The sequence below is a fragment of the Syzygium oleosum genome, unplaced genomic scaffold, assembly GCF_021117445.2.
Source record: "Syzygium oleosum isolate NSW1041296 unplaced genomic scaffold, Sole_v2.1 Sole_v2.03, whole genome shotgun sequence".
Lineage (NCBI taxonomy): Eukaryota > Viridiplantae > Streptophyta > Magnoliopsida > Myrtales > Myrtaceae > Syzygium > Syzygium oleosum.
The window spans coordinates 7,005,911-7,066,858 of NW_026607487.1; the positions used below are offsets into that span (position 1 = coordinate 7,005,911).

General features: G+C 42.0%; 7 protein-coding genes across 14 annotated transcripts; 2 read left to right on the plus strand and 5 right to left on the minus strand.

Annotated features, from left to right (window-relative positions):
• Positions 1 to 451: 451 nt before the first annotated feature.
• On the minus strand, positions 452 to 2,020 carry LOC115687472 (uncharacterized). Its single transcript, XM_056309428.1, has one exon. The coding sequence runs from the start codon at positions 1,697 to 1,699 to the stop codon at positions 791 to 793; it is 909 nt and encodes a 302-aa protein (XP_056165403.1). The 5' UTR covers positions 1,700 to 2,020; the 3' UTR covers positions 452 to 790.
• A 3,339-nt stretch (positions 2,021 to 5,359) lies between these two features.
• Positions 5,360 to 9,158, plus strand: LOC115687506 (rRNA-processing protein fcf2-like). Of its 3 annotated transcripts, none has more exons than XM_030613104.2 (6): positions 5,360 to 5,480; positions 5,606 to 5,930; positions 6,255 to 6,315; positions 7,988 to 8,065; positions 8,149 to 8,264; positions 8,795 to 9,158. In XM_030613104.2, the coding sequence occupies exons 2-6, from the start codon at positions 5,680 to 5,682 to the stop codon at positions 8,901 to 8,903; spliced, it is 615 nt and encodes a 204-aa protein (XP_030468964.1). In that variant the 5' UTR covers positions 5,360 to 5,480; positions 5,606 to 5,679; the 3' UTR covers positions 8,904 to 9,158. The 3 variants fall into 3 exon arrangements, with proteins under 3 accessions (XP_030468964.1, XP_056166258.1, XP_030468965.1); XM_056310283.1 differs by having other exon boundaries at positions 5,408 to 5,484; positions 5,608 to 5,930; XM_030613105.2 differs by lacking the exon at positions 5,360 to 5,480 and having other exon boundaries at positions 5,501 to 5,930.
• A 418-nt stretch (positions 9,159 to 9,576) lies between these two features.
• Positions 9,577 to 16,626, minus strand: LOC115687495 (probable sugar phosphate/phosphate translocator At3g17430). Its single transcript, XM_030613090.2, has 10 exons — positions 16,391 to 16,626; positions 15,734 to 15,970; positions 14,690 to 14,797; positions 14,569 to 14,600; positions 14,422 to 14,472; positions 12,004 to 12,065; positions 11,667 to 11,928; positions 10,974 to 11,239; positions 10,780 to 10,874; positions 9,577 to 10,009 (listed from the first exon to the last, which is right to left on the minus strand). The coding sequence occupies exons 2-10, from the start codon at positions 15,827 to 15,829 to the stop codon at positions 9,824 to 9,826; spliced, it is 1,158 nt and encodes a 385-aa protein (XP_030468950.2). The 5' UTR covers positions 15,830 to 15,970; positions 16,391 to 16,626; the 3' UTR covers positions 9,577 to 9,823.
• Positions 16,627 to 25,292: 8,666 nt separating this feature from the next.
• LOC115687420 (RING-H2 finger protein ATL47-like) lies at positions 25,293 to 27,407 on the plus strand. The gene has a single exon (XM_030612977.2). The coding sequence runs from the start codon at positions 25,910 to 25,912 to the stop codon at positions 27,080 to 27,082; it is 1,173 nt and encodes a 390-aa protein (XP_030468837.2). The 5' UTR covers positions 25,293 to 25,909; the 3' UTR covers positions 27,083 to 27,407.
• Positions 27,408 to 29,117: 1,710 nt separating this feature from the next.
• Positions 29,118 to 42,970, minus strand: LOC115687448 (AP-1 complex subunit gamma-2-like). The gene is made up of 18 exons (XM_030613029.2): positions 42,669 to 42,970; positions 40,869 to 41,171; positions 40,518 to 40,659; positions 39,558 to 39,731; positions 38,966 to 39,145; positions 38,370 to 38,524; positions 37,355 to 37,445; positions 36,888 to 37,051; positions 36,435 to 36,489; positions 35,648 to 35,770; positions 35,453 to 35,548; positions 34,664 to 34,791; positions 34,209 to 34,313; positions 33,778 to 34,037; positions 32,445 to 32,693; positions 32,194 to 32,369; positions 31,781 to 31,885; positions 29,118 to 29,713 (listed from the first exon to the last, which is right to left on the minus strand). The coding sequence occupies exons 1-18, from the start codon at positions 42,698 to 42,700 to the stop codon at positions 29,618 to 29,620; spliced, it is 2,634 nt and encodes an 877-aa protein (XP_030468889.2). The 5' UTR covers positions 42,701 to 42,970; the 3' UTR covers positions 29,118 to 29,617.
• Positions 42,971 to 46,711: 3,741 nt separating this feature from the next.
• LOC115687489 (uncharacterized) lies at positions 46,712 to 50,197 on the minus strand. Of its 6 annotated transcripts, none has more exons than XM_056310116.1 (7): positions 50,044 to 50,197; positions 49,773 to 49,859; positions 49,478 to 49,654; positions 48,682 to 48,852; positions 48,293 to 48,490; positions 48,109 to 48,197; positions 46,712 to 47,630 (listed from the first exon to the last, which is right to left on the minus strand). In XM_056310116.1, the coding sequence occupies exons 1-7, from the start codon at positions 50,129 to 50,131 to the stop codon at positions 47,061 to 47,063; spliced, it is 1,380 nt and encodes a 459-aa protein (XP_056166091.1). In that variant the 5' UTR covers positions 50,132 to 50,197; the 3' UTR covers positions 46,712 to 47,060. The 6 variants fall into 6 exon arrangements, with proteins under 6 accessions (XP_056166091.1, XP_056166089.1, XP_056166088.1 ...); XM_056310114.1 differs by having other exon boundaries at positions 46,712 to 47,717; XM_056310113.1 differs by having other exon boundaries at positions 46,712 to 47,723.
• A 6,053-nt stretch (positions 50,198 to 56,250) lies between these two features.
• Positions 56,251 to 60,698, minus strand: LOC115687457 (probable alpha,alpha-trehalose-phosphate synthase [UDP-forming] 9). The gene is given in 4 exon segments (XM_030613039.2): positions 56,251 to 56,951; positions 57,028 to 57,066; positions 57,068 to 57,308; positions 57,395 to 60,698. Coding segments are annotated over 4 exon segments (2,592 nt in total). The 5' UTR covers positions 59,383 to 60,698; the 3' UTR covers positions 56,251 to 56,627.
• Positions 60,699 to 60,948: the final 250 nt, after the last annotated feature.

Here is a 60,948-nt window from a genome sequence, read left to right on the forward strand (position 1 = left end):
TCTCACCTCCCGGGCCGGGTTTCCTCCTCAACCGGTGCATCAACCGACATCTTCGACCGGCATTTCACAATTTCGGACAGGGTTCGATTACTGCGCCGACTTAACTATGTCACTGCAAGTTTGGCAGTGTGACTGCCTTTCTCAAACAGATCCTGAACAACTAGTAACATCCCCAATTCTCATTGTCAAGGAATCCCGATTTCCATTGTCAAGAAATTCATTCTGTTGCAGATTCATAAACAATAAATCCACAATCTATCTCTCACAAGATAACCAGCATCGCATAAAACGACTTTGTGTTTTTTTCGGCTTCGTCCCATCATGAAGCCCGTCCTAGGATGCTAGGACAGAAGATGAGAGAGGCGCTCGACTTGGAAAAGAAACAGCTGCTGATGGCCACAGATCACGTGGTGAACATTCCAGAAATAGTAGAGACAAAGGAAACACCATAAAAAGGAAAGAAGAAAAATTGCCCAAGAGCAAAAATAAGGCAAGGACAAGCACTGTCACAATGTCTGGACAAAGTACTCAGCGCTTCATAAACAAATGGGACCAGGATCAATTTGAACATCTCCTAAGTTCATACATGAAAAGAGCCGTTTAACATAAAACTGAACCTAATTCCAGATACCTTTCTACATAAATCTCAAAAGGCATGCATATAGCACAAGGGAACCAGCATTTTAACTTCTAAAACTACTCACAGATTTCACTTCACCGGAGGCACAAAACAGCTTCAATTGGACTCTACCGTGCAAAGCACTTCCCCATGAATCAAGAATCAGCCTCGCTAACCAAAATTATTCTGTTGAACGTTATTGAGCCCGGCAACCGGCGAAACCGAATGCAACTTCTCTCCCTGTACACCCCCGGCAACCGAGACAACACCATTTGTCGGCGACGAACCCAAAATCCCATCAACCCCTTGATTCACCTTCTCGTTCTCCACAACCCTGGGCTTAACCTTATGCTCCGGCGCAAAACCAACCCCATTGGCAACCCCCACCTTCAAATCCCTCTCCTTCTCCTTCAGCGTCAAGAAGGCCACCCTCTCCAAGGCCTCCCTCGCCCTCTTCCTCGCCAGCGCCGCCTCCTTGACCCTCCGCTCCGCCTCGACCCTCGCGATGGCCGCGGCCTTGCTCATCGTGGCGCAGGCGATCTTCGCCGCCGCGACGAGAGCCTTGGCCGACTCCCTGTCGATCACCCTCCTCACGTCGTCCCTATCGTCCCCGAGGGGGGCGCCCCCCCGGGAGGCGACGACGGCCTCGAGGCCCGCGTTCGCCTCGACCCTCAACCGCTTGTCCTCCCCGTTGCTGGGGACCGGCCCGAGGGAGAGGAACCGGAACTTAGGGTTGGAGCAGAAGGGGCACTCGAAGTGGTAGTTGGGGTTGGAGCTGGAGGTGACGCAGGAGAGGTGGGAGATGGAAGGGCAGTTGAGGCACATGACGCGCTGGTTGGGGTGCGGGGGGGAGTCGATGGGGTCGAACACCTGGAGGCAGATCGGGCAGAAGTTGCCGCGGAAGCAGCTGAGGACGCAGTGGGTGCAGAGGAGGCGGTAGCCCGCCTTGTGGCGGACGTTGTGGAGGAGCCACCGCTCCCCCGCGCCGGCGCCGCACTCGCCGCACTGCTGCCGCCGCTGCTGCTGCTGCTGCTGCTGATGGCGGCCGCCGCCGTGGAGGTCGTCGTGGTCGCGCTTCATCGGAACCGCCGCATCGTATCCCCCTTTTCCCCCCTCCCTCGACCTCTACCTCTAGGGCAAAGAAGACACCGCCGGGGGACCCAACGGTAACCCTAGTAGAATCGGGAGAGAGAGAGAGAGAGAGGAGATTCTAGGGCAACGGGAAGCGGGATCGAAACCGGAGCCGAGGACCACCGGAAACGGCGGCGGATCGGAGGCGATCGACGGCGGAGGGACGATGGGGTTCCGAGAGATCCTTCGACTGGATTTTCGAGCAGAGGAAAATCGCTCGATTGGATTTGGGGAAGAAGAAGAAGAAGAAGAAGAAGGAAGAATGATTTGCTTCCACTGTTTTGAGCGTGCGTGCGTGTTTTATTATTATGTAAAAAAAAACTCGAAAAAATTAATTAACGAATATTGTAAGTATCTCTGTGGACCCGTTTTTTTTATATTTAATAGTCGCGGGAAAATGAAAATATAAAAAATATAATATTTTTCGTTCGGTGATAAAGCGAATATTTGGGTATTAAGTAACGTCGGTCTTATCGAGGGGGTCAAGATCATTGAATGTTGTTATTAGTAGATTTTTTTTTATGATTTTTGGTAATGTAGTAGTTAGGTAGGATTTTTAATTCCTATTTCGATGCCTTTTTTTTTTTTTCATTTTATGGATTAACAACCTTATCATTGCTATAAGGAATTCGGTGAGTTTATGAGTTAAAGCTCCGTTCGTTTCGAATACTTTTCTTAAAAAATGATTATTTATATCGCTGGAAATAATTAGTTTATGAACAGTAATTTATGTTCGAACATTTTTCGTGGACGATGAAGAATTTTTTTTTTCTGCTTTATTGATTTTTGCGAGAGATACAAATAATCATTTCTGAGAAATATTTTTCCAAATCATTCATTTTCCACGAAACAAACGATGCCTTAATTAAAATCTCTAAGTAAAACCACGAATTAAAAAACGGACCCTGAGGAGGCATACCGCTGTTAGTGTCTGAAATGATCTCATATTTTTTTTCATTCGAGTTCTAACTCAAAAGTTATATTTCGCGAAAAACATCATTCATCGTGTGTTTTTCTCGAAATTCAAAATAATGTTTACATATTTTTATTTGAACAAATCTTTATATTAACAAAAAATTCACTCGTTCAATTCGACAATATTGATTCATCATTACGGGTGAGATTTGAGCTTCCGAAACTAAACCGAAGGGGTGATTGAGGTTGAGATTGCCCACATGTCGTCGCGAAAATAGGTACATTCAAACCTAATCGAGACATGAAATACAATTTATAAGTTCCAATCCCTTATGGAGGTCGGGCTTTCAAAATAGCAGTAGCGCAATTATCTATTTAAGGGTAGGAAGTGAATCGCACCTTATCAATCTTTTCCAGAAAAGGATGTATTGTTTATTCAAATTTGGAAAATGATATTAATAATCTCTATAGTTTGGCTCAATGTGTAATGTCATTCGAACTTTTCATTTATTTAATATGTTCCTTGAACTATTTCTAAATATTTAATGTAGTTCTTAAACTTTCAATTGGTTCAATTTAACCCATCAATTTTCCAACAAAACCATATCAATCATTTAATACTATTCACAAGTTTTCACGCTTATATTATTGACCAAATTTTAGATTTTTTTTCTCATTTCAATCATTTTCGTAAATCAACAAAAAAAATATGATATCTTTTTTTTTTAATCTTTTTGGTCCGTATAAATATTACGATAATTCCATTTAAGTAAATTTTAGCTTATGATCTCTCTATTAGTGAAAGTAGAAACTCATTTAATTTGTACGAGGTTGGCATTCTTGCTATTTTGTGTAGTGTTTTCCCAAGGAAATCTACAAACGATATTAATTCGTACTTAATATATTTATTCGTACTTATATTAATTTAAATGTCGTTCCTTATATTTCATAAAAACATGTATCTTTTCTGCAAGTGCACTAACATCAGAAGAAAAATAGAAATAAAATGTTGAAAGAGATAATTTTAGAATAAACTAATAAAAGCACAAAAGACAAAGAAAATAATATGAACCTCTATATTTCCTTTTCGAAATGGAGTTTTTTGGGGGAAATTTTGACCTTCATAGATCAACTTCCTTTTATGTAGAATTATAACCTAATTATTTTCCTTTGGCTTTTTTTTTTTTTCCCCCCCCACCCGCCCAGGGCGCCTGCCCCGCCCGACAAAGCGAGGGCGCCTGAAAAAAACGGTTTAAAGAAAAAAAAAAAGAAAAAAAAAATAAAAATAATAAAAATTGAAAAAAAAAATAAAATATATCGTCGGAAAATTGTCACATCGTATTCGGATGATAGTAACGGGAAAACACCTCAAAAAAGTCACATAGCTTCAACTTTATTGAGACGACTACTTGGAGGCATTATTATCCCTTTAACTTTTTATATAATTCGCGCTTTGGCTTTTTTTTTTTCTGAAAAAACTATATCGTCGGAAAAACATCGTATTCGGATGATAGTAACGGGAAAACACCTCAAAAAAGTCACATAGCTTCAACTTTATTGAGACGACTACTTGGAGGCATTATTATCCCTTTAACTTTTTATATAATTCGCGATTTCAAAACGTTAGATGACGTTGATAGGCCGCCGAATTGTGCACGTCAAAAAGATGTGTGCGCATCATAACTGGCCACTTTTTTGAGAAAATTTCAAATAAAAGTTTAAAATGCTCTTATTTTCTCAAATAAAGATCTGAAGTTGACATTGTTTTAAATAAGGGTATGGAGTGGCCAAATTATCTCAAATAAGGGCATGAAGTAGCCTAATCATCTCAAATAAAGTGGCCAAATCGCCTCAGATAAGGGCTTTTGGCTCGATAGTGACTATTTCGGCCATCAAAGAATGGGTATTTTAGTCAAAAAAATTTAAGTATATATATTTTTTTAATTTTTTGATTCTTTTACTTTACTTTCCTGTCCTTTTCCCTTTCCTTTTCTTTTCCTTTCTTTTCTTTTTTCTTTTTACCTCTTCTCTCCCTTGGCCATCGCTAGTGTCGGGTGAAGGCAAGGGTTGCCCTCACTGATGTCTAGTAAGAGTTGCCCTCGCCTGGCTAGCCAACTTGGGTGAGGGCAAGGGTTACCCTCGACCTTGCCAGTTCAGGCGAGGGTCGCCTCACCCGGGCTGGGCGAGTGAGGGCAGCCCTCGCTTGAGTCCGGCAGAGTAAAGAGTAAAAAAATTAAAAAAAGAAAGTAAAGAACGAAAATTCCCTTCAGCTAGCAAGGTTGAATCTTTTTTTTAGACTAATATAGTCACTTTAGGGTCTTATTCGAGACAAGGTCCACTTTAGGCATTTATTTGAAAAAATGATGGTACTTCATGTCCTTATTTGAGAAAACGATGGAACTTCGGGCCTTTATTTGGAATTTTCCCCACTTTTCTTTCCATCGGTGCTCAGAGTCATTAGCTTATTGATGCGCATTTGTCGAACATATGTATGGAGGAACTTCGCGAAAATGCCACTCGAGAGAACTAATTTGGAAATGTTCCTACATATATAGGCGATAGAAATTAAAAAGACCCAATTATATAATATATAATATATTATATTCTCCCAAAGAATGCAAAAAACGAAGGTCTATTGCTAGTATATGGGCTTGGGCTCAACCCAAACCCCACGCAGGAACACGAGCCCTTCTCCTTCTCCTTCTCCTTCTCCTCGGCCTTCTCTACACAGGCTACGGCCGCCTCTCTTTAGCACGCTCGTCACTCCGTCGTCGGTCGGCCTCCCGGGACGGCGAACGCCATTCCTCTGCAACCGGTGAGTCTCTCTCTCTCTCTCTCTCTCTCTAGTATTGATGCGGTAGAGCGACGCGTTGCTTTCGTTGTCTACGAATTTTGGATATCTGGAACGAGCCCGTGGTGATAGATGTGTTCTTGTTTCAGAGAAGAGACGAGAGAGAGAGGGAGAGGGAGAGGGTGGTAGATAGGATAAAGGGTCGGAAGGTGAGGGAGTGGTTATGGGGAAGGCGGTGATTGGGCTCTCGTGGGAGCCAAAGCTGCCGGCTTTGACGTCTTCGCTCGCCCCCGCGAGCAGCAGCGGTTCCGGGTCGGGCCCTAAGCCCGAGAAGAGGCGACCGGGGAGCGAGAGCGGGGTTCTTTGGAAGCCGAGCTCGGAGCTGATTGATGGGCTGTTTGTGCCGCCCAGCAATCCCAAGAAGCTGAATAAGCTCCTGAGGACGCAAGTCAAGGACACTGCTGGTTCTAGTTGGTAATCCCATCGCCCTTCTTCTTCTTATCAATTTCCTTTTGCCATACATATTTGCTTGCAAAAAAAGGATGGGAGAGTTGTTTGATGCAAAAATTGGAATGCAGACCTCATTGTAAGGGTGGATATCACTTTCTGGGTATTGGTTGCGATATTTTGATTGTTTCTGCTTAGTTCATTGATGGATTATGAAAGAGGCGCGTGAATTATGTACTGCACCGGGTTGCGACTGCTGGTCGCATCCAAAGTAGCTAATTTGGTACGATGTATATTTGGGAGGCTTGTTGTATCTTGTGGATATTTTGATAGGAGGACTGTTTTGAATAGGTTCGATATGCCTGCCCCAACTATTACGCCGGAATTGAAGAAAGATCTGCAGTTACTAAAGGTAGGGTGATCTTGCCTGTAATCGTTTGCTTTTGCTTTCCCTCTTTGATTTATTTGACTTCTGGTTCAAAGGATTCGGCGGCTAGGTCTTGGGCCTTCCGTCTTCAACTTTTGTTGGTTCCCCCAAATTGTTTGGTTTATGTCTGCTCTGTTGCAGCTACATGTCTTTTTACTTCGCTAGGCGCAATGGATCATACCTTACTTATCCAAATGAGCAAGATGTTTCTGTCAATCTTATCACGAGTTTTGTTGAAGATGGAAACCAGTAAATGTTCCTTTGAGAGGTTGATGGAATTTTTTGTATAGAATAAAGATCCACAAGAATGTTGATTATAAGGAAGAACGTGCCTGAATTAACTTATACTTTTCGCTTAATCTGATTTTTGCAGCACACACAGTTTGACTTAAATGTAACCCAAAACAATTGAAACTTTCACAACATATAGATTTTGACATTTAGATAAATATAGAAATTCTTTTATAATTTTAATTTCCAGTATACCTTTGGTTTTCTCCTAATATGCAGGCTTGGCTTAGAAAACATTCTCTTGTTGTTGCTGGAAAGCATTCTTGCATATGACCTCCAGTAAGCGCTGGGCAGCATAGTGTTGTTCGTGCAGATTCTGAATATATTATGCATTAATTAGCCCGAGACTCGTGGCATTGAACTTTTCTTCATCTCTATGCTGTATGAGGGGTTGTGGGATATACATGGCTTCCTACCGTTAGTTCTAGGTGCAGTACAAAAAACTTCAATGTATCTGACCATCAAAATATGCTGATTTTGATAACTTAAGGAAAGAGTATTTGACAGTGAGTGTGACATGGCTTATTAGGGCACTTTATTTGTTTGCATGTGAGAGTGAGATTACTGTTTGCGATTGATGATAGAAGTTGTATGTCCAATAGAGCTGATAGACTTTTCAATGAAAATCATTGTACATGTTGATTTGCTTAATTATCTTATTTTGATGAGTCCCTGACGATCATTTTGAGAATGAGGTCTAAAATAATCTAATAAAGAGATTCTATAATTTGGTTAACTCAGTTTAAGCCAAAATTCAAGTTATTGATGGATTCAGATTGTGATGCCAAAAGAGTTTCTTAAAGTCTGTTATGGATCTGCAACACACAAGTTGATGGAGGAAACAAGAATATTTAAATGACTGAGAAATAAAGAAATATTGCAACAAAATCATGTTACGTCATAGAAGAAATATAGAAATCTTTTCTACCTATGAATCGAGTTGAAAGCAGTTTGTTTTCCTTCAGACTATGTATGTCTTGGAGGACACGACTTTTAAATAACTTCTATCCAAACATCGCAAAAATTCTTTGCAGTCGAATTCATACCATAAGTATCGTGTACAGGATTACATATATATATCGAGCGAAGTTCATCAAAGTTGTTTCAGTGAGTAGCTATCCTTCTGTTGAATACTCAATTCACATTAACAGCTCTTGTAAAAATATCAAGAGAATTGGTTACGGTGATGGATGATCTCCAGATCTTGAATTACATGAGTTTTCATAGTGTTGGCTTATGCTTACTGTACTTTAATGGTGTGAGTCATCTGTTCACTAACCTTTTAAAGTTATTACTTCGCATAATGCTTTTTACCAGAGGCATCTGTTTATTGAACTAGCTGATTTTTTTTTTATTCGTGTCACAGCTAAGGAGTGTCGTCGACCCAAAGAGACATTACAAAAAGGGCGACTCAAAATCCAAAAATTTGCCCAAGTATTTCCAGGTAAGTGTATCTGCCATGTGGTTGCATATCTAATTGTTTAAGCTTTGTCTCATAATATATAGTCTTGTCAATGATCTATTCAGGTTGGCACAGTGATAGAGTCTGCAAACGAGTTTTACAGTGGTAGACTAACTAAGAAGGAGAGGAAGGCGACACTTGCTGATGAGCTGCTTTCAGATCACAAACTCAGGGACTACAGGTCTGATGTGATTATAATCACTTTGTCTATTGAGCAATTTTGTTTTGGGTAATTGCTACCATGACAAACGTTGGATAAAAGAACCAGTGTTGCTATTCTTTAACTCATCCCACATAGTACAAGGGACTCCTATGACTGGTGTCATATAGTTTATAGTTTCTTTACTTTCCTTTTTGAGGGGGCAGCTATAGGATATCAAAACTTCACGAACTATTTGTTGGATCCTAATATATGTCATCACCAAGGAATCTTCGTTCCAGCTTGGACGTATGCAGCATTAATGGTTACTTATAGTTACACTCTAACCAAATCTGGTTGTATCTTTCTAGAAAGCTGCACCTCTACCTTATTGCTGATTTTTGGCTTAGCGCGCGATTTACCTTCCAGGAAAATAGTTATCCATTGATTGCCGCTCTGTTGGGACCCTCTTCAAGGAAATACCATTTGACGCCACCTGTTATCCGTGTCCAGCTATTCTTCACAATCCGAATTTAAGACTGCTTATGCCTTCTTGTGCCATTACTTTTCAGGAAGCGCAAGGTTCGGGAGATAGAAGAGGAAAACAGGCCTGCTGGAAATGAGAAATGGAAGATAAAAGGTCGACAATCGATGAGGCGTGCTAAGCAACGGAGGCACTGAATTTAATGACTACAACGTGCTGCCAAATTTTGCATCTGGTGAGCACATGTACTAGGATGTTTTTTCCATCGGAAACCAGAAGGGAGAGGACCGTCACTTGCGCTGTATTAGATCTGATTGATAGATTCTTTGAGAGAAATTTTCCTCTAGTTTATTTGTATGAAATCGACTCAGTTTCTAAGATTGCACACTGGTTTTGGCTGTTGTAAGAAACCCGGAGGTCTATGTTGAGGACTTTTTTACTCTTGGCTGTAACTTCATTCATTCAACTAACAATCATAAGCCTAAGGAAAATTGTTGAGGAAAATTGTTTTGTTCGGATGACGAAAAACTAATCGATTTACGAAAAATATTTTTTATGAATTGAAAACAAGCTTAAATTTTCCTTCTAGTGAAACAATTGCGCACATACTTACGATATCATTGTGTGATCATGGACAGACTTACAAATTCAAGACCTCTACCATGAAACTGTCCTATTTCATTACCTTAACCATCACACAGGCGGCTCTGTACTGTACTTTAGCTATTACGTGCAGTTCATATTTCTAGGTTTGGATCTTCACAGATCTCTGGATCCAAAGTAAAAATTGCTATACTCGGATATTTGAATTGCTTGGAGGATAACGGACCGTCATCGAGAGCCCGACATCATGGTTAATTAGTTACCATCTTGAAAGGTACTAGCCGGTCGATGGCTCGTGCATTGAATGAATCAAATTACAATGAATTTGCCCTCAAAACCATGTGTGATCAGCTATTCCGGCAGTCAGGCCCAAAAAAAAAGAAAAAAATTGGATAGATTCTCATTGATTGCAAAATGTGTGACGCTAGGATTTGCTTTTCTCTGCGTTTTCTAGTTTCCCTACTCTCGATAAAAAAGTTTACTCCGAAATATGTGTATTATAAGCTATCGTGAATCATATGGCATGGCCGCCAAGCTGCGTGCGCCCGATGTGCGACAACCTTGATGTAGAAATGAGAGGCGCTTCCTCATCAACTTTGGAGTCGGAGCCTGACAAACTCCCAGCAATGCTTCCTCTGTCATTATCATCGTTGCTGTTCGGTACGTATATATCAGATGACTTCTTCTCCAGTTTCCAGTCCTACACAAACAAAACAACACATGCAAAATTGTCAGCGTGTTAGGGTTAAGATGGCGATCAGGCACAGCTGAAAGGCCCGCAACCATGACTTCTTTTAAATGAAAAAGGTGAATTAAATTGAAAGATCATATCATAATCCATATTAGTCCGTTGGGGGTCGAATCTGCATGGGGGAGTGCGGAAGGAATACGATATCATTGAAGCTGAAAGTAGAATCAGTGTTACAGAGTAAATGATAAGCTACCCGAGCAACCTTCTACAGCCTAAAAGCTTCAATGAATGAATTGACAGCAGGAAAAGGGCTAAAGGCGAACAATTTATCAAGGAAAATAACGGATTATGAATACATGACACAATCCAGTACCAAACTACAAGAGAGAATTGAGGATGACAACTGAGACACGATGGATGTGCACAAATGTTTCTCAACGCAAACAGTCTCAGGGCATGAGTTGGAGTTTTGCACCATAGAAGGGGAAATGTTTGTGGCAAAACAGCATGTAGAGCAAGCATTAAACTATGTTTTCAGAAGAAAATCCACCAATCCTTGGTCACTAAATTGTGCAATCAACAGCAAAGAATGCAACATTGAATACAGTTGCACCTCCTATCTTTTGGCTGAAACCAGTCAGATATACCAATGCAAATTATCTCTCAATTCTAAGCATTGACATGAACATTGGATGCATTGGCTAAATACATGAAAGAGGTAAGTTATGTCCAGTTCAGAACGGAACCCCACGATAATAGATACGTATGAGAAAACTAACCTTTGCCATTCTTTCCACAATACCATCAGAAGGTGCTTGGGAAGCACGGACATCCTTCACCTTAATGTAATTGTACATAACAACACCGCAAAGAGCTACAGCAAACAAAAAGGTTTTACTGCAGTTAATTCACAAGCACATATTAAGTGCAAGAATAATGCATAATTTGTGTCTTGATTAAGGTAAAACTCTACCAATTGCATAGCCGACTATGTTCAGCCCTGTAATAATAGACTCTGGAAACACAACAGTTGAAAGCGCAATCAATATCCAATCTTTTAGGACACCCGCGACCCGAATAGTAACTGCACCAGTTCGACCGATAACCAAGAAAATGGAGAAGTTCAAGGCTAGAGCACAAAGAGCATTGGAGAAAAAGATCCAGAAGTTGAATTGAATCTGTGGAACTTCCATTTCTGGCTGCTCCAGTAGATACCAAGGAATAAAGAGGAAAACGAAACTGCATTGACAAAAGTATAAACTAGTGAGTAACTTTGGCAATCAGATTCAGATACCTCTCATTTCTTCTTTGTGACGAGAATCCATAAATGTAACAACAGGATTTTCCCTCTGTGATGGGTAAATTTACAGAAAGGAACAAGAAGAGAGTAATCAACAGAGCACGAAATAAGTCATTGGAGTATCATCTAGACATTCTTTATAAAGATTTTATAGCAAGTATGTTCAACAAACAAAATGGTAAATGCTGAACCTTGATAAATCAAGTCCTTAAAAGTTGATTAGTTGTTCATAAAAAATATCAGTGAAGGTTAGTTGGATGACAATCCTTAAAATAACGTAGATCTGTTTTCTTTTTGTTTCCCTATAAATGCATACTGCAGCAAGCCCAAGAAGTCCTCTATTTTCTGAAAGTAATAAAGGCATACCTGCATGGAGCTATATAATATAAGCTGGTAATTGGATTTAGAGTCAAGCCCTTCTTCTGTAGGAGGACTTGTGTTAAAACCAGCCTAAGCGCTTCAGCAAAGATGCCTGTAACCTGGTAGAGGGTCCCTATTACATTAAAATGAATTTCCCCATAGGAGGAAATGACGACTCCAATGCTGACGAGCACCATGTTTGAGAACACGTCGCACCTCAATTTATCCGTCCCACACAGAACAGCCATACAGAAAGTTGCCACTGGCACTGTATCAAGAAATTGCAAATAAGTAGCCAATTAAGAACGAGCGAAACATAACAATAGAGCACTTCCTCACATACTTAGGGCTTTTAGCATCTGGATGAAGGCTACTGAGATATGCAAGAAAGCAGTGTTACCAAACCTGCAAGTAGGAAATGAAGAAGAAACCAATCACTAAATGACTAATACAAAATGTGAAGTTCTCTGTGCAAGTAAGAATTATACTCCAAAGGTTTTCGTGCTTGAGAGAACTCACTATCAGGTTCCATCTCTCCATGCAACTACCACTATCTATAACGAAAGCAAGGAAAGAGTCTCTAAGAAAAATGTTTTTCTAACATTTCTGTCCCTAGTCAATTTAAAAAGGGAAAAAAAGAAATCGAAATAGAAAGCACATTAAGATACACTACTGGTTTTCTTGCTCAAAGATCAAACTGCAAGTAGTAAATGAAGAAGATAGCAATCACTAAATGCCTAAAACAGAATGTGAAGTTCTTGGTGCACGTGAAATCACACTATAAAGATTTCTATGCATGTTAGAACTCACAACCAGGTTCCATCTCAATGCAACTACTAACTATCTACGACAAAAGCAAGGAAAGTTTCTAAGAAAACTAGCTTTTTAACATTTCTGTCCATAGTCAATTTAAAAAGGGAAGAAAGAAAACCCTGAGCATCCACTCAGGACTACTAATCGAAATCGAAAGCACACCAAGAAACACTATTGGTTTTCAAGCTCAACTGAGGTCTTAGTCATGACAAATGGCTGAAATACAAATTGGTGAATTTGTGGCCAGCAAGATGTATCAACTAAAGCAAACACTAAGAAGAGGATTTTTCTAAAATAAGACTTTATGATACAAATACTTCCGCCAATCACGGTTGATAGGATTGTGATCCAGATTGAAGGAGCACATCATGATCTAGGATCCAATTGGCATAGGTCAATGATGGTAGCTTAAAAGATAATTAAGATTGGAATACAGTGAGATGACGAATAGAATCAGAATAATACTCCCAAACCCAAACCGGAAAATCATAGTGTCATTCATTCACGTTAGTCCTTCTCAACCACATAATATTTAAAAATTGAAAATAAATTTCTCATTGCATGCATTACATCTTAAAACAAGTTTTTAGGCTCAATTTGACAAATTAGGTTGGCTGAAGAATCTGTCCTTAGGAAGAGAGCTACGGTTGGGACCTTCTTCCCCTACTATTCTTTTGTCTTCTTCTGCAAGCTGGTGGCCTCTAGGCTTGGTTCCTTCAACTTTGTAAGCTGTACGTAAACAGCAGCAAACTGCAATTCCTCTATTGTCTACAACTTTCTCCTCCCCCTCTGTCCTCCTGTCTTCCTCTACTGCCATAATGTGCCAGTGCTTCCCTTAAGTTTGTCTCTGTTTTTTTTTTCCCCTTTTCAGTGCTAAAAGGAAGGAAGATGTTGTGATCCATGAAACAAGTGAGCGAGATGATCGGCTATTACAAAGATTTGGATTTGGAGGGGTTTCCACACTGGCGAGCAGATGATTTGGTTGAAAAAGACTGTCATGACAATGCTGATGAACTCAAGGACAATGAAACCATTTTGGATTAGTCTACGGTATATGTTCCCACAAAGGACCAATGTCCATAGATGATGTGGAAAATGTTAGATTTTGAAGTTTCTATTTTGATTTTGGTCGGACATGTGGTTTGTTGTAGTACTTGCGTGTCATGACAAGAATGGAATGTCAACGGGAGCTAAGTTAAGCTATTTTATTTCTTGGAATAACGTTTTCTTTCAATTACTTTGTCATACTTAAATTAAAAAGGGGAATTCAATAATTTGTAATGTGGCCTTCTTGAAGGAGATCTCAACCACAAGCTTTCATATTATGCGGGTGACTGCATGGAATAAAGTAAGACCCTCAAGTTTGAGGCCTCAACTGGATGAACAAATAGGATCTTAGAATCCTTGATATGGACCTACCACACATTCTTAAGACACATAGGATCCCAATGTGATTTACATAGGATACACACATTCCCCTTTTTAATTTACATAGGATCCCGATGTAAACAACCTTAACTGTATTATTAACCAAAGAAGTGATTCTACTGAAGCATACTCACATGCAACAACATGCTGGTCTACACACATCATTACTCTACGAGCTAATTCAAATGATAGTAACATTATACATATGGTATAGCAAAGGCAGAAACCCAAGTTCAACACTGCTAATCTAGAAAGTGGTTGGAGCATCAAGATGATGAGCTTAAGTTTGGTCCACCAAATAATTACTATTCTATCTAGAATGCCGAAGGAAGATATGTTAATCTGCAAAAGTCCAGCATCGTTAGATATGAGTAACAGATATACTGAATTTTACTGCAGTTCAGTTTGAGAGCCTCAGAAAAAGACATCACACACAAGATGGTGCTTTATCAAGATTGAAACTGAAATGTGTACTTATCATTGACAATAATGAAGCCCTCTAAAGCTACATAATGCTTACCAAAGACTAGCAGCAAAAAAGGCACTAATTGGGATTACGCAAGTGGCATATCTGCATAACAAAAACAAGTTTCATCAAAGAGGATTCAGAAATAAACATGTCAAAAGTAGATATTAGACCCAAAAGTCAAAGAACCATATTGCTTACATTTCAAATGTCATTTTGACGGGAGCTACAACCTGCAAAACAAAAAAAGGAAAAACAAAAGCTAAATAGAGTACAGAAGGCCTAACATAATGAAAGAGAAATCATCTTGGAAGATGCATACCTTTAAAACACGAATAAGAAAGAAGGCCACGGCACCGGAAAATCCCATATGAATCATGGTAAGTGTAATGGGAAATGGAAAATTGAAGTACTTTGGAGAAAGTACCCACTGCAAAAAGACTCAGATCGTCACGCTTGAGAACTTTAAGAGGGAAAAAGTTAGAAATACCTTTCGAGTTCTATATAACCATATAGAAAAAATCAACACCAAAAAAAGAATGGCAGTACAGGTTACCAAGTGAGCGATGTAACAGTAAAAAAAGAGATTGTCATAACAGAGACAAGATACTATCAGCACTGGCAGGCTTATTTCAAAGATTGATTAAATTCGGTTGAACAGATTGTACAACGTGAAGGAGTATACAGCATATCAACATTTATCACAACTACAAATATTGGATCTAATTCATCCAGACTTTAGTCATCTGTGCATGAGAAAGTCCAACTCAAGCTTAGGCTGACTGCTTGTTAGCCAGTTATGTAATATCTAAATTAATGGCAACTCTTAAAGGTGAACCCTGGAACTAATCAACCGAACTATCCATTGAAGTTTTGCACTAAATTAACCCACCGAGAATTTCGTACTGCACAGCAGTGGCTCCACCATGTACTCAAGTGGACCTTCTGACGAAAAAAGAATTGCCCATGTGGAAGAAACACACTTTGTATTACAGGGAGAAGATAAATCAAACAATTCACATAGTGCTTCATCAGTCTAACATCCTCCACAACATATCATCAACTTGGGAGGAATGGGAAGAAAACAACCCGAGCTAGACACTTGACATCCGGTGAAATGGAGCAGAATGATGAGTAGAGTTCTTATAAATTTTTTAAAAATAACTATTCACACAATGTGAGAGCCCGAAACTCATATTGATTGACCAGCATAGTCCTACATTTTAAATTCTATTAGTCATCAAAGCGGACTCGAAAGCATTCTATTCACAAAGAAGAAAAAGGATAAAAGACAAGGATAAAATAAAATGCAGCTAGCCAGTGAACAACTACACCTCTACTCAACTACACAAAGAATGAGGATTACCTTGTTATACAATATCACCCCAGATGAAAGGATGATGTATATGAGTAGGTACAGATACGTCATCAAAAGCGGTTTGCTGATCATTTTGCCTTGCATCTCTAGGGGAGGAAAAAACACTAATATGCTAGCATATCTCAGAAGCAACAGCCGGCGCTCAAGCTACACAAGCCCAAAGGTCAGCAGAAGCAGCGTTCCGAAACGCGATCGAAGCTCATCTCCTCGACATGTGATCGCGAGCTGCAAAATGAAAAGCGGGAGATTAAAATGAGCTAAAACTCTGTTGCATGGCGCGCATCAAGAGCAAGGACTACTCGCTTTCGCCAAAAGGACGACGGCACATCGCGAACGAAAGCCTCAACCACGCGCTCGAGGGACGAGCATCACCGCAATGCCCCGTCCAGTCAAATCAATCGAACAGCGCAGAACAGTGGAAAAAAATCGAGAGAAAACAAGCACGACGCCTGCGATCGACCACACGAATCGAGCTCGCAACGGGCACGATCAACTCCCGCGTCGACCTAGAGAAAAAAAAAGAAAGAAGGCGAAAAACCAAAAATCGCCGGGACCGAACGTCGCGAATCGCGGCCGCGCCCGAACAGCACCGAATCAAGCGCAGCAGCAGCCGAGAGTGAAAGCAACGGGCGGGGAGAGATTCACCTCAAAAGCAGAGGCGATTCTTCCTCTCCGGCGGCGCGGCCGAAAGGACGGAATCCGAGCGGATCTCAAACAAACCCCGAGCCGCGAGGCGGACCGGAGGCCTCGGGGCGGGGCGGCGGCGGCGGCGAGGGATCGCCGGCTTCCGGCGGCGGCGGCGAGATGGACGGAGCGAGGACTGCGCGAGAGTGGAGCTTGAAATCGAAGGCGAAGGAGAAGAAGAAGAAACGAATCGTTATGACGCCGGGGCCGGAGTACCGCGTTGGAGTGCGCGCGCGCGTGGGGGGCAATTAACGCCGCGAGCCGGCTGAAAATTTTCGGTCCGTTTTTTGCAAACGAGTGCCCCAACTCTTTTGTTTTTCCCAATCAAGTCCCCCTCCAACTTTTTTCTCTTCTGATTTAGCTCGATCCGAGGCATCCGTTGAATAGATTGCCATGTCGCGGATGATGCTGGCCGTTCGATATGTCTCCGCCGGCGTGACATCGGACGCTGATGGGGGGAAAAAGTTCGTGGCTTTGTTAACGGGGTTACTGCGTCGCGTTGAGCCGAATTTGAGAAGTCGAGGTACTTAACTGAACAAAAAAAAAAAAGTTTCGAGTGCTCGATTGTAAGGCGGATTGAAAGTTCGGGCACTTAAATGTCATTATCCCGATGCACGTGTGAGAAGCGTACCTTAGTGTTAAGAAAATGAAATGTTCGGAATTGTTTTAATTCATATCGCGTAATAATCTGGAACTTAGTCCCACGTCGCTCAGGTGTGCACAAATGATGTTGTATATGTGCCTAGATTTGCAAATGATGAGGCCGGCTAGACTTTTCCTTTTGGCGTGCCTCGTTCCTCTATATATGCATCACCCCTTTAAGGCGATTTTTGTATACACGCGCTATTATCGATCGAATAGCCGAACCATTTTGCTGAATGGTATCCCCGATCGAAGGGGGCATGTCCCAGATGCATGCCTATCCCCCCCCACAATTCCATGTGATTCTCAAAATTTCAAGTGCAAACATCAAAAGGCAATGAACAGAAGATGATGTGACGATTCCAAACTCCACCCACTGACTCTTTTGACCAAATAAGCTCAGCAGCTAGCTCAGCAGCTAGCTGCGGGCGTGCGTTCACTGTTGCAGCTACCAACCTGCCATTTTAGACCCCCGCTCAACCACCAAATCCCTCCCCAAAAAAGATTACTCTTCCACGTCCAAGGTCACCTGATTTTGGCTTAACGTTTGAAATGGACAACTGGAATTTCTAACCCTTCTGTGACTAGCATGTGTCAGTATGAAGTTAGGACATGAGAGCATGGACCAAACTTTGCTTAGCTAATGATGCTCTGTATACTAAGGAAAGATCCCGGATACCCGTCCTTAAGATCGCTCTTCTACTTCTTCCGACGAACACCTTTCTTGTTCTCCCCGATGTTCCACCGGAAACCTGTTCATCGCGGCGTGTAAAAGTATCACACAATGTTTTAGCATATGGAGGCATCGAATGAAGAACTGATTTAATTAGAGTAAGTCGCCCTGCAAAGAGACAGGAGGCGAAGCTGCCGACCTTGTAATGCCCTCGACGACCTTGTCCTTTATATAAGATGTTGTTGCACGCGCTTTAGATTCATAATTTCTGCATACACTCGTGCAAAAATCTCCTCAGAATGCCGGGGCTGCACATCAGTTCAGATTTATGAAAGTCGATTTCCTGACTTGACGCCGAGCGATCTTTTTGAAGACGGAGAAGCCACTGGTGCACGACTCTCCAAAGATGGCTTCAACAATAGCAAAGAATCACCCGCAAAGAAAAGTTTGTGAAATTTCCATCGATGAACGACGGTTCGATAGACCTCCGATTTGCCGACTCAGTAGTAGATTATTTCGAGAAGCTGACAAAGTTTCGACGCATAAGGGACCGCCTGTCGCAACCCTCTCCGGGTGAAAAATGAGGGGGAAGGGCAACATTCCTCCTCTCCTCTTTGCCGGTGATTGTAGGGACGGGACTAAAGAGACTATTTATATACAGTCAACCATGAACAGAGTTCAGAGTCATTCTATTATGGCAAATTCCTCGCTGGCCTTGAGCCTTTTGCCCACTTCATCTGCAGGTCGGGTTCTCGGTGTCCAAAAACATAAGTCGGACCTGGGCCTTGGGGCTCGGTATTTGCTCACAAAGAAGTGAATCCGGAAGTCTAGCCTTTTGAATGACTTGGTAGTTCTTGTCGCATATTCACCTCGGGGTTATTAATGCGAAGTTTCAGGCGTGTCGCCGTCCCGTTTGTTTTATTTTCTCATTAAGAGCATGCCGAAGCGTACAACAAACACCCAAACAAGCAGTCAGGAAAAACGACTTTGCAATACACTACTTCTTATATTACATGAGTGTATTTTACAAGCCTCTTTTTTACGGGCCTTTTGGCATTTTCAACACACTACATGTATTCGCGTAGGCCGGGAGAAATTCCTATCCCCTCTAGCGTGATTACAGCTCTCAAAACTGGTGTGAAACTTCCATGCCTACAAATCTGAAAAACAACGGAGTAAGTCGAGGACTCAGTAAGTAAAACTCACTAAACTCCGGATAGGAGGACGCCTCGCCATCAAACAAGGCACATGTCATAGCCACATCAATTGACAACAGATCAATAGAAAAGATGCTTCAGCTGCGCATGGCAACCATTCTGTGCTCGGAAACAGATTTTGCTCAGAAATGATTCTTTTTTTATTCTATGCCCTGAAACAATTTCTAAGCATTTGAAAGCGTTTGGTAACTGCCCAAAATTTCTATTCTTAGAATAGAAAAAGAACAGAAATGCGTTTGGTAACTACACAAAATTTCATTTTATTAATAATATTTTAATAATATTTTGAAAATTTTAATATTTCTTTCTTTTTTTCTTTCTTTCCCTTCTCTTCCTTAGCCAAGGTCGGTCACCGGCGCCGGCGATCGGCCACATGCCAGGGTCGGCGAGGGTGTCACGACCCTCGCCATCGCCCTCGCCGGTCGCGACGGTGAGGTCGGCCTCGCCTTGGCTGGGCGAGGCCTCGCCGTCGCGGCCTCGTCGACCCTAGCCTGCGACCAGTGACCGGCCGAAGAACAACAACAAACCAAAAAAAAAAAAGAAAATGAAGAAGAATCAGAAATGGAAAAATTGTTCCAGAATTAATAAGCTACTTTTTTTTGCTTCTTGATTCTGTTCCAAAACTGATTTTGGAAACAATTTTTTGCAAAATTGTGCCCGGGCACAAAAAATTTAACAAACGGATTTCTGCTCCTAAACTGATTATGGGAACAAAAGAACAAAAATTTTTACTATTTGGCAAGTTGCCAAACAGGCTCTTCAAGTATAAGATGATCTCAACATACTTTTCTATTTAAGCAACAACATCTCAACCAAAAGCATGCACACGAGGGATTCATTATCTTAACCATACCACGGTTCTTCCGGAAATTCTCCGGGCAACGTCCCTTAATCCAAGTGTTGACACCTAAATTTTGACTAACCATTTAGTGATTAATTGCATAGAAAATTAGGGATTAAATTTTAACCCCTAAACAAAAATATCAAAATCGCATAGCATATAGTTTAGGTTCATATAGATTAACTGCATTCCACATCGAACCGGCGGTGGCAAGTGAACTAAAAATCCATCGCGCAAACCGAGCTAAAGCACTGAACGAAACTCGGCTCACTCGAAAGACGGGGGCCGAAAATCACAGGTCTAAAAGGCCTTGGTTGTCTTAATTTGAGCTTAAATCAGCCCATTAAGCTTAATTAAAGAAAAGCCCAAATTAATTCAGTCAATTTGGAATTAAATAAAAATTAAAGGATAAAGCCTAAGCCAAAGCCCATTAGGACTAGGAAGCCCGGCCAATTAACCTAGGGTTGCGATATAAATATGTGATTATACCTCCACTCAAGAGGAGGGCTCTCATAATTTTCAGAACACGATTTTTGAGAGCACAAGAAACACACGGCCATTATTCAAAAGACGAGAAAGAAGTGGCTGGGGAGGAGACAGTGCAACAATTATACATGAAAAGAGAGAGGGAGCTTCCTTCCACGTAGGTGCACCATCGAGCTGCTGTCTCACCACACACACGTTCTGCAAAGTCAAAGCAATTCTCCACGGTGAATCCGGCATCAACGAACTCTCTTCCACGCCGGTTCTTCATCTTAGAGACCCCGCACAGCCTCGTTGCTTCATCCTGCGAAACAGCTACACCACAAGTCTCTATCCGACAACGATAGCGACGAGGCTGTCGAGACGAGAAGCTGCTGATTTGAGCCTTCCCTGCACCGACCAGCCGAGTCTCTGCAGACCAGCAACATCAAGTTTCTTGGCGGGTGATTAACAAGTAATTGGCGGTCCCCGCTGCTTCCAGACCACTTCTGACGTATCCAGTCCTCACACCAACATTGGCAACGCTCCCTGCGGCGAGTCCCGAGACCTCATCATCCAGACTTTTCTACGTGTTTAACGCTCGCGCACACGGAGAAGGTGTGATTCGTGAGTGAAGTGGTGAAAGAATTCTGGAGTGGTGCACTTGGATCATTTATAATCAAGAGGAACACAAGTGGTAAAAAATTGTGTAGAGATTATGTGTAAGAGCGTTCAATGAGTGCAGGTGCAGTCCTTGGGATTGATTGTTTTTTCTGGCGTCCATCGTGGTCCAAGATCGACAATCATTGTCGTGAATCCTCTTCGAGCACGAGTGTCCAATAGTTGTTGCGAGTCCTCCACCGCCCCCCGATTGACCGGAGCACCACCGCGTGCACCGCCGCTACTGCTGCCGCGTCCGCCATCCCACCATTTTTCCATAGAACTTTCTTGCCCCTATTTACGTGAAAATACAATAGATGAATAGTCATTCGATGAAAAATCATTTGAATATTTCATTAAAAAAGAAATATTTGTTCTCTTTTATCAATAACTTTTTTCGTAAAATCTCGTCTATTCCAACACGGAACGAAGATCACCCACCATCGGTCACCGTCTCAATCCGCAATCCCTGCGATTCAAATTTGGAAAGAAATCAGCAAACCCGATCCGGTATCAAGCTCGAATTTGGAAGTTATCCGTAAATTAGGTAAGAAACTTTATCCGATATAGTTTCAAATATTTAAATTCCTAATTCGAGTGATTTTGTTGTCTTTGGTTGGTTAGTAGATATATTTGAATGATGCATGGCATATTCGCAAGATTCCAAAAAATACACTAAGTTAGGAAATTCCTAACTTAACAACGTGTCGGGACGACTATCCGATCTCAACCATGAGATACGATACTCGGTGGCACGGAAAATCTTTATCCTGTCCATAACTATTTGGATACGATAGTAGATTTTATTTTGTTCCCAAATTCAAACGAATAGCCTTCCATCAATATCCATAACCACATGGATATGATCGCCGGTTTATATCGTTTCCCTAATTCAAAGATAATAAAACAAATCTTGCGGATCGCGTGGATTGGTTTTGATCGTGGTGGTTATCTACCTATTTGATTTATTTCCTTTAAAAAGAAAATTCCAAAAAAAGATTAGTTAGGATTTGAATTGATCTTAATAGAAGATAATGATGTATGTTTAGGATAGGTTTAGAATAACTTTCTTTGAATAAGTCGATAGGATGACTTTTTAATTTAAATTAGGAATTAGAGTAATTTATTTCCTAGTTTAATTTAGATATTATCCTAATCTCGACGGTTCATTTTAGGGTAATTCTTGATTTCGAATTTTCATAAAAATACCAAAAAGAAGTCACTTTAGGATAGATTAAATTGTCCTTTTTTAGAATAGAATGCATGTTAATTTAGGCATTTTTTTATTCCGAAATTCATTCAAAAATAAATCATTTGTCCGTCATTAGAATTAGGTCACGTCGTCGCATGACATATAGTTCGCATGTTAGGTTGCATTAATCGCATGTCATTTTTTGCACGTCATTGCATATAGGTTAGTTTGCATTTTAATAAAGCGCAAACCCTAATGAACACCTTGAGTACCTTGCTTTGTTAATTAGAAATCATATTAGGATTGTCTGTGTGATTTTCTACTAACAATGCATATGCTTGCGTGGCTTTAAGGTATGTTATCCTGCTATTTATTTACTGCTTTCTTGGGTGTTAAATTGGTAGTTTGCGCACCCGCATGAACATCTCACATGTTAGTGATTAGGCAATAAAATGGATCCAGACTGCCTGCATAAACATTTTTTCAAAGGAAAAATGTACCGAAAAGGCGTTAGACTAAATCTAGCGTAACCAAGTCCCCGAGCTTAGAATTTCTGGTTCGTAGGAATAAAACATATCTCCCTATGTTTTGTTTAGGTTTCTAATCGACCTACCACAAATAGATTAGTGGCGACTCCAAGCATGAAAACTTTTGATGTTAAAAACTTAAACCCTAAGTTGCGAATTGGTAGGGCTTGGGAGGGCTCGAGTTAAGCTTAGACTTAATAATCCATTAGCCTGAGAAAATTTTAGGTCGCGACACCAAGGGTGACGGCTTTTCATCTGAACTTAATCGAGCAACGTCCCCTAATCCAAGGGTGACGGCGATCCTCCGACAACGAACCCGTCGAGCATCCGAACTTAATCGGGCAACGTCTCCTATTCCAAGGGTGACAGCGATCCGTCGACAACAAACCCGTCGGGCATCTAAACTTAATCAGGAACGTCCCCTAGTTCAAGGGTGACGACGATCCTCTGACAACGAACCCGTCGGGCATCCGAACTTAATCGGGCAACGTCCCCAATCAAGAACAACGGTTATTCTTTTCCCTCGTGCAATTATGCCAATAAGCATCATACCAACTTGAGTACATCACACGCAGTGTATATAATGCCATGTTACCTCTAAAGCCTTAAATCATGCCAGGCATGAAACCAAGCTTGTGGCTTGAACCGACCGGTCATGGCGCCGACCGACACCAAGCAAGACTTGGATTGGTACGACTCATACCGACCCTCCAAGCAAGACTCGTTCCGACACGCCTCGACGCTGATTTGAATCAAGCAAGACTCGTTCATGGCCCGGGGCGTGCTTTCACACATGAGCAAACCGTACAAATGTATACACATGCGTGGCAAGCTATATCAAGCGTTCACAATCAACGGAATCAACACAAGCACAATAAGAACATGACTCGCTCAACAACGTAACACGACACTCTAGCCAAGGTTTAGTAAGTCTACTTACTATACCACATAAACACAACAAGAACATGACTCGTTCAACCAACGTAACACATCGCCATAACTAAAGTTTAGTAGGTTTACTTATTACCCTCCAAGATCGTGGCTATGTGTGGCCTAAGAGCAAGGACACGGCGTGGCACAGGCACAGGCACAGGCGTGGCCGAGAAAGAGAGGGCGGACAAGAGAGAGTGAGGGCGTGAGGGAGAGAGAGAGAGTGGTGACGGTGGAATGGTGAGCCAAAGGGGGCTCCTCTATTTATAGACCTTAACCTCATCATTGCTTTATCAATTGGACCAATAGTCTTCTTGCATTTAAAGCTTAACTTGCTCTCGAATAGACATGGCCACGGCCGGTTTCGGCCCGGAACCGGCCAGGGTCAAACCTGGGACCAGCCCGTTGACTGGGTCCGCGGTGGCCACGGGCCGGTTCCGGTTCCAAAAAAAAAAAAACTGTAGCGTGCACGTCTGCAGGGCCACAGCCCCCACCTCCACCTCCTCCTCCTCCTCTTCTTCTCCTCCCCCGCCCCTAGCCCCAGCCCCAGCCCCAGCCCCGCCTTAGCCGACGACGACCCCGCCGCCGCCGCCATCGCTGCCACCGCCACCATTTCCTCCTCCCTCATTTCGCCTCGAAATTCCTCCCGAATCTCGAAATGCCGACGCTAGCAGCCAAATGGGTTTCTCGTTTCTCTCTCTCTCTCTCTCTCTCTCTCTCTCTCTCTCTCTCTCTCTCTCTCTCTCCTCGTAGCGTGCTCGCTCTTTCTCTCTCTACTGGTTTGGCGATGGAGAGAGGGTGGAGTGCAAGCCTTGCTGCAGCCTGCCCCTTGGCCCTTGGCAACCGGCCGGAACCGAAACCGGCCTGGAACCGCCGGTTCCGGTTCCGGTTCATACATGGCCACGAATCGGAACCGCCGGTTCGGAACTGGAACCGGCCGGTTCCGAACCGTGGCCATGTCTACTCTCGAAGTTTGGTTCTCTAACTTGCTATTCAAGTCTCCTTTAAAAGGATGATGTTTCTAGAATTCATGAAGTGTCATTCTCATTTAATGACCTTCATTAATTAGGAGATACCTAAGCTTGATCTCTATTATTGGCCATCTTGTAAGATAAGTCTCCATTATTGGTCAACTTTATAAGTTAGCCAACTTGTACGGTAAATTAGCCAACTTACTAGATAAGCTTTTAATAAAACCATTGACTTGACTAAATCAACTTGTCTTCTTGCCGACTAAATCCTAGGCATGTGTTCCAAGAACACTAAACTCTTGGCACAAATTACCTAAGCCAACGGATTGCCTTTCTATTGTGCACCAGGCTTCTAACTTCGCAAATTACCATAGCCAATTCTTTGGTTGCCCGTTCTGACCAAATCACCTTGCCCATGGCCGACCCTCGGGTCGATCCATGTACCTGTTTCTTGGCCATCTCCCTTGATCGATTAAGGGTTCGAATCATGAATGTCACAGTTCTTCCTTAGATACTTTCAGGCAAGAAGATCTATTTCTTTCTTTAGCAGCTGAGGTGTGAACAAGAAGACCAGGTTCTCGGCATCCCGAAATCAGTACCTTCATCCAAAAAAAGCCCCACTGATGCAGTCATGAGCCTCCATCAAATCAACTTTTTCCGAAGCTGCCACAAAAAATTACGACCGTGGTCATAAGCCACTGAATTGCTTTCGTCAAGGTCACCTTTTTTAATTTTCGAAACAATTTCAATAACATTCAGACACTTGCTTTTTAAGTTCATACGGTCTATAATCCTTCAAAGCCTCGAAGAACTGACAAAACTGATCTCTCATCTTTCTCAGTTTCCTTCGCTCCTAGAACCTTTTTGGCTTTTTGAAAGCTACTGGTCCACAACGTATAAAAAGAAGCATTTCAAGGCTCTGGCTAAAGTGGAGTTATCTTGCCACCATCGATTTGTTGGGCCTTTTCTTCTTACTGTAAATATTCTCGGCTTTGCACACTTTCCTCTTTTTTTGGCAGGGAAGAGAAAAGATTGGTAAATCGCGATCGCATCTTCAAAGCTCGTCCCTTTTCCTCTGTCACGCAAGCAAAAATGCCTTGGGTTTGATGGAAGCAAGATGAAAAGCTGGAAAATATGCTAAGATGGGAGGTTTCTTGTGTGACTAATTGAAGTCACTCCCCACTTTGCTATCTTGGTCAAAATCGACTTTTCATCTTTCCTGTCCGTGCATTGTTGACTTTGGCCGAGCTGGGCTTCATTCAGTTGCAAGGAACAACGTGGCTGTTGCTTGTCTGGCAGGACTTCCGGGGTTGTGTTTAGCGTCGGGGGAAAAAAACAAAGCAAAAGTATAATTGCCTGGAGCATATGAAGGTGACAACTTCTCGTGGTTCTTTGAGGACACACCCTTGTCCCGAAATGTCTCTGTTTCAATCCAGGATCAAGCAGGAACAGCTTAATGATGCCCAGACTCCATTGTCCGTTCTCTCATTTTCCTCCTCTCCTTTGCCGCTTAGCAGCGGTGGCTACCAAGAGCAATCAGCACCATCACCTTCCTCAAGTAATAAAGTTAGCCCGACAGTTTCGTTCTTTATAGTCATCCTTGCTGTTGTCTTCTTCATATCTGGTTTTCTCCACTTGCTGATCAGATTTCTCACAAAGAATAGATACCCTTCACAAATTCCAGAATCCTATAGAGACCCTGAGGTCGCTGGGTCTAATGCTTTTCAAAGGCAATTGCAGCAACTGTTCCATCTCCATGACTCCGGCCTCGATCAAGCCTTCATAAATGCTCTTCCTGTCTTCCGGTATAAGGAGATCATGGGTCTTAAGGAGCCATTCGACTGTGCCGTTTGTCTCAGTGAATTCTCCGAACAAGACGAGTTGAGATTGCTTCCACTATGTAGTCATGCTTTCCACATCGATTGTATAGACACATGGTTACTTTCCAATTCTAGTTGTCCTCTCTGCAGAGGGTCGCTCTACGGGCATGGAATTGCGATCGAAAACCCTGTTTTTCATATTGATGTGCCAAGGGAAGAAGATACGTTGCCTGCTGTTGGAGAGAGTGGGATTTCTCCTGCTATGAAGCCAGAAGAAAGTAGAATCCTTTCTTCAAAGAGGGTATTTTCGGTCAGACTGGGCAAGCTGAGAAACTCTATTAACGGTAGAGCTGAACGAAAGGGGGGAGAGGCTAGTACTAGTGGCAGCAATTTGGACTCGAGGAGGTGTTATTCGATGGGTTCGTACCAATATGTAGTTTGTGATATGGAGTTGCTAGTAGCCTCGTCCCTCAACCATGGCGACGGCGACGGCCTGGGAATCACAAAACGGATCGGTGGACGAGAAGGGAACTCCAATTCCGATGGCGACAATGGCGAGGGGAAGAGGATTAGCATCGGGAATAAAGGCGAAAGCTTTTCTGTTTCCAAGATCTGGCTTTGGTCTAACAAGACTAGAATCCCGAGTCCAGAAACTCACATAGGCAGTGTCCCTCTCGCTTCGGGTTCGCAATGGATCGACAGATCTCAGGTCACATGAGCAAGGTATTTACTACTGTGCATCATTTTCATCCACATCACTACTAGTCGTGTAAATTGACTCATGTGCGAAAAACCTTTTCGAGTTAAATCTTCTTTTTAAGCTCTGCGTGCAGTGCAAAAGTCTCTGAATGATGCTGCTTCTCTGTAGATATGCTTATACCAAAAAGATCTGACTTTACTCTGCTCTTGAGTGAATTCTCATGCGTTGCCGGATCAAGGGACAACCCTTTTTGCTCAAGAATTTGTGGTTTTCTTGCTTCTGAGCATGTAGTCCTTTGCCTGTGGTGCCTATGCTCATGATTATGAGATAATCAAACACAGAACATTTTCATAAAGTCTCGACTCTCAACCATGTCAAGTAACTCAAAAGCACCCTGCTTCGCGCCAAAATCACACCCTTTTTTGAGCGCGCACATGTTCACGCACCACCCAAAGAAGAACAAAAGGTGGAATTCCAAGGCAGATCGAAAGAATAGGAGATGGAAGTCAAATCGAGCGATGCTTTTCGGATTCCTCTAGCACTTGCTTTAGATAAAAAGGCGACAAATTCTTTTGATCTTGATCCTAAAGAGTCCATGTCAAAGCCCGAATGATGAGGGTGGGATCCTAGAAGAGTGCTGCTGGGTGGCTCTCACTTTCCACAATGATGCTTCATCATTCCTCCAAACATCGCATGGCAGAAAATTGCTTGCGGTGTTGACCTGAAATCCATTGCTCTTCCCACTAAAGAAAGGAAAAAAAAGGGACAGCAACATCAGCAGCTTCTCTTTCTTTCATTCTTTCTTGAAAAGTATACCTGAAGTGCGCATAGACAAAACTGAAAAGCAAGTTTATACGGGTTGCGCAATCCTTGATTTCGAAATTTGATCGCTCGCACTTGTATCTCGCGATTAATTTACAAACTGATACGATAAACTATGATCGGGTTGTACTTACAATCGATAAAAAAAATGTTGCATCGGCTTGTAAATCATTCTCGGTATACCTAGCAGCCGGCATTCTCCACAAGATGAATATACTTACAACTATAACAATTTTCCTCGACGATTCTACTGATATGCATTATATGCAAAATCAATTCGACATAAAAGAGAGATATCTTCGGATCGACACCTAATTACAGCCCAAACTTTTTTGTCTCATAGAAATGCACAAACTTTTTGTCAGCTACCCAAAATTAACCCTCAGTCAAGTTTTCATCCATCGAGGCCGTTAATGTGTAAGTCGAGATATTGTGTGAATCACTGCGCCTGCTGACATGGAACGACGTCCCATGAAACAACGCCAGTTCAAGCAAAAAACCAACCAAAAACTTAAGGAAACCGCGTCGTCCCATTTTTTTAGCAAAAATGAGGGCTTCTCATACTCTCCATTTGAAAACAGAAGGGAAAAAAAATTAGGAATTCGGGGTTTTTGCTTGAATAAAGAGATTTCGATATATTATGTATGATTAGATTGTTTGCTTGTTGATTGAGGTTGCAGCTCTATATGGATCGACCATCATCCACTAGGATTCGAAAATTGAAGCATTTCCTACCTCTGCAAAACCTAACTTTGCAGATCACAAGGAAAGTCCAAATGAGGAACCCTAACTTCTGCCCCAATATGCACAAACTGTCTTCTTTCAGGGCTTGAAACGACGTCGTTTTGTTGGCCGCCCTTGTTACAACGCCAGCATGCGCTATGAATTGCACAGTGCATGCCGACTACCATGTCGATTATTTAATGGCCACAATGGAGGAAAAATTAACGGACAGCGATGTTTCGCAGCGTGGAACATTGTAGCTCTATGACTGCAAGTATGTGGGTACTGCATCCTTGGCCATGATCTTGTCCCAGAGTCTGTCCTTGCAGATAAGACGATACTCATCCGTATATGATTAATACTTGAAAGCGACGAATTGTGTTCATCTTATGTTTGCGTTCGCTTCTTCACCGAAGAAGCAATTGTCCACAAATCTGATAAGCCGTCTCTAATGCAAACGTAAACAGCAGAGAGACCATATCTATTCACCCACAAAGCAATGCTAAAATTGGAATCTTAAAGAATCGCTTCATTTAAATATGATGGACAAAAGCTAGATCTGTTTTAAGATGACAAAAAAGAATACACTACATTGCCACTTCTATTGGAACAAAAAAGGGTATAAAATAGAGCTTGCAAAGGCAGAACAGCACCTCAAATCCCCCAAATGACACAAAAGGTTCCTCTCTGCACCTCGAGGGCAACATTCAGTTCCCACATATTTGTACAGATAGTCTGTAACAATCTACAAAACCAGCTATTGGGGGAAGAAAATTGTAACTAATATAAAAAGAGGAGAAAGAGGAAAAGGCCAGAGACCATCGGCATGAGTAAAAGCTCGAAAAAATTGGATGCAAGCCAGTACAGGCAAGGATGGATGCACCTGAATTGAAGAACTGAGCCTTAGGTTGCATCGGTCCTACAATCACACAAGTTGGGGCTTCTTGTCTGAGTAAATAACAGCGCACACAAAACCAGCATCAACCTTTCCAGAAAAATTGGTCATCCTCACAATCCACGTGGGAAGTTGTTGATTTGGCCTTCCTCCAAAACCTCTTTGCCATTGATCTTGTAAGCAATCCTTATGCGCATGACAAGGGATTTCTGAAAATCATAACAGCTTTATGACCTTAATAAAGCCAACAAATACACACACACACACACACACACGTAGAACTAAGATGCATCTTATTCATGATAGGTCTCGTACCGCAAATTGAATCAGTGAGTCCGAAACTAGAGATACAAACGAGACAAGACAGATGTCACCAAGACACAGCTTGACTCTAAGCAAGCCTATATGTTTTCAATGCAATCAAAGGGCAGCAGCATTGTTGCATCAAATATTCTCAATTATCATCTTTCACAACAATGAGTGAGTTGCCAACTCAAATAGGCCTACCAAACCAATTGCTTGCTAAGAAAGAGAGATATAGGGCTTACAATTAAACCTCATATAAGGTAGTGCAATGATTAATTCCTCAACTACTCCGTGCTTCCTCCACATGCAATGAATAAATTTTATGTTCTCCATAGCTAGAAAGTAACTCATATCCTCCTTTCTTATAAACTTCCAAAAGATTTCTTTAATATTGTTGCTTTCAGGATACACAACCCAACCCACAAGTCTTCGTATCCCAAAATCTGCCCATCAGTCCCCAAAATAAAAATAGGGTCAGTTGCACAAACGCCACTTGCAGTTTAGGGCTTCAATCCTTTTATAAAATGACCCCCTTGTGTCTCTAATTTGGTGTTATTAGTCAATGGACTTTGTATATTTGTGAATGTAGTCCATTCCTCCAATCGCCGTTAGAGCTTCGATAAAGTTAGGTAGGTAACATCCTCTGGCACTACCAGGTAAGATGGTTCTGTTGAAAACCCTAACCGAAGTTGAACGAAGGGATCATTTAACCAATATACAAAGTACATGGACTTATATCACTAATTTGAAAATATTGCACTCACTAGATAAAATCTCCTACAGACGGAATTGCTACCACTTTATCATACAAAGTCATCATCTCCATAACCTCGAAGGCTAGCACTTGGTTAACCTTGCTTTTCATCTTGCCTCCAACAACTGCTACTCAATGCCCTTGAGATGTCCTCCATTTATCCAACTTGGTTAAACTATCATCTAAATGCTGTTCCTATATTGAATCCTTCAGCATAGAAAGCCTAACCAGCATATCTCGAGATTTCCATCAAAATAGCACATTGTACAGATCAATGCGGAGAATGTGAAACTGAGATGAATATTGGAAGATGCCGCATCAAAACCATGACAAATGCCAGTTCCTACAATCCTATCGAGGTTCAAGAAAGAACTTCGTGGATTGATGCTGCTAAATAGCAAACATCCACTTGAATATGTCCTAAAACCTAAACCTTCAGATCCAGACAGCACATCTTTATTTTCCAAATGAACCCCTATGTGTACACCACTTGTGAACCAATATTCAAAAGCTCTCATACATAGATTACATGGAAAAGGCTGGAAGTGATAATCCAGCTTAAGCATACTTGTAGATGATTCATCTCAAATGATAACAAGAATATGAGCAAACCAAGATAAAGGGTAGTAAATAAAAGATGATGAAGAAAGACAAGGTTCTTCTCAGACTAGACAAAATATGATGGACTCTTGCACTTTGAAGAAGCACTAAGTGGATGATACCTACAATATCAACACAGTCATGTCTGCTTCAACAAATTAACAACTCAGCTGTAATTCCATCTAGATGTTATCCAACAAACTACTCGAACCCAAACAGGAAGAAGTTATTCATTAGCAGCAGCAATTGCTGCATGAATTAATATCGGCATAGTATTTACAATGACAGATTGCTCTATCAGCTACTTATTAAGAACAACCATACCCTTTCTTCTTGATCACTGATTTTCGCAACATATTGGCGGACGTCATTTGGATAATCAATGGACCAAAATGAGAAATCACCAAAACTAAGAGATGGCAACTAAGATACAAATTAAGGACAAGAGATTCGCAATTTTAGTTAAGAATGTTGAAAATACGGACAAAGGAAAAAAGACTGATCCAAATCAAAACAGGCTAAAGTCTTTCCATTAAATGCAACATAAACCAGAAAATAATGGTAATTACACTGAACGTAGAGAAAACAGACAGAGGCAAGGCAACAATTTGTTTACCTTTCCATGTTGGCTGTTAGTAACTCTCAGAGTTTGTGTGACAGTGCCACTACCACTTGCAGGGAGAGTATTGCCACTAGCTGGATCTAAATGTAGCTGAAGAAACTGTTCATTAAAAACGAGAAATTAGAACAGCTTAATGAATAACTCCCAAAAGGAAACCCAGGCATAGAAGAAACTGATATCCCAACATAACTTGTCAAATTATTTCTAAGAGTGCATGTATTTTATCAACAACAAATTTTTCGTTGACTTATTGAACAACATATGTACTCAGAACTTGCACATGATTCTGCAATGACATATCATATTTGATGGACCAGCTTGCTCTGTCCATGCGAAAAATAAAGCTGGGGATGTTGACACATGTAAATCAAAAACCGTTACACTTGAAAACAATAGTGGGGGATTACCTTCGGAACTGCTGCCTGAAAAACAAAATCTGCATAAACATTGGATGACAAATTCGTAAAAGTTGCCTTAATCACTGTAATTTGCGGGTTTCCAGGCGACTTTGAAAAGTCAAACATAATTCTCAAGGAACTGCTTTCAAACGCAACGATGGATGGATAGGCTGGACCATTGTTTTCTGTTCATCAGAAAAGTGATAGTGATAATCTGAACAAAGATGCCAAGAAATGCCCCAGTACTGATAAAATATTACCAGGCACTGGTGGACTGGGTCCAAGGCCATCCAACAAGTCTATAATAGGAGAAGCTGCTTGCGGGGAGGCTGCACGTGTAGACACTGGTGAAAGTGTTGACAAGCCATCCAGACTGGCAACTGGCGTCTTCTGGTTTTGGCTAGGAGAAAATATGTCAGGTGTAAATGAGCTGCTCTGTGCCGGAGGCGTTCCAATAGACAAAATACCCAACAGAACATCCGTGTCATTCTTTGCAGCCTGACTCGTACCTAATGCATAAAAACAAGTCAACAACATCTGTGCATTAATTCTAAAAACTCATCCATACCTAAATTCACATGAACAAGGGCGTATAGAACAACTGGTGGAACAAAAGTAATTCAGAATCTCAGATAAGGCTGCTATGTCATCCTAAAGAAGTATCCCCAACTGCTAGCGATAGCCAGGTAGCAGTGGATGCATACAAAAAAAAATATGGTAGCACCAGAATTCAAAGCCAGAACCTGTGCAAGATTCTTCATGAGGATAACTGGAATTTCAATAAAGCTTAAACACAGAAATAAGTTTTCAGTGCTTTCACATTTTCAAGAAAGATCAAAGAAAGACGGAAAATCAAAGGCAATTGGTTAAAAGACATTATTTAACCACAACATCATTTCCAAAAAGTTGAGCAGTAGTTATGGCTTGTAACCAACAAATAAAATGTTCTATACACAGGCATTATCGCTACAGTAGAGCTAAAAAAGTTCAGCATCCCTTCAGTATGCTAATAGTAAGCTAAATCCACTCAGGTTGAGCACCTACGGTGCACCCAAAATTATTCTCAGAAGATGAATGCGATCCGCACCTTTTGCTCATGGCAAGTGAGAGAGAGAGAAGACGGTTGTGGGGGGTGGGGCATAGTGGTCAGTGGCGGCAGCCAGCTGCCGCTGGTGGCAGGTGGCAGTGGTGTGGTGAGCAGAAAGAGATTAGGCCTTGAGACTTTTGAGGGGTCTTCTTTTGGGAATTAGGTTTTTTGAGTATTTGGAAGGGTTGTTTTGTCCGTTCGGTATGCAGTAAAGTCACAAAATGCAAATGGGAGACATTTGAATTAGGGGATGCAAAGTGGAACGAGGCAAAAGAAGAGGCAGATACTCGTATATTTCAATTTTATTCAATGTACGCCAAACAATATATCTCAAACGTACATAACAAATATTATCTCTCAAATAAAAGTCTAGCCTTCGTGATCATGCTGCAGAGTCCACAGCTCATAGCGTAGAAGGAATATATTGCTACAAGAAGCTGGATTAAAAGCACAACCTAGACGGATGGTTGTTTATAAAGTTCATGAATGATGTTTTCTGAACTAACCTGAATGAGCTGAGGCTGGTGACAAATCAACACCGAGAATATCATGAAGGAAATCACCACCGGATGAACTTGGAACAGGGACATCATCTGAAGTAAGATCTACTAAATCCACCAGCGGTGCTGCAGTTGGTTTGGCAACTCCATTTGGAACTTTAAGAGAAGCTCCAGTGGAGGGTGAAACAGTTGTTGGAACAGAGGCAGCCCTTCTTCCACTAAAAGTGGCCTCATCCAGAACCGGCATTCTTTCAACCAGAGCAGACCTGCACAAAGCCATCCATCAAACAATGATTATGAGAGAATGCACTAGCATATCGTTCTGCAGTAAATGAACAGCTTTTTTTTTGAAAGAGTGACAGACAATGGAAGGATAGTTTGAACCTTGAAGGAGGTGGCAAAATAATATTAAAAAAATACAAAACTCGATTTGGTACCTAATGTTTCGATGTTTATCGAGTATAGAGTTGAACTCGATTGATCTTTGCTGCAATTCAAGGACAAGGCTCCCTTTTTGTTGAACAATTATATCCCTGATCCTCCTGCACGGAAGGGGCAAAAACAGCAAAAAAAGAACGGATGGAAAAGTTGTATGATATAGCAAACCAAATAAAAATTTACGCTTAGAGATGACGGTATATTGGTGAGGTCAATTATGGTCCAGGAATAGTAAATAGGTAAGCTATGCAAGGGAAAAACTGTAAAAGAACAAGAAAGAGAGAAGTTTGATTTTTTTAAAATGGCAAGAAAAGCCTTCAGCTGCGTAATATTCAGAACCTTCACTGAGACATAAGAGTTCCTCAATGGATAATCAGGGGAATGGATGCAAGAAAAAGTAGATGGTAACAGTAAGGTAAAAACTGGACTAGAAGATGACAAGGAATTTACATACTCTGAACAAGATGGAAAACGTGAAGACAACTTTAGCAAAGCAATTAAGGCCATTGCTTTAGTTGTGAGATCTGAGGTATGTCGTTTAATTGCAATTTCCGCAACATCCACAGCATCAGACTCTGTCACCTGCTCAGCAAAATGCAAATAGAGTTCTTTCATGAAAATTACAAATGCATGCCAGTAGTCAAACTCAAGCATCCGGTGCTAAGAACAATTCAAATAACCCAATGTTGCAGACATCGGATTTGTTTTAAGTGAGTCAATAAAAAATTTGATAACCAAAATATAGACTTTCCTAACCCCATGTTTGTCAAATAAATGGCAAGGAGCAACATTGCAACCGTGAAGGTTTAGGAAATAATTTCACCCACTTGTCAACTCAACTTAAAACATGATCATGAATATGACAACTTGATGTGTCTCAGAGAATTTTGGCTAATTACAGTAGCTTAAGGAAAAAGCTTGCAGCACAACTATATAGTAAACTATTGAAGGAAAGACCAGAAAACAAATACGCAACTACTGAATGCGACAATGAGAAAACAAGAAATGAACTATTTGATAAGAACCAGAGATGTCTAACTGATTATGTTACCCACATCTATTATTAAATTTGCACTTCCAACAGCACTGGATATTTAGGAGAAAGGTCATCATCAAATCGAATAGTAAATAAGTTTCAAGGAATGACATCCTTTTTAATCTATCTTCTTTTGCCCTCCCCTTATTTCCAGGATGAAGCAAAAAGTACACAAAATTGTACATGCATGCGGGATAGTAAACTCACAGTTATTGGATCCTCTACATCAAGCATCCCGACATTTTTTACCAACATATCACCATATTCTCCGATGCACCAGACTGCAACCCGAACTAGAGATTCCTGATAATAGTACCAATCAGAAACGTATTTTACATGACTACACCGAACATCACAAAACTATTATGGAACATCTATCAGATAAAATTAAGATTGAAATACCTGTTCTGATGATGCCTGGAATGCTCTATATAACGCCCTAACTGTATATCCATGGAGATCAGTTGCATTACTTATCACCACAATAAGGGCATGGCATACTTCATCTTTTACAAAGTTTCCAGCCTAGAAAATTTAGCATATAAAAAAAAGGTGTTAATTAATAGATATATGGATACATCAAAAGTAATTATAACCACAAGACTCTTCATGATTGTTAAAAAGTGTGAAGTGCATCATACATCATTAAGAGGATTGCAAAGGGGAAGTAAGGAAGGAAATATTTTGTGCTGAGATAATTAAATCAATCAGATATAAGAATCTGATGTGCTTTGCTGGATGTTTGGTGCTGGAAAATTTCAATGACTTAACACAGCATTAATATTCTTTCTGCTTTCTGTTTTCAGAAAATAAATTTTGTTTTCTTTGCTTCAGAGCAAGTTCCAAGTAACCAACTATATACAAAGTTCATGGTTAATGAGAGAATATGAGAAGACAATTGGTGTAGACCAGAAGCAATTGAGAGAGAGAGAGAGATGACAAAAGTGGCATCACCATGTTCAAGGAAAAACGACTTAAAATTACGAATGTACTGGTGATTCATTGACAAAAACAGTTCGACAAGTGGATTATTAAGACCAGATGATTGCCAATGTCATTACAGTACACAATGACGAGTGAGCATAATCATGCAGAGGAGATGCTCAGCAGACGCCATCAGAAATAAAAGAGGGAAAACAAATCGAAAGTGCTCCTACAGACAAGCTTTGTGAAATTCTTTTACACCTACCTCGGACAGAACCTTCAACATTTGATCGATGTACCAGATTTTTTCAGGAGAGAACCTAAAGCACCAAGTACCAAAACAAAATAGAAATAGTCAATATACATTAGCACGAGAGAGAGAGAGAGAGATTAAAGTGAACAGATGTAGTATCTTCTCTATTTCAGGCAATGTAACACAAAGGGAGAGGGAAAATATTTCCTTTCATTTGTAGTTGGCTTGAGTGATACTTTTGCACAGGTCATAGCAGCCAAAAGAATCACCTTTAAGTAAATAAAAACTGAAAGAAATATGGATTGGATGCTCCCTGTTAGGGGATCTTGACATATTAATAATTTCCCTCCCAAGATGAACTAAACTCAACCACTTAAGCGAATCCGTGAGCTTAGTACCCCTCAACAACTCCTATGTTGCCTACATGATATTTCTGAAATCAAGGAGAACAACCAGAAAACTTACTTTTCTACAATAGAGCAGATTTTGGCCGTAAGATCTCCTTTGAATTCCTGATCACTTACTTCCAGGTAATCAATAAGCTCTTTTGTGAGAGGCTTCACATTACTCTCATTTATCAACAGATAAACAAGTTCAAGTGCCCTTTTCCGAATCGAAGCATCAGAATCCTGAAAGGCAAAGTCAAGTGACAATATTCATGTTTCTGTTAAATCAAGGATGGTTCTCACAAAAGAAACAGGGGAAAAAGAAAAGCAAAGTCAAACTAGAATTTCAAGATCACAATTACACATAAACTGCATGTGAGTATCTACCAAGAGTCCTTAGTGTATAACACCAAAAAAAATATTTCATAACAAAGTATTAACAACTAGCACATACAATCCCTTGACTGAAAAAGGACTTCAGGAAATAAAACCAAGAAATGAGACAGATCAACTCATTTATTTGGGAAAAATTATAAATTTTGCTACCTTGACACATTCCAAGATTGTTGCTCGATGCCTCTGAACAGCTTGAGCATCCACTGAAATAGCTTTCATCAGCATATTTAATGCAACGTATCTACCAAAACCCAAAATGTTCATAGTCAAATGTAAAGAAACAACCAGCTAATCTTAGAAACGCATGAAGAGGGAAAAAAAAAGAGGGAGGGAAAAAATTTTATCGACTGGGTGACCATAAAATGCAAAGAGAAGGTCAATACCCCTACAGACCCAAGATTTGGACTTCAGAGGAATCAAACATTCCAGATATCATAGAAGCTTGTCTATGACTGCCTGAGCATCAACAAGATCTCTTTTTCCATGGCAGTGGGACGTGGGTGATCCCACAATGTTGCAGTTAACGAAAAAGTTTACTTAAGGCAAGTTTATCAGTAAGTTCAATTAAACATCTATGCAGTGTTATCGGTCCTGCCAAGTATAATGACATTTCATGGTACAAGCAATATCTAGACATATCATTCTGATGGTGCAATACCTATGAAATCAGTCACAGAATTGCAGATCTCTTGTCTACCCTTAGTTCACATGCATACGATGCCACATAAACCACAAAAATGTTTGAGAAAATCCAAGATCCCTATGTATTTTTATCCTCTCTTTTAGACCAAGACTGCACATCTTCCATCTCGTATGTGTTTTAAACAATGCTGCTAAAAGTCCTCTCAGCCAACACACAGAAAACAAGATAATAAGCTATTTTTCATCATCAGGAAATTATATGTCAACCATTATAATTGCAACATCATAACAAACAATTCCAAAGTTCAAATTCCCACATTGCATCAACAGCGAGCCCCGCTATTCCGAGTAAACACAAATGAAAACTCAGTAATACAATTGCTCACACAGGGAGACGAGCAAGAATCAACATGGCAAATAGAGCATTACTACATTTAAAAGAAAAAATTAGGAGATAACCAACTGTACGCATTTCTATTAAAATCTTACAAATGCAATGTATTAATTGATTATCAAGGGAAACCTGATATTGTTGTCGCGATTTGACAAGAATCTTCCTAAGATATTTATGGCCAGCACACGTAAGCCACCATTATCTTCAATGCTCATGATAGTCTCCACGCATTCATACAAAATAGCATTGCCAGCATTTTTGTTCGACTCTGTTTTGGTGGCCACCTAAACAAGCATTCAGATAACTAGTCAAAAAATGAAGGGCTATACCTGAAAAGCAAGTGAGCTGCCATGCACATTTCAGTATGCTTAAAATTCATGCTGACTGCATAATGCATATATTCAATGAGCTTCTTCAGCTTAGAATTATTGGTGTAAGTTAAAGTGTAACTGACATAGCAACAGATCAAATCAAAAGGTGCAAGTTCACAGTTAGAGCAAATGTTTGAAAAGTTAGAATAGAAGAGGCAATTTTCACATTGCTGACTCATAGCAGCTGTTTTTTCATTATCGACAGAAGGACAATTATGTCGTTTGGCCGGAAAACCAAGATTAAATACAGGATGATAAAAACAAAACCTGCACATAGACTGTCCACATCAAATGATTATACAGCTACATTTAAAGGGATGCGTTAACAAAATGAGAATCAGATGACTGGTTTACCTGAGCTAGTATGTCATTCATACTGTCACTGGCATCAGCATCTCCTTGCCCCAATACTCGCAAACACTTGAGTAATCTGATATGGAGGAAAGGGTCTGTAATGCCACCAACATCATACTCTGGTGCATATGGACTATTTGCGACATCCTTCAGAGTTTTTACTAAAACCTCAGTGCATTTCTACAATGAAGATGATCAAGTTTTCAGTCGGTACACGGCAGAATAAGAAATGGAAATAGCTTAATCATACGATTGGTTCAGTTAAGAAGAGCATTCTCAAGAAACTCTACAAGCCTTCCCCAAAGCAACTTCGATTTATGTTTCCTAATCCCGTTAGCACGGAGAAGTCTTTCAGATATTTCTCAAGTCAATTTAATATTATGATGAGGAGCAAAAAAAAAAGACGAGAAAAAAAGAGAGGGAAAGCATGAGCCTTAAATTGTGACCCAGATGAGGACAAAGACATTGCAACTGTACGAAGGGTTGAGCCAATTTTCTGAACCTAAAATGACATTTTCCATTACTTTATTTGTGAAAGATAAACCCTTCGTTGCATGGTGCGAATTTGTAGCTTCAGTCAAGATTAATTTACCTTTCTGAAGTATTCAAGTGCTTCAGAGCTGACTTTACATAGATCTGTACAGAGTTGAACTCCAGTAATCAAAACTCCATGATGCTTTTCTTTAAGTAGCGCAGCAGTAGGATTTATGAAATTCTCAGCAAGGTCAGGAACTTTCTTGATAATCCTTATGGAGCATAATGCTGCCTGTTAAAGTTGCATCAACTTGAAATTAAATCAGGTTACAGAAAGTAAACATGTCAAATGCTGACATACACTTAGGAAATAACAATGCAACTTCTTGATGGAAAATTGTATGATCACATAGTACACTGAATTTAATATTAAATATTCACAAGCATTAGCCCCAAAACCGTAAAGCGTGATCCATGACTATGTGAAAGAGAACATTGTATCAGGAATTCCACTTGACTATCCAAGAGAAAAGTTGACATGTCTTTCAACATTGAACCTAGACAGATACAAGTGACAGCTCTATTCGGATGTTACCATGAAAACAAAAAGCTTCTTTTTAATGAAAAGCAGAATAACAGTGCATTTTTCCACAAAGCCCCAGAAGTATGCTTCTAGGATGATTAAAATACGTTACAAACATTGCCATTAGCCAGACAACATAAAAGAGGCAGTCATGCTTAATTTGAATAAATGAGTTGTGTATTTAAGCCTCTGGCTATTTAAGAATCAGTGATATAAAAAGGAGCTTCCTCCATTTTGACTAAATCAGGCTCTATCCACATAAGTAACATGCAACATAAAGGGAATAAAATGCTGGAAGTCAGAGAATACTAAAACAATGTTATCGAGGTGGGACAACAAAATCAAATTCCCTTTTGATGGAGCTAAGCCAACATTCTTGCTGCCACGTGAAGACTAATCTTATTGCTGCCAAAGGAAGCAGAACAAACATGTACTTTCCTAAAGCTCAGAAATCACAATGTTGACATAGCAGAGACATATAATGTAAAAACTCACCTTTTTCCTAATGTTTGGATCTCGAAACTGCAGTAACCTCTCAACTTCTGGTGCAAGATCTCGCGCCATTTCTGCTGAACATATATTTCCAAGAGCACAAAGCGCAAGTCCCACTATATACTGGTTAGTGTGATTTAGGTCTCTGCACATGGTTAAGGCAGTTGCAAACAATGGTCCAAATCGTTTTGTACAACTTAATTGCTTGAACATCAAACTGTCTTTTCATTGAAATTTTGAGCGGAGGTAAATAAACAGAAGATAGCACATTTAAAACATCATGGACGAGGACAGAGATACGCATTCAATCTGCATGAGAAAAATTATATTATATGCATACTTGCAAAAGGATACTGTTTCAATGAATTAGTCACCAGCATGAGAACTTCTTGTCTCTCATCAAGAAGCAACATCAAGCCGAGATAACCAATCCTCTTCTCAGGAAAGCCAGCAGATGCAATCAACTTAAGGCACTCCATTTGACCAAAGTGTGTTGGGTAACCAAGCATGTGAATGAACATGAGCTTTGCCAGGTTGCGGTGTCTATAATCCTGGTCATTTTCATTGATTGCAGCCCGTATCGCCGCACATTCTTTTCTTACGACAGCACGCTCTTCTGCAGCAGTTTTGCAGGCACGTATTGACCGGATCATGTCCCTGCATTGAACCAGCGAACCAAATTCTAACTAGTTCCTTTTCATCAAATTTGTTAAAAGAGAGAATATGACTCGGTCAACCAACCACAAGCCGTATTAAAGTAACACGTTCAAGTTCAGTTGTTCAAGAATTAAATAAACGCTAGGCCACTTTGCACAGAAAATATCCCAAAATTCAAGAGTTCAAATATGAATATGTTCTATCAAAAGCACACCATATGTTGCCTTCTTTGGTGTCTAGCAGCCACAGAGACATACTTCAAACATTGAGGCACTTCTACATCAAAATATGAACTAATGCCCAGCATATTACTAGTTTTCAGGACTTAGCCACATAGCAGTCCTAAATAGTAACCTATAAGATTTCAACTCCTTCGAGCTCTGCCCTACTACATAATCAATCTCGATGTTTAAATTTGCATTTGTGATGTTTTTTCCCACATCTCCACAGAGTGCAACATGATAAGACTTCCCTAATGCTTTCAGATTCGAATTCTCTATATGTTGGCATATCTTATCTGATGCGGGTTTGCATAAAAGCACACTCGCAATGGGATCCACACGCTGTGGACCTCAAAGATTTTAATGAACATTCAGCCCATCAAGAGTATGGCATTGAAGTCAATACTTAAGTTTTGCAGGTTATCAAAATAAATTGAGTCACATCAATGAAACATCCCAGACAGATGCAACCAGAATAGTAGATGCGGAAGAAACTAGTTTGTTAGATCAGAATGCTCAGCTTATGCTAGAATGAAGAAAAGGCTGTGAACTATTGAAAGGATTTATGCCCTTTAACTAACACTAGGACAAGTAACCCTCGATTGGTCCCACCTTCCCATTAACACTCATAATTCGATGCGGAGGACTTCATCTAGATTTCAAAGCAAAAAGCTCCCCTCCCAATGAAACTGCATCGAACGATAAAGTCTTCAGAAATGAAGACACCAGTGGACGTTAGACGATACCACAACCCTCCGCAGAATCAGTAGGCAGAACTCACATCGGTCAGCGGGCACTACTCGATATGCATATTTATGGAACAGACATAATCCGACCCCGTTTTCAATTTCCCCATGTATCTGAATTCAGCGCATATACTGCATGGAATCTAACACTTTGCCGATGCCCATTAACAAGCACGAGAAAACCCACTACCACGACATTAGGGAGCATCCCGAGCAAACAACGCTAGCTCCCCAATTCCAGTTACCGCGCAATCGCGGCACGCCTCGCAACTGATCTACTTCCTTAGTGCGTTGCGAGCGAGGACGGGGGGGGGCAATCCAATGCGCCGAACCGAACTCGCATCAATTCCGCCAAGCAACACCAATCTCACGCCCCACTCCCCTCCCCCCCGATCGAGCCACAAACGACGACCGACGAGCCGACGAATATCCAAAAAAGAAAAAAAAGACGTCGCATTTGATCTCGCAACAACAACAACAACAAGAACCAGCAACAAAATCAGGAGGAAAAGAAAGAATTCGGAGCTGACCTGAGACGCGTTCCGGAGGAGAAGGGATTCATGATGGAATCCAGATTGGGAACCCGCCCCCCGAACCAGATCCCGAATTGGCGCGGCCCGCACCGCCCGGGGGAAGAGGGACCTCGGACCTAGGAAGATCGCGCCCCAGCCGAGGAGGACGGCCCTCCGCGGATCACGGCGGCGACGCGGGAAGCAGCAAACGCCGACGACGAGCGGGAGGAGGAGGCGGCGGAGGAGGACGGCGGCGGAGGAATCGGACGGAGGAGGGGCGGTGGAGCTGGAGATCTGAGACTTTTGGTTGTTGTGGATCTACGACGAGGCGAGAGGAGGAGGGGGAAGGTGACTTTCCGGGCGTGTTTTCTCGGAGCTGAATGATGGCATGATGAACGCTGGTGCTGATTTTTGCTGGAACGATTCGAGAGAAATATTTAATTAATTAATTAAAACGGAAAAATGGGGGAATTGAACAATACGAGCACTTTGGTTAAAACAGAAAAAAAAAAATTAATACCACGAAAAAACCCCAAACTGATATATCAGTTAGGGGTGTCAATGGATCGGGTCGGGTTTTCATGATACCCGACCCGACCTGAAACAATGAATGTGTGTGCTTGCCCGACCCGAAACAAGACCCGAACATGATATAGCTGCACCATCGGGTCGGGTCGGTTCGGGTTCGTATTTTAGATTTTTATTATAAATTAAGGTTAAATTACACCTAGAGGTGTCAATGAGTCGGGTTGGGTCTAGTCTCCACGCTACCCGACTCGACCCAAATCATAAAAGATATGTGGACTCTTGACCCGAACCGAACATGACCTGAAACGCAAAACCGGATCGGGCCGGGCCGGGTCGGGTTTTGGGTCTTTTTGGGTTCAAGCTAATATTTTGACGATGTTACAATTGATTCGAAGGTTGGTGCTTATTGTTTGTTTTATCTAAATTGACACTTCCCATGTATCCCCGGTTTTCGTCGCCCTCGATTGCCTCTGAATTCGGGGATTCTGATTGCCACTCGTCTCCGTTCTCACGTTTCGGTTTCTGCTTAATGCGGGTCAAGATGCTCCGAAACCATGCTTTTTACCGATTCTGTCATGGATTTGCCCGGGAATTACATCATGCTGTCTCGTCATTTGCTTGAAAGTTATCGGATTTGATGCAAGTATGCATCTTTGCTTGATGAACTTATCAAGTTATCTACCAAAGACACAAATGCAGATGAAGACTTGAAATTTTGCCGGTTGAATCGTTGATCTAGTGACACCACTTCGAGATGGACTATGGTGACTCGTGAGCTCTTTGGACCGGATGATGGCGGCAGAGTAGATGAGGAGGATGGAGGCAGAGTCGCCGAGGAGGACGAAGTTGACGACGGCGGGCGATTTCACGTTCTGGAGGAGGACGAAGTTGAACGACAGTGCTACAAAGTGAAATGTGTTTCGGTTCTAAAAATAAAAATATATGTGTTTTGGTTCGGTTCGTGTTCTAAACACGAACCGAACCGAAACCATTGAGATACCCATTTGCTTAGCTAATACCCGAACATGAAGTTGACCCGGCCCGAAAATACCCTAAACTTCGGATTGGGTCGGTTCGTATTTCGGTTCGAGTATATTGTTTGGTTTTGACACCCCTAATATCTGTGACAATTTTATCCAAAATTAATATTTTGACCATCAAAAACCCCAAAACCGGTACACCCGTGACAAATTTACTCTCGGTTTGTTTCCGTTAAATTTTACTGTCGAATTGCTTTGTTAAATGACACACGATAGTTGACTAATGTGCAAGTTTTATTTACGTTTGGATTATAAATTCTGCACTTGGGCATAGGAACCCAACACTTTTTCCTGGACCTGGGACACCGACCGTTCCCGGGATGCCAGGCTTGGGTTCTCGGTGCCCATGCCCAGGTCATTTAAATCGAGCCCCGAACTTCGATGCCTGTGCATGAGTCCATCGAGGTTGGACACAAGACTCTTATGCCCATGCTTGGGTCCCTTGCGCCTGTGTCTCGATCCATCGATGCTATGCCAAGGTCCGACCCAAGGGATCAGGGCTTGGCCTTGATGGACTTGGGTATGAGCACCAAGGTTCCAAGCCCAACCTCAATGGACCCAAGTCCGAGCGCAAGGGACTAGGTCTCAGAAACTAGGTTTAGGGCCCGACCTTGATGGACTTGAGTGTGGGCACCGGTACTAGAGTCCTAAGGATGGGCATCGGTACTAGAGTCCCAAGGGTGGCCTCAATTAACCTAGGCCTAAGCGCTGGGGTTTAGAGCTCAACCTCGATGGACCCACGACTAGGTGCCAAGGACCACGCTTGGGTGCCGAGGACCTGGGCCCCAGCCTTTGTAGACCAGGGTCAAGGCACTGAGTTATCGGGCTCGGTTCGGGTGGACCCAAGACTAGTGCCCATGCTTGTGCCTAGGAGTCAGGAATTCAGGCTTGAGACCTCAGTGCCTATGTTAGGTCATTAGCTACCCATGTGCAAGTCACTAGAGCCAATATTGTCATTTTCTTAGAAAATAACTTTCTGGAAAACATGTTCCAGAAATATCACATTGTTTACAAAACAAACGGATAAAAAAACGTTTTACATATAATTAAAAACCAATAAATACAAATCATTTAACACACATTTCGAATTGGGGTCATTTTTATTTTAATAGTCAATTAAAGAAAGTAATAGATAGACCTCATTTAATAACAAGATGCAATTTGCCATTAAAAAGAAAATAACAAGATACGAATTTATAATAATGGTCTATCTGTAGTTATTTCACACTATCAAAACGAAAGCCCATGCCTACACAGCCGTACTAAAATTCAAATGCTACCTTAATGCACGGATGAAAAGCTTGCTTAAACCCAACTCGGAAGTTCGGTCACGAGAAGAATTAGCATTCCGCGATGCGTTTTTTTAGGTATCACGGCCCTATTTTAAATATGTCGTAAATTAATTTCCTAAGCATGTGCGATAATCTTTTGTTTCAGAATTAAATAAAGAAGTGCATTGGCCAAACTCCTCTGAGGCAGAAAATGTGGATGTCGGGCCTTAGCATGTCCCCAAGGGTTACACCCGGTCCACGAGGTGTAAAAATGAAGTTGGGTATTGCCGGGGTTGGGGCAATAAAAAAATTCTGATCCAATAGAGGGGATTAGGACGTGTAAGTACCGGCGCATTAAAATAAGGAACGCAATTAGGCTTATCTTAACCCGGTGGACCTCGGAAGATTGATGAAACGATGGAGGCAAACATTTGCCAGATTCGCAGGGGACAAACGAAGAATGAGCAAGACTAGACAGCCCTTTGGGTGGGTAGTATTTGTCTGGTCAGGAGGAAGTGAATGAGAGGGGACTACACAATACTCAATCCCTATTGTGGTGATCATCTGAATGTCATCCGTTAATGGCAGGTTGGACTGTATTATCCTTAATTTGGCCTGGTTGGTTTTCCTGTCTGGTTTTTTTCCTTGAAAGACGTTTTCCCGGCTGGGGCCGAGATAAAATGATCGGTCGAACGACTTGTCGTGGTCCCGTTTCGCAACAGTGCAACTTCCCTATGCACCATGGCAATCGAGGCTCGCCACGATTCCATGACAAGCAAGTCTTAAGGTCACCCACATGACGAAAACACGACAACATGAAGGCAGTCGGGATAAATTCGTAAGAAACCGTAGATTCGACGAGTCCTTGTGTTTCTTTCGAGTGAATCGTTTACGTTATCACCTTGGAGAGAGGACATGAATAGACACGGATCGATACAAATTATAATGCGAAGATCTCATCTTTCTATGAAGTTTCGTTTTCGACGACATAATTGCCTAAGTTCTCGGGCAACGCAGCTGGTTAGGAACTACGACTCCTGGCTTCTCTTCTGATGTGGATGGATTCCGACATCGAAGACGACCCAGGTCCTGAGTAGGTTTCCATGTTCGGACTATAGAGAATGCTTGATGACATGAGCTGAGACAGTGACAGGTCACGTAAAACAGACATTAGTCGCAATCTTGTCTGGAAGGGAGAGTGCACATGAACGAGAGCCTCAGATCCACACAACCTCGGTCTTATTCTAGGCAACTGCACTGTCGTTACTGAAATGTTTTGTAGTTTATAGTTTATAGAATAGCGGCCATGTTCAACTGAGAAGAAAAGGGCATCCTCCAGGACAAATGCAGGACACAGATTTCATCATGGTGCTATTACCCTTACACTGGCTTACAAACATTTCGACTGAACCTAATCGAAGCGCTTCGCCTCCGAAAATCCGGTGCCACACTTCTTTTTCTCCTGTCTCTCTAAGATCAATCCCGATACTGCCTTCAGGCAAAACATAGGAGGCCAATATAGAGGTAAAAAGAACGAGAGCACGATTTGAAGATGCTCCCTTTCTTCCTCATTAATAACCACGGTAGCCCATCGCGTTCATTCGAGAGCGGATGTTGTGATGATCATAAATTGGGTTTCCGTAATCGACCGGCTTTATTACCGTTGCTTCACGCCTTGCCTCCTGTTCTTGAACTGCCCCGAAGATTACCTCGTTGGTTTTCTCGAAGCTCTGCTCGTAGTACGTATGAGGGATGGATGAATGATAGCGGTGATGATGCTGCTGTTTCTGCGGATGGCGACCGAGATCTCCGTCCCATCCGTTGTAGAAAGCTCGACTCTGTCTCAGATGATGCATCTTTTCCGCATCTTTGGACATGAAAGGATATGTTTTCTTCGGAGTTTGATCCCTAGTTTCGATTGAAGGTGGCTCGTCTCCATCCGGTATCACAAAACTCTCCTGCACCGGCCAAGCATTCGGATGCTTTTGCTGTTGATAGTACTGCTGCTCGTGCAAAGGCTGATAGTCAATTGACTTCTTGCGCAGACTAGGGAAAACTCCTCCCATTATCTCCAGAGCAGATGATCTAGTGCTCATAAGAAGCTTAAATAGGGATCCAAAGAACCCTTCTTCTTGCTTCTCCTGTTCATATTCGCTTGGGATTAGAGGTTGCCTAAATGATTTCGAAGGCTTCTGATATGGACTGGGTGGACTGTCTTTCATTTCAGACTGATCCTTCAAAGGCATAAGACAAAATATTAAACATGTATACCACATCAGATTTCTCAAGAGGCACTTGGGCTAAAGCTTCTGCAGCCACGTGATCAAGAAGTCAAATAACTGAGCATTAACCCAGCTTTAACATTGTGGCATAGCCCATTCTCATACATCAACCTACTTTATCCTATTAAAATGAGAAACGACGTCGTCCAATTACTAGTCAATATAATTAATGCAGAGAGCTCTCCCCCTAGGAATCCTTATCACACCAACATAAAGATGAGTTTGGCGAAATGATAGAAGCATCAAGTTTAGAATAAAATTGCATCATAGGGAATGGATCCTCTTCTTTTCCCCCAAATATATTCAAATGCATAAAAGAATGTAGCTAAATACTCACATTTTGGGATGACACAATCGTGCTCACTCTATATTGAAGCAAAGCCAGCATGTAACCGAAGAAACCTGCTCCAAGCAGCACTGCAAACCCTGTAATGTTTAAAGACGCTACATTAGCATCCACTCAGTGAAGTATAACCATACTCTTGAATGTGAAGTGATTCATTTACCAAGAGGAAAACCACTGTCATATTGATATGCACAGTCATCAAAATGGAGATGAATTTCCCTGATAGCACGATTTCCTCTGTCTATGACAAGTAAGGAGCAACTGCTTCCTATGTAGACGACATCAAAATCATCAGAGAACTTAGCATCTTCACTCGGGCCATCAACATGGCCGCCTCCCTTCCCCCATTTCCCTCCTGCAATTGTTGTAACCCCTGTACAAATAAAATTAGACAAAAATGCAAAATAAATACAAGTCTTAGAGTATATAAAGAAGATTCAGCATGACAAATAATTGACAGCTAGGACTTATATAGACATGGAAAAGGTCCAACTTTGAAGATAATTTAGTCGCATATTCACTCAGGTTTGCAGGTACACTGAAAGTAATGCATATCACACTTGCCTGAATCACTGATTTTTCTGATGGCCATATTCATGGTATCTGCAATGTAAATGTTCCCTTTGTCATCTACGGTAAGGCCTTTTGGATGGTTCATCTTAGCTTCTCTGGGCTTTCCATCTACATGCCCAGCATATCCAGCCGGTGAACCCGCAACCAGTTTCGGTCTGCTGTCTGCGTTTTTTTTTCCCAGATGAGTGTATGGTTAAATCACCACAAAACACTAAAAGCAGCAAAAATTAACAACTACAAACAGGAGCTTATGGGGAAAAAGAGACATTAGAAAGAGTGCATGGGGGAAAATTTAGCAACAATTCGAAGGCGGACAGCCTGAAATAAATTGGAGTGTGCATCAGTCCTTGCCTTACCGAAAAGAAAGTTTTGAGCACATGAGTTTGTAAGATTAGTCTTCCAACTTTCGAGTGACGGAGAAAGTTGCACCAAATTTCATTCCCATCATATGGATTTTATTTGAGAACTTTTACCAGACAAGACAACTGGTTTCCCAAGGAAACAAAAGGAACAGCTTGCTACGCGATATGGAAGACCATTTAGCAAAGGAAGAGATAAGATGTGCTTACTCGTCGCATTGAACTATCTAAATTTAAGCAGACAAGTAAACCCGAGAGCATCTACAGTGACCCAAATGAACCAAATCAATCAACATTTGAGCAACGAGCGTCACTCTGAGTAAATGCTACTTACAGAGATAACTCATCAGTTACAACCAAAGCAGAGAATTGGAAGTATCTACACAACGAATGACTTAAACGCAACCTAGTTAGATGAATTCACTCACATAACGAGAGAGATGACGACATTCTGTAGAGGTTGCTACTAGCAGAGTCTAGAATGAGCAGCTCTCCACTGGGCAGCACTTCAACCGAGTGAGGCTCGATGCCGAGCTTGCTCCCATCGAACACCGTCTCCACCGTGTACCCGCTCTCGAACTTCATCATCGGACGCCCAGCAATGGCTGCACATTACGTGTCCCCCCACTCAAACCACACGCGAAATCTCAGGAAAAAAAAAAAAGAAGAAGAAGAGCAAAGGAACAAAAGGCACCACGCAAAGCAAAGATCAAGATCCGGCACCTGTCTTGGTGGTGGCCCTGGCCCTCACCGACGACAGCCACTTCACCAGCGCAGCCGCAACGTTCGAGAAGATCCCTTGAACAATCTCTGCACAAACGCACCAACCCCACTTTACACACAGCCGCATTCCCAAAAATAAGCAGAACCCACCTCGGGAAATGAGCAGATCGAGCCGATGAGCCCGCTCCGAGCTCAAAAGAGAGGCACCCACGTCCCGCTCCGAGCTCAAAACAGAGCAAAACCGAAGCCCCGCTTAGCTCGAGGAACTCACTCGCGGGCGAAGAGGTCGGGGCCGCGGAAGCGGCGCCGAACAGCAGCAGGAGCGCGAGGCCCAGCACCACCACCAGATTCCTCGCCATGGTACGACGGGCTCAAAGCTCACTCCCTCTCCGCACCGAAGCACCACCTCGGGAACTGCAGATTCCAGCCCCAGCTCATAGCATTGCCGAAAGTGCACCCAGAAAGGGGGAGCCACCTCTTCTTGATCAGGATGCGAAGAAGAACAGTGCTTGCTTTTGAGGGTAGAGAGACGGGAGTGTTGTGGAGAGAGAGATGGTGATGGAGACGAAAGAGACGAAAGGCGAGAGGGAAAAGGAAAGAGGGAAAAGGCGAGAATCATATGCTCGAGATTAATGTCTTAAATCTCGATAGATTGTATTAATTATTAGAGGTTCATGATTGTTTAATTCAAGAACCAAACCAACCTAACCCCTGTTTTGCCCCGTTTCGACCCTTTTGTTGTTTTTTTCCCCCTCTCACGAGGCGGCCCTCGTGTTCGGGCCTAATTCCCTTAAAAAGCACCGGCTCGCGAAAAAAAAAAAAAAAACAGGCCGAGTTCGGGTCGGGTATCCCCGAAACCCCTTTCTTCTCCCGTCTTGCAAGAAAGCACCGACTTTCGGTGGGTACCCGAACTTGGCCTTGGATTCCCGTCCGATGGTGCCGTTCGAGATTCGACATGTCATTTCACATGTACTCGGCGAAAACTTGATGGGAACTTGGTGATAGTTTGTGTCTTTTTTATGTGACGGGAAAAGATTGGGTTAAAAGCTAAATTTTTTTTGCTTTTTTACAAAATAAAAATAAAGTTTAGGGGAAAAATTAAGACAAGTTGGGCCTAATTCCCTTAAAAAGGCACCGACCGGTGAAAAAATATCAAGTTTAGGTCAGGGGGTCCCGATTCCGACCCCGAAACCATTTTTCTCTCGTCTCGTAAGAAAGCATCGGCTTTCAATCGGTACCCGAACTTGGCGCCGTCAGTGTTTCCGTCCGACGGTGCCGTTAAAGATTCGACGTGTCGTTCCACGTGCGCTCGGCAAAAAGTTTTGATGGGAACTCGACGAGGGTCGGACTCACATACCGACGGCAAGTTTGCGTTTTTCTTCTCCCTTTTTATCGAGACGGAAAAAGTTTGGATCGGATTCGGGGGCCCGAGCTAAAAAATTTCCGCCTTTCTACGAACCCCAAAAAAAAAAAAATCTAGGCGAGAACTAGAACCCGAATTAAAGTTGGCGGCTTTTTGCGAGACGCGAAAAAAAAATATTTTTAGGGCGAAATCAAGAGTCGAGTTAGAATCGATGCCTTTCTAAGGGAGCTAGGTGTTTCATTTTGTCACAAGTTCTGTAACCGAATTTTCCGACATGCCATGCCAACCATCAATTGCGAGTATGCAAAGTCCTTTCCTACACCGACAGCGGACCTAATGAAAATCCTAATCGATTTCCGCCATCTACGTATATTTTAATCGTACGTCGATGTTGTGAATGTCGCTATTCTTCTTATTATTATTATGATTGAAAGTTTTGGTTTTTAAGGTGAGAGGACTGTACGGTACGTGGCCCTTACCATCTTTGAAGCATCGGCCTTTTGTTCTGTAGCTGTTGGTGGTTCCACCGGGCGGTCAACGCACCTCCTCCCGTTGCAATTTTGGCATCGTGTGCACCATCGTTTTTTACGTGGGAAGGCGTCCTCCTTTCGAGCTATTCTTGACTAGCAATGTCGGGGACACGACATTTATCGATCCATGGCGCATCCATGATTTCTCGAGGTGCCGGCTTTCGCGATCGATGGTCGCTGAATCGAAACGCAATATATATAGGCGGTTTGATCGGAAAAAATTTTCGAAAGTTTGTACGTCGCATCATTATCTATCGAAAATTGCGATAGGAATGGGGGGTGCTTATGATGGATAATAATTGGGATTGGAGCATGGGTCCCTCGAGGCATCATACAAACGCCTAGGGTTTTAAGACACTTTTCGAGTGTCGAATTCCTATGCAATGATCTGGTCCTTGAGGCATTTCGTTGCTATCTAGTCCTATTACTTGCCTGAATTACCCAATCGAGTCCTGTCATTATTGTCGTCGGCAATTATATCAGATTTATGATGCGACATTATTGATCCTGTGGAATTATGTCATCGATTAAGCAAGCCATGTTAATGTAAAAAAGATTAAAAAAAAGAGAGGCAAAAAGGTGAAAAAGACACGCACCCATGTTAGTATTCAGTTAGTTAGGGCGTCTTGGGATTGTGTGTATTTGGCCTTGCTTGGTCGGGTTCGATTCCATTTGACACTTGTGATTTAAGTGGGGAAATTTATGGCGGTGGAGTTCTTGTCTTAGTCTCTCCCAGAGGAATAGTCGTGGTGCGCTTAATTTGGAGGACAGCTTCGGTTACCAAAAAAAAAAAAAAAAAAGGTGAAAAAGACAGAGAACGAGGAGAGGCATCGCATTGCTATCCCTCCGCCCTCCGTGAAGGGCGATGGACGGTCCTATTAAAGGTTAGCCGGTGGTTGCGACGCTCGTCCCCGAACACTACTTGTCAGGGTCGGTGGACCCTTAAGAACACCGGGTCGGCTAATCACCTCGCAAGCATCGTGCTCTGGTTGATTTATCACCTCGCCGCCCTCGAGCGGGGGCAGACAACCCTCCCCCCTTTCTCTGTGCACTTCTCTTGCTTTACCTTTTGGGACTGTGTGCTAATGTGACTTGCCACGTTAGTGACACATCAAAATCATTTGGTAACTCCTGTTACATTACTCGTGCCAGTAACAAAAGCCGATAGAGCCGTTGACGTGAAATGACATCAGGATCTAATTGTACAAATTGAGGGGGCAGAGTTACATAGCGCCAAGGAAGAGATAATGACGGTGGAAATCTTAAAACTTGTGTCGATTGTCACTTAGTCCTAAAACTTTTCTTGAGTTATTTGTCATAGAAGTTGTCGCTGTCTTTCAAATTTGTCCTTCCATTAGCTCTTTCACCTTTTTTTCCGTTGGCAGGTCTGTCTGTTGAGTGCCGGAGCTTGTTAAAGCCCACACAGCTCGTCCCGGGTAAGCGAAGGGTCGCCCCGACTGCCCCGGCGACCGAATCAGAGAGCTTGGTTACGGCGTCTTTCAAACCCAAAATGAACGGTGTTCTGTGCCGAAATTACCGAAACGAAAATTTTATCAAAAGAACGAACCTGACAAAAAATGCTCATCGCGAGGACGGCAGCACCGTCGGCGGCCCGGCAAAAACGGTTTCGGAAGTAAAGTGACGGATCGACACGAGTTTTGCTGCGGGAAACAGCAATATCGGGGAAGCGATTGCACATTGCCTAAGAATCAAGGGACCAGAAAGTCCTACTCAACCGTCTCGAGCGTCAGAAGACCAGCGGGTAGAGGCCAATTCTCACGCATCAGTTCGAGCCTCTTGCTGATCTGGTATGGGGGGGGGGGGGGGATTAAACAAAGGGAAAACAAGAATTCTCCGAGGAGGAAAAGCACGTGCTTAGGACGGGGGGTGAGTTGTTTTGGTACGGCATTCCCATCGTTATCAAATGGTCTTATCTTAATACCCTTCTTGGCATTAGAATAGCAGCAGCATCCGCAAGATCTAGCAGGGGATAGAGACGCCATAAATTTAATCTCGTGGGGGAAGGGGTGACAATGATGGCGACACACATGCTCCCGTCTTGCAAGGCTATTATAGCTGGCTTTTGGTGGTGGTGGTCTCGAACTTGGGTTTTTTTTCTCCAAGTTGGAGAGGTAGGCTTTGAATGTAACATGAATGCTGGTCTAAGTAATGTTGGCGTGGCGTTTCCTAGCAAAATAATTAATGGACCATTGAGATCCCTTGGCCTTCTCAGATTTGGAGGAATGCCAGCCAAAAAGAACCGAACACCCTGATTTCAGCTCCTTTCTCTCTCTCTCTCTTCCGCCCCCTCTGCCGCCATGCTCGCTCACCTCGATCGCCGCCATGCTCGCTCGCTGCGTGCCGACCTCATGTGCCGCCTCCGTTTGCCTGTCACTTCGTTGCCCCTCCTCTCTCTCTCTCCACGTCCTTTAATTTGGAGCTTTCGTATAGGGATATCTATGCACCGGTTAAAGGAATGTAGTGACTGCCACCCTTTTTAATTGATACTAGAAGTGGTATAATTTTCGTACGGCTTCCATGGCATTTGGGTTTTCGCTTCGCTTTCATGGATGTGGGTGCGATGGTGTTCAGGGTGTGATTGCAAGCTTGTGCCCAAGTGCAAGAATCGAGTGAGTGTGCTTTGGATTCGTCGTTGTTTGCGAAAGTTTGATGATAAAACTATCACGGAAGAGAGGCATCAAATCTTCTGATTTCGAAATGTTGAATCATTATACTAAAGAAAGTAGAGCATGAGTACTCAACCGCTAGAGCAAAGAAAAAGAAAAAGCTCAATCATTTGCCCTCTTCAAACACGGATCCTCCCATCTCACAAATTGAAACCATTTATTTTCATCAAGAATGCCATATGATGAGCAAGCAAGCAGCTAAAGAGATTACCAGCTAAAAAACATCTACATTGTCTATAAATTTCGAGTAACACAGAGAAAAGGAGACCAAGTGTTTTTGGGTTCGTAGGTGCTGCATTATGGGAATTGGTGTTCTAGGGGTTTTGCAATTGCCTTTGATTTGGACCAAGATGCCATTTTTCCTTCTCCTTTCCAATTCATTTTGTCTGCCTTTGCGACCATGGAATGAGGATGGGGTCAATCTCCAGAGAGGTCGCGAGCCAAAAAGAGAGAGACAAGGACACAAATCGTGGGCTGGTCGATGGGAAAAGCAAGCTGACGACCAGGCAGTGCTACGGGAACTGGGACAGAGGGCGGCGGTGATTGAAGATGGAGGAGAGAGAGAAACAATGAGAGATTAGGGTTTGATAAGAAGAAATTTATCCCCAGTTTGTTAGTTTAGGGCAAATAAATTGGGACGTTATAAAAGTTTCGACATTGAAATAAGCGCCTTACAAAACTAATAACATTTCTAGTGTTGTTTTCCCCTTCTTTAGCATTTTGGGATTTATGTGATTATAGTACACATGGTGACTACTACTTATATGTGTCTCGAGACCCAGCAGGCCAGGCTTGAGACCCAGAATTTGGACCCTGGTCCTCACGGTCCGGGCTCTTTTCCAAAAAAAGATGTTTCAATGTATTTCGATGATAAATATAGGGAAACGACATTTATCTTATCCACGAAAGGCAACTAAATACAAATAAATCGAATAATTTTTCTTAAGAATAACTTTCGTAAAAGTCATTTTCCACGAAACAATCCGACGCTTAGCTGCATCCAACTATTGTCTTCCCGGAAATGACCAACTTACCTGCTTTGCTTTCTTCGTCTTGTTTTTTTCCATCCATTTCTAATTTTACTTTCTTCATCACTCATTGGTAAAGCATTAGAGATGTGTAAACTACCAACAAATGGCTCGTTCCTTACTTTTGCCCCCACAAGTAAAGTGGAACGTTTTTACACAGCATGTGTGGCACGCGGGTCTTCGTATGTATCAAATGTAGGGGATCCTTGCTCATGGCTTCTTTAAGTTCACTAAAACCCTCTGAAGGAAGGATTCCTGACCGTCATTTATGGTCCCAGCTGGTCTCATCTTCTGTAGGGCTGTAAAACAACTTTTGAATGGCATGCTTCTTGAACCGTCGTCACCTCACTCTTTAATTCGTCGTTCAAAGTACCCGCTCTTTGATCTCGACAAGGTTTCCGCAGTCCCACTTTTCTCTTCTTCCTTGTGGAACATATCAGCAGTCAAGTTTCACACCAGGCATAGATCATTAGATCTTGAAAGAAACAATATTCCACACGCTTGTGCAGAGAGAGAGAGATTCTCTACCGGTTGTCATCTGATCGAGTCGCACATCCATCCTAGTATATGTTCCTCGGCGTTGTGGACATCCCTGGCATTTCTGTCACATAGTTAAAACAAGATAGATCTCAAGTTGCAATCTCTGTTTTCAATGACTAACCCCGAAGACATCCTCGTGCAGAAACTCGGTAGATAGGCTTGTTAAGCAAGAAAGCGCAACTGGGACAAGTCTTAGCCAAAATCATAACACTCCTGCTGCTAAGTATTTCTAAGGCTTATAATTGATGAACTGCAGATTCAGTCATAAACATGAACAATTTCCCCCAGAGCTCAATGCTTGACTTTGCTAGACCTTTACGAGGAAACAAATTGCTCGAAAATAACATCGTATGGAATTTTAATTGTTTCACCTGTACAAATCGATGGTGCCATTCATTAGTAGAGTCAAGCACTATGGACACCTATAATCAAAACAAATGGCACCACTTAAAAAACACAAAAACTCTTGTCACGATTTACAGGGACAAAAAATTTCATCTTTGCCCTACTTCCGTGTCGTTCGCCGTGGCTGCTTGCTCCTCGCAGACACACCAATGCAAAACAGGAGGAGTCTCCTCATTTGCCTATTTAACTAGAGCAACACCCAAAAGGCAACCTTCCACAATTCCCGGATGCCAATCCTTTCGAGCAGAGCAATAACAGTCAGCAAAAGAGAACCACATAATACTCCACCATTATGATTCAACTCAAACAAAACTTTCAAAAGAAACTTGTGATTGTGCGACATATCCAGCTTTCGGACATGAAGCATTGGCGAGGCCTTGAAGCAATTGCACAACGCCGGCAACATCATTGAGATAATATTTTGCCTTGCTTGGCTTCTGCCCCACCGTGCAGGCGAAAATTTCTGGTGTCACAGAAAGAGAGGGTCCAGAGACGGTGCTCAATATGCTCTCAAACATATCCTCATCAGATCTATCATCACCAATGCACATTACAAAGTCCGGTGGCTCGCCGCCATTAACCATTGTCATCAAAACCTTCTCCGCAACCAATCCTTTGCTTACTCCCTGCATATATAGCATTTTAGAGAGAGAGAGAGAGAGAGAGAGAGAGAGAGAGACAGAGAGACAGAGAGACAGAGACCTGAGGTTTGACCTCCACAATTTGCTGTCCCCTCTTGACTCTTGACAACTGCAGGTTCATTAGCAAGCACACTCTCCAGATGATTCAACAATTCCTTGGCTTGGCATGATCCAAAATCAGGGTCCGCATCCTGATGGTGCCACACCAAAGCACTCTCCTTGTACTCTATGCTTGAGCCATCAGTTGCCTCTGTGTATGATTTCATTATAGGTTCCACGGTATTCTTCCAATCAAGATCAGCAGCCAATGAACCGGTTTCCCACTCAGCTGCACTGTTCCACCTGCAGCAGAAAAGGAGCCAAAACCCTAAATGATGGGGAAACTATATTTGTAGCAAGAAATACATGAGATTCTGTTTTCCGCATACCTTATAAAATACCCATGCTCAGCAGCTATTCCGATCATCTCGCAAGAAGAAAGCCACTCACTTAATGATTTTCTCCCCCTCCCACTGATAATAAATACAGTGTTCTTTGGATCATTACAGAGAGTATTCAAAACAGCAAGGACTTCAGGGCCTGGCATTTTACTGATAGAAGCTTCAGGAACAACAGTGCCATCATAATCCAGAAATATAGCTCTTCTATTTGTCCTCCTATAAGAAGAGACTACGTGATCAGTTAATAACCTTCTGAAGCTGGGAGAAAGAGACAGAACTCTGAATCCCAATCCCAGACCAAATGCCCAGCACCGCTTCTTGTAATGATCTTGGCATGCTCTCTCCAGATCTTGTGCAAAGCTGCGTGCCCAATATGCCACATCATGAGTACTGACATATTTGTAATGTTTCTCGTGTCTTAATTGCTTCTCAGAAGTGCTCATGTTTATCGCTGAACTTAATGCATCAGCCACAGCATCAATGTCCCAAGGGTTGACCCTAATTGCTCCACTAAGAGAAGGCGAGCAACCAATGAACTCAGAAACGACAAGCATGCTTGTGCGGGGAGCATCCTTTGTTACGCCCAGTGCTTCCTCCATGCCTGGAGTTCCCTGCCTGCAGACAATATACTTGTAAGGAACTAAATTCATCCCATCCCTCACAGCATTCACTATGCAGCATTCTGCTACTGCATAATAGGCACTCTTCTCATAACGTGGAACGGGACGGTCAACTAAGACCACAGGCTCATAACCAGCGGCACCATAAGCTTCATTAATCCTTTTGGCAGTTAAATACGTCTCCCTTTTTGCTTCTTGGACATCTTTGCCTGATCCTCTGGCTGGATTCACAATTTGAACCAGGACTATTTTGCCACGTAATTGCGGATCGTGCTGCAAGAGTTGCTCCACAGCCAGTAGTTTTAGACTGATGCCCTTAAAAATATCCATGTCATCAACACCAAGGATAACTTTCTTCCCCTTGAACTGTTCTTGAATCTCCTTGACTTTGGTGGATGTAGCAGGAAGATTAAGGACAGATTCAAGCCGGCCCATGTGAACACCTACAGGCAAAATTTTGATATACACTGTCCGACCAAAATACTCCAGTCCAATATACCCTCGCTTAGATTCATAATCCAGGCCCAGCATTCTACTACAGCATGAAAGGAAATGGCGCGCATAATCAAATGTATGGAAACCTATAAGGTCGCAGTTCAGCAATCCCCTCAAAATATCATCCCGGACAGGCAACGTTCTGTATATTTCCGAAGAAGGAAAAGGACTGTGGAGGAAGAATCCGAGTTTGACTCGATGAAATCTCTTCCTTAGAAATGTGGGTAGGATCATAAGGTGATAATCATGAACCCAAACATAGTCATCGTCAGGACTTATGATTTCCATAACCTTGTCTGCAAAAATTTTGTTTGCAGATACATATGCTTGCCAAAGCAAACGGTCAAAACGCTCCCCATGGTCTGGACACATGGGAAGCATGTAATGGAAAAGGGGCCACAACTGTTGTTTGCAGAATTCAAGATAAAACTTTTTCTGAAGATCATGAGGCAGAAAAGTTGGAACACAATTGAACTCCTCCAACAATTTCTGAGCAACTTCTTCCTGCTCACTTACGTCTATTTCAACCTTGAGAGAACCCACATAAAGTATCTCAGTTTCAGATGAGAAACCATCCTTTAGTTGTAGTAATATTGAATCTTTATCTAAACAGAAACTCCACTTCTCTGTTTCCATATCCCTTTTAGCATGCAAAGGCAACATATTTGCAACTATGATTTTCCGCTCACGACAACTAGATGAAGTGGCATCAGAATCTCCATCAAGACTGCCATTACCATCCAAATCAGATATAATACCTGGCACCTTCATGACCCTTGGAAGAGCAAAAGGAGTTGGAACGATATCCAAAAGATCCCCAGTAGCCAGATCCGAGAAGTTTGTATAAGATCGTGATGCCATTAGAAGTAGAGAAGGAACGTCACTGATTCATACAGGCGAATCCTTCAATCGAAACAATATGAACGATTGTGCTGAAGCACAGAACAAAACCTACAAAAGAAAATGTGTCATGTAAACAAATAGCAGCAGATAAGCACCTCTATCATTCTCCCAGAATACAATTAAGTGACTTAAAACATCATATTGCGACAAAACAAAGTCCCACATATTGCCTTGATACTATTTGAAACTCCTACTCATCATTACAGGAATTGGTAACATCCGTCTCACGACGCCCAAAAGCCAGTCCCGCTCCCCCCAATGAAACAAAAAGGACAGAGGAGGAAGAAGAATGCTGTGGAGACAGCAAATTGCCTTTAAGTGTTCAAGGAAAAAAAACAAGCAAAGCAATAAGCCAAACTGTGCTCGTTGAAATAGAAAATGAGCAAGTCTAGAATTAAGGTCCTAACCACTGGACCAGATGTTCCAAATATGTCTGGCCAGCTACATAGTGTAAATATAATGACAACACATTGATGATAGAGAGGAAGCAGTGGTAGAAATTATCTAATTAGATTGACATTTCTAATGACACGTGCTAAGGGCATATCATATGCTTATCTCTGCAATGGAGTCATCAGTTAAGTCGTTCCTAGTAGTCAAATAACAATATATCAACTATTGCCAAAGACTCAATGAAACAGAAACGAGGCATTCTACCACTCACTTATCACAAGAGGCGAAACCCAAAGAGTTACCATCTCACAACTTGTAAAGCAGTCTCCAGTCAATCTCCTAAGGCATATCTCCTTGAAAGCATTCTTCCAACTCACAAAATTCTATTCACTAAAATTTATTGTCTATGTAGATAATTTATTTAGAAAAGCACAAACCGAGTTTCCGACCAAATTTGAGATTCATCTTATTTCTACATCCTATCCAACATTAGATCCATCAAGTCAACATAATCCCATTCACAACTGTTAGACATGAGTAAAAGTGATCCTAATAGATCACCTAGCAAATCCAACAAACTTTTTGAAAAGATACTTGCTCGGTAGAAGATATTTAAACTATTTCATAGTGTCATCTATGCTGGGATCAGGCCAAAAAAAGGACCCGCAAAAGAATGCATCCCCATACGATGTCATCAAACTTTCTTGACAGAAGAAAATTTCCCATTATACCACTACTGTCCATAAAGCTACTCGGATAAGAGTACTTTTTACGTTGCAACAAAATGAAAATCAATTAAAATCACAACATCCAATCACATGGAAACATGCACACAATCTGTGAGCATGCCTACACATTTGTGTGTGTGTGTGTTGGAGAGAGAGAGATCATGCTAAATGCGGGTAACAAGTATCTCATGTAACAAGACAGATGTAAAAGCATCACGCCAAACTATATGCATGCCTCATTTGCGTTCAAAAGTATTGTTCAACGGCCTTTAACAGCCGAAGCCAGTAAAGGGAAGATTCATGAACAATGAACCGACAAAACCTATCACAAATGTAAAAATAAGTTCATTTAACAGTTTCCAGAATATTTATATTATTCGAAAAGTTCCTCTAAGAATTTGTG

Bases quoted from the DNA above. Each gene is read 5' to 3' on its own strand.
- LOC115687472 (XM_056309428.1), bottom strand. From the start codon at position 1,699: ATGAAGCGCGACCACGACGACCTCCACGGCGGCGGCCGCCATCAGCAG.
- LOC115687506 (XM_030613104.2), top strand. From the start codon at position 5,680: ATGGGGAAGGCGGTGATTGGGCTCTCGTGGGAGCCAAAGCTGCCGGCT. The intron at 5,931-6,254 runs GTAATCCCATCG...TGTTTTGAATAG, and splicing joins GACACTGCTGGTTCTAGTTG to GTTCGATATGCCTGCCCCAA. The intron at 8,265-8,794 runs GTCTGATGTGAT...ATTACTTTTCAG, and splicing joins CACAAACTCAGGGACTACAG to GAAGCGCAAGGTTCGGGAGA.
- LOC115687495 (XM_030613090.2), bottom strand. From the start codon at position 15,829: ATGCAAGGCAAAATGATCAGCAAACCGCTTTTGATGACGTATCTGTAC. The intron at 11,240-11,666 runs GTATGCCTTTAT...TTGTCAATGCAG, and splicing joins TATTATATAGCTCCATGCAG to TTTCGTTTTCCTCTTTATTC. The intron at 10,010-10,779 runs GTTAGTTTTCTC...TTGTTTGTGTAG, and splicing joins TTGTGGAAAGAATGGCAAAG to GACTGGAAACTGGAGAAGAA.
- LOC115687420 (XM_030612977.2), top strand. From the start codon at position 25,910: ATGAAGGTGACAACTTCTCGTGGTTCTTTGAGGACACACCCTTGTCCC.
- LOC115687448 (XM_030613029.2), bottom strand. From the start codon at position 42,700: ATGAATCCCTTCTCCTCCGGAACGCGTCTCAG. The intron at 39,146-39,557 runs GTAAATTAATCT...TCTTCATTGTAG, and splicing joins CACTTGAATACTTCAGAAAG to AAATGCACTGAGGTTTTAGT. The intron at 36,490-36,887 runs GTAAGTTTTCTG...TTGGTGCTTTAG, and splicing joins ATCTGCTCTATTGTAGAAAA to GTTCTCTCCTGAAAAAATCT.
- LOC115687489 (XM_030613078.2), bottom strand. From the start codon at position 50,131: ATGGCGAGGAATCTGGTGGTGGTGCTGGGCCTCGCGCTCCTGCTGCTG. The intron at 48,853-49,477 runs GTGAGTGAATTC...AAAAAAACGCAG, and splicing joins GTCGTCATCTCTCTCGTTAT to ACAGCAGACCGAAACTGGTT. The intron at 47,724-48,108 runs GTGAGTATTTAG...ATGCCTTTGAAG, and splicing joins CGATTGTGTCATCCCAAAAT to GATCAGTCTGAAATGAAAGA.